The 63274-nt window shown below is 33.1% G+C and overlaps 2 protein-coding genes across 6 annotated transcripts; both read left to right on the top strand.

The window, feature by feature from the left end:
* Nucleotides 1-4637: 4637 nt before the first annotated feature.
* On the top strand, nucleotides 4638-13921 carry LOC139528129 (uncharacterized). The gene is made up of 7 exons (XM_071323964.1): nucleotides 4638-4808; nucleotides 6936-7605; nucleotides 7928-7958; nucleotides 8534-8701; nucleotides 9570-10207; nucleotides 11166-11217; nucleotides 13115-13921. The coding sequence occupies exons 2-7, from the start codon at nucleotides 6943-6945 to the stop codon at nucleotides 13777-13779; spliced, it is 2217 nt and encodes a 738-aa protein (XP_071180065.1). The 5' UTR covers nucleotides 4638-4808; nucleotides 6936-6942; the 3' UTR covers nucleotides 13780-13921.
* Nucleotides 13922-24025: 10104 nt separating this feature from the next.
* LOC139528127 (piwi-like protein 1) lies at nucleotides 24026-61641 on the top strand. 5 transcript variants are annotated; one of them, XM_071323962.1, is made up of 17 exons: nucleotides 24026-24154; nucleotides 27601-27705; nucleotides 28182-28422; nucleotides 28995-29209; nucleotides 29530-29654; nucleotides 36300-36380; nucleotides 37012-37209; nucleotides 37507-37860; nucleotides 38366-38483; nucleotides 47528-47715; nucleotides 48189-48340; nucleotides 48989-49113; nucleotides 53368-53542; nucleotides 54383-54539; nucleotides 55287-55415; nucleotides 56274-56421; nucleotides 59670-61641. In XM_071323962.1, exons 2-17 carry the CDS (start codon nucleotides 27604-27606, stop codon nucleotides 59784-59786), a joined length of 2625 nt encoding a protein of 874 aa, XP_071180063.1. In that variant the 5' UTR covers nucleotides 24026-24154; nucleotides 27601-27603; the 3' UTR covers nucleotides 59787-61641. The 5 variants fall into 5 exon arrangements, 4 of the variants coding, with proteins under 4 accessions (XP_071180063.1, XP_071180061.1, XP_071180064.1 ...); XM_071323960.1 differs by lacking the exon at nucleotides 53368-53542 and adding an exon at nucleotides 51091-51265; XM_071323963.1 differs by lacking the exon at nucleotides 24026-24154 and adding an exon at nucleotides 24448-24512.
* Nucleotides 61642-63274: the final 1633 nt, after the last annotated feature.

Here is a 63274-nt window from a genome sequence, read left to right as displayed (position 1 = left end):
GCGTGGCACTCTCTTTACACGAGGCATCGGATTTAACGTCCCCCTTCTGACCGGACGTGACTGCGAATTTGATACATTCCGCACATCCAAACGGACCCCCCACTTCGGCAAGCGTTTTACTGCCGGTCGGGAGAAGACCAAGTGACCATATTTCTATACCCCAGTCACCCTTGGGGTGGACTTTAATGAGAGGTTGATGACATAGGGTAAAGGTGTTTAGTCATTAGATACGATTTGTTTTAGCAAATTTAGTTCTATCGTTGTCCAATAGTTTGTTCTCAATATAAAATGTAAAATTACAAAAATACTGAACACCGAGGAAAATTCGAAACGGAAATTCTCTAATCAAATGGCAAAATCAAATGATAAAACACATCAAATGCATGGACAACAACAGTAACTGTCATATTCCTGACTTGGTACAGGCATTTTCAAATGTAGAAAATGGTGGATTCAACCTGGTTTTATAGCGCTTAACCTCTCTATTCTATTTACAACGATGTGTGAACAAATCAAACATATATGGTCATAAACAGTGTACCGCATGGATTGTCATATATTTTATATTGCTGGATCTTCTAATTGCTCTACGACACCTCTTTCTAAATTATTAACATGAATTCTATCAACAAACGAATGCGGGCGTCAAAGTCGGTGTGAATCAACCTATCTAGGGTCTAATTGTTCAGATGAAGAAACTGAAAAAATCCAAAGATCCGTTAGCTTACAAATATATAAATAAGATGTGGTATGAGCGCAAATAGGACAACTATCCATCTAAGTCACAATGTGTAAAAAGTTAACAATTAAAAGTAAAAGTACGACATTCAACACGAAGCATTGGCTCACATCGAAAAGCAAGCTAAGCCTATAAAGGGCCATAAAATGACTAATGTAAACCAATTCAAACAGAAAAAAATACAGACTATCTATATATAAAAAAAAGAAACGATAAACACTTATGAACATTTCCAACAAACGACAACCACTGAACAACAGGCACCTGACTTATGACAGGTGCATTTAAAAGTGGGTTTAAACGTTTGAAGGGAGTTCACTTCTCAGTTTCAAAGTAATTAACTTTTCAAAACACTAGTTTATATAGATAGAGGATTAATAAAGGAATCCAAAGAGCAAAAAAAATATATAAGCCATTGAAATTTTGGCGGGAAAATATTCTCTCTTGACTTTTCATAGCTTCATCATTGACAAGTTGAAGTTCTGAAAAACTGTTAAAGAGTAATTAAAATTTTATAAGACTTTTACAGATGGCTTATCATTATACATGTAAAAGATTTACAAAAAGAAAAATGGGGGTCACCGGTCAAATTTTTTCAAGGCATTCAAATGGATAAAACAAGAGGATTCCGAAAATCTGACAAAAAAATCTAAAACATGACAAGCCAGCTTCCTTAACAGGCGCCAACCTTCACTCTCACCTGAAACAGTAGTGTAACATTACAACATAAAAAGACACACAATAAAATATCAATTGAAATGGCTCAACTCAATCAAAAAGAATTATTCATAAAACAAGTAGATATATTCTGAACGAAAAAGTTTTATTTATGACACAATATAAATCAAAAAGATGTAGCAATGTAAAAAGGACGACTTCAACCTAGGACAAAATGGCGTCAAAGAAAGCAAAGTACACAGGTGAATTGAAATATACTAATTTTGTTATAAAGAGTACCGGAACATTTTTACGAAAATAAAGGAGTAGGTTCAGTAAGACCCCATTTTGACCCCAAAATATAGCAGTTTTGCAAAATTGTGAAAATGTAATCTTTTAGCTATTTATTGGAAAGTAGAATGTTTCTGCTACACAAATGTGAGCTGTTTTTGACAATACAATGCACATATATCGTGTACTAACATCATTAAGTCATGCTAAATTACTGAAATCTTCACATCTTTAGCATTTTAGTTTAATTTTAGACACTTTCCGTCATAAATGAAAGTGGCCACATACGTGTTCATTCATAATATTGAAATGTTAGTTGCATTTGATGATAATACATAATATATATAAAGGTTCAGGATGAACACGGATGCGGTCACTTTCATTTTTGACAAAAATCATCTGAAAAATGACGATTTTTGGTATATTTGATAGATTTTTCATATTTTAGCTTGAATCAGAGGGTTAACTTGTTAATGACTTAATCAGTTAAAATCTGTCACATAAACTATTTGAAACAATTGAAATAGACACTTAAGTGTTTAAAAAGTGTTCAAAATCTTTCGTTAATAGAAGAACCTGAAATTTGAGGCCAAAATCGGCCCTTACCGGACCTACTCCTTTGTTGTTTATAGAACGAGTACATAAGTGAACATTTATCGTATTACTAAATACTTATTAAAGGTGGTGCATATAAAAAAAATACTAAGACGAAATATAACACGTAGTAAGTAAACATTGAAGAAAAGGAATGCATAACAAATGGTGTCAACAGGTCACATTAATACGAAAGTCCGATTTCATAGTACTTGCAGTTACTGAAAGCTAGTTAAAAGGCAAAACAATTAATAATGAAATATCATGTATCAGGGACTAAAATCAATCTAGATATCCTTCTTCTTACAATAGTCTAAAAAGATAGTCTCCTTTCAAAGAACCCAATTTTCTTTTCAGTTTTTGCGCGTTTCTAAGAGAAGACGGTACCCGAAAACTATGATAAGGGGATGTAGATTTTCATCCTGTCGTAGTTTGTAATCAATCTTTGCTAACGCAGATTTGATATTTTATTGTCTAGACTCTCTCTAAATAGCTATTTCCTTTTGGTTTCATCCCTGTTAATTTCAATTCAATGTAATGAACACCTTCTATAGACGATAGTCTTCTTGTAATTTTTAAAGCTCAGATTTTGTGTGTTTAAAATCAGTTTTTACTAACAGTATCTTTTTAATTTTCTATTACCATGCGCAAGAACTGGTCATCTTTATTGTCTTACTTGTTGTATTTGCGCAAGAACTGGTCATCTTTATTGTCTTACTGGTTGTATAAAATAACTACTTTTCCATACATACCGATAATAAGCTGCTTCAGCTCAGAAGTAGACTGTTCGGTCACCGAAGTCGGAAAAACAATGAATTTCGAATGTTATGTTCAATGAGAAGATATTCTTTTACCTTAAAACTATATAAAATCGTTCCAATAACATTGCACGCACGAATTTGAATTAAGTCTTGTACTATAAACTAAGTATGCTGAAACAGTTGAAAATGTTGATATCATTCACATTTTGTTTATTTGAAAATTTAAAAGAAATCCCTGTCGATTAAATTTCAATTGACCCTTGATAATATACTCGAATTTAATTAAAAACCAATTCTTCAGAGAACAATTGAAGGTCTTTTCACCTCGATAATAAGAATGAAATTTAAAAAACGATGTTAGAAAATGTGCCTTGTTGATGTAATTTGGTACCTCAAACTGATATAAAAAAATTAAGATTAATAGGTATATGCAGAAGACTTAATTGTTTTATAATAAACAAGAAAGAATTTTTAGCAAAGGTCAAAATCTAGAACGTCATATTGACCTTTGACCTTGACCTCAAATTCAAGGTCATAGGTCAGTGATCTCAAATCAAAAGACATCAGGTCAATCACTTGTATAGGTGTGGAGAAATACCGATTTCAAATACAAAAGGGGAGAAAACTCCTATAAGGGTTGACCAAAACACTTCGACTTAAATGGTTGAAGTTGCGCCTTATTGTAAACAGTTATTTGGCAAACACATCATGTAACAGTTTCTTTTGAATAACGATAACAAGCAAAATTCAAAATTTAGAATATGACCTTGACCTTCGACCTTGACCTCAATTTCAAGATCATAGGTCAGTGAACTCAAAACGGAAGACCGGAGGTCAATCATTTGTATGGTTGTGGAGAAATACTGATTTGAAATACATAAGGGGAGAAAACTCCTAAAAGGGTTAACCAAAACACTTTGACTGAAATAGGTTGAAGTTGCGCCTTATTGTAAACAGTTATTTGGCAAACACATCATATCATTTACTGCCACAGTTTCTGTGGAATAACGATAACAAGTAAAATTCAAAATTTAGAACATGACCTTGACCTCAATTTCCTTCAATTGGACCAAGGACTTCATATCAAAAGACTGTAGGCCTCTACGACTTATAACGTATGAATTTATGCAACAAATCGCCTATCTTAAATTTTCAAAGGGAAATAACTCCCATAAGATGTCTTCCGATCACTTAAGACAAAATAATCCAAATCATTTTCAAGAGTAGACAAACAATTTGGTGAAAACAGTTTGCTAAAATCTTTTACGGTTTTAGAGATATAGTGATCACAATAAAAAGGGGACGCGGGGACATAACTCCTATAAGAATAAGTGTTCGGTCACACAGGGTGAGTTTTGAAACCCCCATTACTGTACAACATCATTGACCAAAAAATCCATTCGATATGTTGTAAGACAAAAAAAGCATCTCAGACGGCAGAAGAAGAAGAAGAAAAAAAAATAATCAGACGAAAAACAAAAGGTCTTTCCACGAAAAGTGGAAAGACCTAATGATAAAAACTGAATGTGAATTTCCGCAAATCGAATATACTACGAAATCAAACAGGATGTGGAGATAGTAAACCTTTCACATTTATCCATACATGTATGTTAATCGAATTGACATAACCGACATGCGTTTACTATATCAATGTGAAGTACATAATTATTCATTTCATGAAGTTTGAATTTTGAGGAATTACACTTGGAAAGAAGTTCATCTGCTTGGATTTCTTAAAGGTTTTTAAGAAACCACACATCATTAAGGTGAGGTATACGTAATTCGGTGGTTTATATAAGGTTTTTTTTACATATAGGACTCGTTGATAAAGATATGTATGTGGCATTTGAAATACTAAGGGTTTTCTACCTGGGTTTTCTACCTGGATTTTCTACCTCTTAAATAGATTAACTTAGCTGTATTTGGCAAAACTTTTTGGATTTTTTGGTCCTCAGTGCTCTTCAACTTCATACTTTCTTTGACGTTTTTTTAACTTTTTTTTTATTCGAGCGTCTTTGGTAGACGCAACGCGCGTCAGGCGCAAATTAAAAAATTATATCCAAGTATCTATGATGTGTTTATTTATACTCACAGAGATATAATAAATAACAATTTCGTGAGATTGTAAGTAAAAAAGAGCATTATAACATATCAAACATTCTTTTTCACGTAAAATTACTCTCTCGAAAGGCTGTTATGAAAAGTTTTATTAATAGTGCCTTTTTCACTTAAAATTACTATCTCTTGAAAGCGTGTTACAAAACATCTTTTTACAATTGATTTGATATTGATATTGTCGTTTCCGTTTTGATAGTACATACTTTAAAGTGGGTATACCGAACTTATTAATAAATCTCTTATATTTTAATGAATAAAAAGCAATAACAAAGCTAATGGTCTCTTAATATTTTTCACAAACTTTAAAATATAATGTGCACAGCAAAAGATACTATTTTAGACAAAGTGCTAAGAAAAAAATTAAGAGAATTGAAATCAAAAGCTAAACAAATGTTTATGTGGACTACAGCGTTTATAGATATATATTTCAAGAATGACAAAAATTTCCCATAAAGTAAAAAAAAATTCAAATTCAAACACTGATACAAACGATAAGAAGCTGGTAAAAATGAAAATATTTTCTAAAGCCATACCTATTAAAATTCTAGTCCCAAATATTACTTAACATTTACTAGCTTTAAATCAATGATAAAAAAAAAAAGAAAACTATTCAATATTCAAATCCGATAATTTCCATTATTTTTCTATATTGATAATGTGAAAACAGTACGAAAATATAAGGTCCAAAAATCTTTTGATTCTACATATACATATGTTACACAGAAAATACCATAAATTGCAATCTTGTATCATGCAACTTTAAATTTGGTATTTTCATATTAGACAGAATAAGGACGACTGTAGTGATCATTATTCAAATCTCAAAAATCTATTAAGAAAAGATAAATCAAGTTAACAAAAATAAAGAGGGAATCACATGACTACCTAAAGAAACGACAGGGTAAGCGTCTTTAGCTGTACATGCATCATCCGCCATGCAAATTCATGTTCGGTTGTAAAAATTGTGAATAGAACACAATCGTAAGACGCCAATATTAGTATCCAAAGATCTAACTCAACGTAAACATGTAGTTTGTAACACGTAGTAACTAATCCGTTATTATACTGACCGTAAAAAAGAGGCGGTGATACTAGTACCAAGGAGATTGAAAGTTGAAGAAAAACATGAAAACACCATTACAAAACACGCAGACATGAAAAGTAGTACCTTTAGTCTCAGATTTGCTTTGATAAACTAAATGTAAATAAACTCATCATAGATACCAGGATTAATATCTGGTACACCAGACACACTTTTCATTGACGCTCGAATAAAAAAAACAGCTTTGATGACAAAGATTTTTCCATAAACAACTAAGGTAAGAATTATAAGCACTCATGCACTCATTGAAATGTTTGTCATTAAGTCACTGAACGTCATTAACATATCTGTAATGAGAAATTAAAAAACTTTGAAATATACGTTTCCTGTTTGTCTTTAAGAGGATTCTATGAGTACTAGTACCCAATTCACTAGTGGCACTAACAATGGTATTTCGAATGTTAATATGAGGCCGATGAACACATCGTTGTCAATGTAATGGAATTTTATGCGACTGTCATACCAGTGAGAGGTTAAGCTAGCTTCAAAACCAGTTTTAATTCACAATTTGCTACATAAGAAAATGCCTGCACCAAGTAAGGAGTATGACAGTTGTTATCCATTCGTTTGGTGTGTTTGAGATTTCGGTTTTACCATTTGATTGGGGACTTTTCGTTCTGTAATTTTCCTCGAAGTTCGATATTTTTGTGATTTAATTTTTTTCTATTCACAGTCATACTATGAACAATCCCGAGAGAAAGAATTATTTGAGATTATTGACATTTTGTTTTGGGCAAACCCAGGATGTTATTAGACAGCACTTTGAACGAGTAGTTTTGGATAAGATTACCTTTTCGAAATTTTTAGAGAACTACAGACATGAACTCTTCCATAGATTTATCATTGGTACACCTTGTTGTATGTGTACAACTTTCAGCAAACAATCACGATTATATAAACTGAGACAACGACAGTTTGAAGTACTGTATTACGTCAAAGGGAAACCAACTAAGGACCATTTTAAAATTGAAAATGGTGTTGTTTTGCAACATTGTATTTGCAGATTTTTGCCAAAAGACGATATAGATGTGTCGGTGCTAGATATAACTCTTGCATGTACTATTGTTAGAGCATGTTGTGATTTGGATGAATCCCAATTTAAATGGCTGAACAGTGTGCGTGATGTTCGAAACAAACTTGCTCACACATCAGAGGTTTCTGAAGATCAGTTTCAAATTCAATGGGATACCCTTGAAACAGCTGTTATTGGCTTGGCAGGTAATGTTGGAGAGTTCTTCAAAAAAGAACAAAAGAAGCAAATTCGGTCGATTCAGGAAGAATTTTCAACGGATTATCTCAAAGATATTCTTCAGGAGACAGACACTTATAGGATGACTCGCAGTGTAAGAATTATCTTAGATTTTCATCAGATTTATAATTCTACCCGCTTATTTGCAATGGAGCATAAGTATTAGATGTAAGCTGCTCATATCGGAGGGGCGTCAGCACTGAAAATATGTGACGACTACATCTGATTTACATAGAAGTAAAAAAGAATGTTTCATCTTTGTCTCAATTTTCTTAAAAGATCAACTAGTTTTGATAAATCAGAAAAAAATATCATTATCTCTAATTTTCCAAATTTAGTATAACTTTCAGAACCGGGCTTATATCGAAGCACTGATCTACAATGTATTACCTCAACTTGTATTTTATTTTTTTTAGCTTAAACAGACACTTCTGGAACTAATAGATGGTAAGCATATGGTGTAATGGGTTTGATTAAGTTATATTTGTTTAAGGGAAAATAATTTTGGATAAAAGACTTAATCCCATGACATATATGAAATTATTTTCTAAAGCTGAGCAGCAAGGACAGACGCTTCTGTTTTGTACGACTTAGACACCGAAATGTGTCCAAGTCTTCTTCGCCGAAATTTTTTGGACATCAATATGGCTGCATTTGACTCTAATTACAATTAACAACACTGGAAACCAAATGTAGTATTGAATTCCCAAAATTATTTTATTTGTTATATCCTTTAAAAAAGGGGGTGAAAGCTACCAGAGGAACAGTCAAACTCATAGATAGAAAATAAACTGACAACACCATGGCTAAATAAGAAAAAGACAAACAGTACACAAGACACAACAGATAAAACTAAAGATTAAGCAACACGAACTCCTCCAAAAACTGGGGTGATCTCAGATGCTCCGGAAGGATAAGCAGATTCTATTCCACATGTGGCATCCGTCGTGTTGCTCATGTTATCACAAACCCGGTTTACGATTGCCTATCATTATAACTTCAACATACATTATGATTTTCAGCGGAAAATGTGGTTTTACCAGCTATTCACGTAGCCGACAAAGTCAGTGCACTCAACACAGCCAGTGAATCTGTGGGTATCATTCGTGGTCAGTTTACGAACAGTAGTTGTTGGCGTGTTGGACAGAATTTTATCATGACAGTTTGGCACGGTATAGAGCGGCAGATAAGTAAATGTCTTTGTATTACTATGGCGACAACTGCATTCTATATATAAAACAATTAAAGTTATAATGAATTACATACATAATTTTATGAAAATAATGAATAGTTTAATTGCACACATCTTTGTCATTGAGTATGTTTAGTGGATGTTTACAAATGTAACTTACTGAAAATTATACCACATCTCCTTGTTTAATTAACAAATTGAATAAATATTCTGCAATAAATATTCTGTAGTGAACCAAGTCGGTTAAGAGCTCTACAGAGCTCATGTTTACCGTGTTGAATTTTACATAGCATGCCCGACTCTAAATTTAATATATTTACTTACTTACTTAAACTGCTGTATAATTGTTTTGTCTCTGAAAGATTTGTCGACCTGAATAGAAAACCTTCATCTATCTAATTTTTTAAAATACAGCAAAATATATTTTTTGTTTTTGTTCACTTTTATGCTTCATAAAGTCAACAGTTGTATACCGGTGTTCAAAAGTAAAAAATCAATTGAGAAAAAAACAAATCCGGGTTTCAATCCAAAACCTAGGGAACCACATCAACTATAAGATAAAAACAAAGGAACAACAGGCACACCGAAGTGCAATAAAACAAACGCCATCACACATATAAACGAACTATTTGTTAACAACTGCCATATTCCTGACTAGGTACAGGACATTTGAAGAAAAAAAAGGTGGGTTGAACCTGGTTTAAAGGCATAATTCATGTCTATTCTACACTCATTTCGTACAAAGATAAACACAACAGTTAATTTCAATCTGAACTCATTAGACCACGTGTAGACATCGACTAATATCGGCTTAGTGATATATGAATAATGTTATCGGTTATATTTTGTCAAATTCTTACTTGTAGGAGGTCATGATAACAAAATTAATGAGCATAAGTTGAAGGATATGACCGTAGAATTCTGCAACAAGAAACGGTTCAATATCAAACCATCTATAGTTTATCAAAGCAAGGAATTGGACACCGTTGTTTTACAGATAGATGCTGCAAGCAGAAATATTCCCCCACCTTTTACAAAGTTTGCCACTGTTGATCCAGAGAAGGACGATGGCGCACTTGTTCATTTGATAGCATATAGTGAAAAGAAACAGATTCATTTTGATGTTGAACTGTGGAATCCAAGCCTTACTCGTATACAAAACCTAAAAGAATTTTGCGCTTATAAATATAAAATAGTGGAAAACTATGACAACGATTACGATGAACTACTTCATAAGAACAGGCTTGTTGTCAAGTGCCAATTTGAACATGGAGCATCGGGATGTCCTGGGCTCATGCTTACTCATAACAATAATGAACCTCATGTTGTTCTGATGTTTGCCAGAGGATTTCCAAACTTCTATTACAGACGGAGCTTTGCAAGGGAAAGACGAAAATTCCCTAGAAGCAAACTTTTTCAACAAGGAATAAGTCTTTGTTCCATTTACAACGATATGAAGAAGAAGAATCCACAACTTTGTGAACAAATATTTGAATATGAGACGGTGAGTTTATTAATAAATAAAAGATTGTAAATGGTTATTGAGTACCAAGAGCACCATGAACAATTAAATATCTGTTGTGGTATCATTCAAACAATACCAGTAAAGTTATCAAAACGTATCTATTGAATAGGTTGAATTTGATAGGAGTTACTCAAAGTTAAGAGGACGTCAATAAATTGGCACAATTTGAACGCCAATGGTAAATACGTTCATGGAGGTAAATCTAGAAAAAGCTCTTCGGACGCATGAAATTTATATCATGTTGTTTTTATCTTTTATAAGGATTGAAAATTGAACGTAAACAATCTTTTAAATAAGGAACTTGTCAATTTCTTTCAAAGGGGGACCTTGGAGGAACTATTGGAGTTTCTCAAATTTGTTTTCTAAAGTTACAACAAGGAAGAAAAAAATAGATTCAAGTCCCCTTTCCAAAAACATGAAAATTTCAACCCCGTCCCTTTAAAAGAGGGGGCGAAGGATACCAGAATGACATTCAAACTCATAGATCGAAAATAAACTGACAACGCCATGGTTAAAAAAGAAACAAACAAATAATAGTACACAAGACCTAAGATAGAAAACTAAAGACTGAGCAACACGAACCCCACACAAAACTAGGGGTACTTCTGTTCTTTATTTCAAAAACTACACGTATACAATTTCTATTTATATTAATAGTGCTTTCCAAAATAGTGGAGCTAGAGATTCACGTAAAGAAAGTTGTTTGTAACTTCAGTGACGATATTGTTAAACTGTTTATAAATACTGTATTGAAATTCTTAGATCTAAACGACACTAATTGAAACAAAATGAAAAGAACAGAAACGCACAAAAATATGCAAAAGAAGATAGAATAGGCTTAGCATTTAAGCAGATTATAAAACTATAACAATTTTTCAAATATAAATGCCTAATAGCTTACAAACCATATGTCCTGCGTCTTCTTTATTTTCTATAGTACTGTAACGCTGTACCTACAACTCAAATCAAAGAAGAAAATAGCCATGAGGGTATGTAAAATATAACAATAAAAAGGTTTGGTATGACTGCCGATGAGACGACTATACACCAGACATTGAATAGCGCGAATGACAACAATAATAGGTCACTGTACAGCCTTCAACAACGAGCAAAACATATTCAACAATTATATGCCTTCATATTAATTATCGATTGGAACATCTTATACCATACCTCATAGCAAACTGGTCTTGACAATAATGATAAAGTATTACAGCAGATTTCAGTGAGTATGTAGCTAATTGTAATATCTTTGGTTAGCTTGCTTGTTAGCTGAACCGTGAAGTCATTGATAGGTAAGGTATACTACCCTTCTTTTAAAGTAGCTTAGTCCTACAGAGAGATAGATTGGTTATCTGTTGGGCTAGTCTACTATTAAAGGAGGGTAGTTTACCTAACCTAACAATGACTTCACGGTTCAGCTAGCAAGCAAGCTAACCAAAGATATTACATTTAGCTACATACTCACTGAAATCTGCTGTAATCATAGAACAAACCAAAGACTTAATTTATGTTAAAAAAAAACCCGAAAAACAATTATGATACACAGCAGCAAACGACAACCACTTAATTACTGGCATCTGAGTTGGAACAGGTACCTAGAGAATGTGGCAGGGTTCAATTGTTTGCGGGCATCAAACCCCTGTACAACACACATATTGTATGTACGTTTACACAGTTTTGTTTGCTGGGTCCTCATTATGGTCACATTTACTTACTATGGCCCGCTGGGTTGCTTATCAAATTTTGTAAACATAACGACAGTCTAAAGAACTGTCAAACAAGTGAGAGGATTAGCAAGCTATAAACCCAGGTTTAATCAACCATTTCCACTTGTTCCGTTGATTGGTAGCGTTTGGTTGTGTTAGATTCTTGGGACTTTCCCTTTATGTATTTGACTTGGAGTTCAGTATTTTTGTTATATGTTTTCCCCTAACCCGGGACAGTGGTGTAACAGCAGAACATGTTATATATTTTACACTGTATTGTCAATTTACATATATAGTTGTTACATTTTAAACATGTGTTGTTCCAATCTGTAATCCAAATTTAATGTATATGGTTGCACGAAAACAAAAAAAACTTTCGATTATATTTTCAATTTTGAAACGGTTATCTCCTAGTAGAGTTCTCACTACATGACTGAATGTCATAGGTTCGATCTTTGCTAGGGACAAAGATGGGACAAAGATTCTAAAATAGGAATTTACTGTTTCTCCGCTGTTAACAATGGATTTAAGTGGGCGTGCAAAGACTATGCGACTTGTAATCTTGTAAAATGTGTCATGGTAGTGAGTAGGCTTCATAGGGACTTACAAATTTAACACGATGAAAATAACGGAATCACCCTATATAGAGTCCATCTATTATAAAGTAGAATGTATTAATATGTTACAAACTAATTATATACCAGTATCTTTCAGATGAACTACAGAAATAGCAACGTTTTTTATTTCCCGTGCGTGTGTCAATAAACTCATCATAGATACCAGGACTAAATTTTGTATATACGCCAGACGCGCGTTTCGTCTACAAAAGACTCATCAGTGACGCTCGAATCAAAAAAGTTTAAAAAGCCAAGTAAAGTACAAAGTTGAAGAGCATTGAGATCCAAAATTCCTAAAAGTGCTGCCAAATACAGCTAAGGTAATCTATGCCTGAGGTAGAAAAGCCTTATTATTTCAAAAAATTCAAAATTTTGTAAACAGTTAAATGCGTGTGTAGGATTTTGTATCATTCAGGCCATATTATTTTTTTCTATAGTTTTTTCAAATGTTCTTACAAGGATACTTAACGGAGCGTTATCATTAAATCAGTCCGTGTACGTTAATATGATAATGATAGATTAACTAATGTTATAGATAATCATAATTCTTCTTTTTTCAGAAATGAAAATACATGCAACTGAACCAGATGTTGATGATATTTCATGTGGGTTTATTCCAGCTAATATTGAAACCATCCAGAAAATTTTATGTAAATTACACAAGGAACATATGAGCTTTTTCTGTTGTTCTCACGAGTCAATCATTTGTGTAGAATGTGTTTGTAGTAACCATATCAAATGCCCGGATATACTAACAGTGACTAGAGCTGCTAAATACGGGTTGTCTTCCTTGATAGATAGTACGGAGCAAAAGCTGGATGGATTAAATAAAAATGTCGATTTCCTAATGCAAAAACAAATAACCATTCTCAAAAAAATAGACAAGCAGTGGTGTTGTACGATGCGTGGAATTGTAGAAAATCGAACCTCTCATTTTGATATTGAAACCGAGACCGAAAAGGATTTAAAAGGGAAACGGTCGCATTGTTTCAATCACGTGAAAAATATCACCCGGGAATTAAATGAAATAAAGCAAAAGATAGACTTTACTTCACAAGACCTTCAGAATAAAAAGAGCATAGAAAAACATGATCAGGCATTTTGCCATTTGCATGACATCAAACTTGAGTTAGAAAGCATTGAAAACCGTTTAAATCATATTCAATGCCAAGTATTTCAATTCAATTGGATTTCAGAATTTAAAAAAAATAGAGAATATGTGTGATTTTGCCTTTTGAAAGAAAATAATCATGATCAAATGATAATTACAGTCAAGAATCAGACAGTGTTCTTTAAATGTCATTTCATCTTTTATGAAGAATAACCGTAAAATGTTAAATAATGCAAAAATAAAACAAATCGGCAAATATCTATTGGCTCTTCCATTGTCACACACATATATTATCAACCCTGAACAAATATGATTCCATCTACTGGAAGGGTATACTAGTTGAGGGTTGATATGGTGTGAGAAACCTCTTCACTAGTCTACACATCTCTTCATTAAAAAGCAATGTTCAGAGTCACCATATGAACTTTATATGAGCCTAACAAAGTGTTGTGTCACGTAGTATTTGATTTGCACTTACACTTACACGCGATTGATCCATTGCACTGTAAACACATGTAAATGAAATCCTCTGGCTCGATATCCAAGAATTTTTTTTTTTTAGCAAATCAAAAGTAACAAGTGTTTACTAGTAGCTGGAAATGATGAACTAACAACGCCATGGCTAAAAATGAAACAGAACAAAAGATAAAAAAAAAATAATACACAAAAAACACAACATAGAAAACTAAAGACCAATATGAATCCAACCCAAAACGGGAGTGATCTGAGGTGATCCGGTAGAGTTGCTGTTGTATTGCTCATGTAAGAACTTACATATGTACATATGCACTACCAGGCAATTCTCAGGTATTCGATTTATAAGGCGAAAATGTGGTGAATCCCAGAGAAACATCAATTGTAACTGCAGATCAGCCACTTTTGGAAATGCCTAAGCAAATTCACTGGGAATGATCTGATTTTTACGGATAAGATAAGTTTATCGTCATGTCTGGTGGATTGCACATTGAAATGACTTGTTATAAAACTCTGGTGATATTTTACGTGATACGGGATTGAAATGTTGTCTTACTGAAGCCAATATTGGAACACCAAGAACGGCAGATTCTTTTTATCATGTATTTTGCTTGAACTGTTAATTTCAGATTATGAAAGCTAAACTCAGAATGTATAATTATGTCATGACTCTGTGACGTTCAATGATTTAAAAGACTTGTGTATAGAGTCATCTCGACCACAGTTTCATTCCTGGCGTTCAATTATAAATTAAGAACTTCTTCTGATTTTGGTATTATGCTCATTTCATGAGTGAGATTTCGTACTTTACTAACAGTCCATATAAAGCGTGATAGTGTATTGTTTTAGGTCTTGATCGTGTAAATTATACTCGATCGTTACCGACCCGTCTCCAAGATATGACTCCCTTTCCCGAACATCACCCACAGGTGGCAATGGTATTTGAAAATGATAATTTCACTGTACGTAAGACCAGCAAATTCCTTTCTTATAACACAATTGATCAGGCACAAAAACAGAATAATGCAATTGTGAAGGGCGATGTTGGTGCCATAGGATTAACCGAAGATCCAATTTAGACAAATGGATGGTAGCTGGACCAGGAGTCAGTATACTAGAAGATGAATTTGGAAGATCTTGTGGTTTGGGTCATTCGATAACAGATGAACGACCTAATGAAGACTCTACGAAAACCCAAAATGATGTCTTTAAATAGCTTTAAAGACTTTGTAAAGTGATGAACGAGTTTAGAAATTCATTTCAGGAAGAGTCGTCAGATTTGTAAAAAAAATACTCCATTAAGGAAATTGTTGAACAGGTAAGATATGTAAATAAACTCCAAGATATTGGTCAAAACAATACGAAGATCTTTTGAAGCAAATGCAAAACGAAGGAGAACCCGCTTTTTATAACCAAATAAAAAATAACAATTTCTTATTTTGGCCGCAAAATGAAACTGGAAACGTCTTTGTCAAAAACAAAGCTAGAGAACCTTAAAAGCGATTGCGATATCTTCTCTAGACTTTTCATTTCTTGTCACAGTTGACAGTTTTACTTGGAATATTTCTTTATCCATAAAAACCAAACTTCTCCCCCGTCTTTTTCATGTTTATCTCAGGATGTTTCTTGAAATAGTTGTATTAAATCGCTGCAAATGGGTTTACTTGAAACATTCTGCGATTTTCTGATCCAAATTCGGACGCATTTGTCGTTGGTGGGGCAGCAATGGTTAAATCCAGGTCACAAAGTTGGGCAAAACTATTTGATGATTATGCAAATGATGTCATACTGCCTTACATAAAATCTTGCATCGATAAGTATTCAAGAGTAGACATTGTATTTGATGTTAACTAAATGAATAATTTAAAGGCTGTGACAAGACAAAGGCAAGGTTTTTGTGCCAAATGGAAAGGTGTTGGTTCTGGTAGAACACCAAGGGTTTGGAGTAGTTTTTTCTGTGAAGATGACAACGAAACAAAATTGTTCAAGTTTCTTGCTGACAAAATTGCTTCTTAAGAGACTAATACAAATGTATATGTTACTCATGGTGAAAATATTCTTTGCAATTTCAATAAGGATACTTCCTATCTACCCCTTGTAATCATGAAGAAGCAGATACACGAATGTTTGTCCATGTTCGGCATGATTATGAAAAGTGTTGTAAAATGTAATTTTAGGTAGTACTGAAACAGATGTAATAGTATCATGAATTACAGCAATCGCAAAACTAGGTAGAAGACATTGTGGATCGGTTATGGAAGGAATAAAGACCTTTGATGGCTTCCTGTATGTGACATATCAAATGCGTTTGGTCCTTGTGTAGCTGCTCTTCCTTTCGTCCATGCATTCAGTGGATGTGACACTTTGTCGAATTGTCGTGGGAAAGGGAAGAGGTCAGCTTGGTTAACAATGGAAGGTTTTTCAGATGTACAGGACGTTTTTTTTTGTTGGCTTAAGTATGAAGCGAGGCACGATGTGAATTGTTTGCCAGGAAGCAGCAGTATTGTGATGCAATTCCGCCTACAAGAGGTTCTTTTCCAGAGCACATCAAAAGAGAAGTTAATCAAGGAGGATTTGTTTGGGCTCAGCCTGATTCATGTATTCGACAGGTACATGTACCAAGTCATGAACACTGGGGTTGGATGAAAGAAAGGAAAGTCAGGAACTTTCGGAATGCGGAGGCAAAAATCCAGCTGTGTTGGTAACTGTAAATGCTACCGTTCTTGCCTTCCTTGTACGGGTTGTTGTATAGGCAACTGTCAGATAATTATAAGATAAGCAACCTGTCTTTCTAACCAAACTAGACATTTAAACTTAACAAAGAGTGTTATCACTTATTAAGTTAATGGAAATTATAAAAATATTTTCTACGTATTTTCCTCTATTTTGGAACCGAAAATCACTATTTTCTTCATTTATGTGTTGTTTTGTCGTACTTAGTATCTGTTTTTAACGTTTTATCATAACTTACATTGGATTATACCTATAAGACATCTTTCAAGGATTAACATCCCTTGTGAAGTTGCTTGAAAATATAAAAATTGAAATTTTTGACTTTTTTGCCGGCATTAATTTTGAAACCGGAAGTCACTTTTAGCTTTATTAATGTATTGTCTAGTCGTAATTTAGGAACTGTCATTTACTTTTTATCAAATCTAACGTTGGATTTTACATATAACACACCTTTCAAAGGATTCACGAATTATTGCCAATTTATAATGACGCCATTTCTTAAATGTGTGGTGGCCATCTTGAAAAATTGATTTTTTTTTCTGACCAGCAGCGGATTTTTTATGAGTATCATTTAGTCAACCTTTATATCAAATTTCGAATTGGAAACCTCCAGACAGAAATTGTTTTCACTTTCGTTTTGTTTATCCGTTGAATTTCATTTTTATTGTTTCATCTTGATAGCCCTTAAAAAGCACAACTTACCATTTTAAGTAGTTTCTTCCCCATTGTATTTTGACACAAACTTCCTTTCTTGCGCATGAACTATTCTAAATCGACACTCACGGGTGACTTGATGATAGAAAAATGGTCTCTTTGGTCTTTTTGCTACCGACAGTCAAATCTTTTCTCCAGTGGATCGTTCGTTTGGCTATGTACGTACGATGTATAAGATCGCAGCCACGTCCGGTCAGCATTAGGACGTTAAATACGATGGCTCGTGTAGATAGTTCCACCGCTCTCTGCCAGTAAACTGCAGGATATTTTTGGTTTATTTAAACAAGAGTGATATGCATGCAGGCAGTACTTCTACTTCTACTATATAATAAACGCCTTCAACACGTTGAAGTTTACTTGTACTGCGCATTGCTTTGTGAAGACATTTATATAGTGAAATATAACAAATTTGTGATAATAAACAAAAAGTTATTACATAGTGGTTGTGCATATTTTAATTTTTAAATTTTAAATTTTTAATATTAAGATAAAACTATTTACACAGGATGAATTTACTGACTATAGGTGTAGGTTGAGACGGCTGCTTTGAACGACTCTATAGAGTCGCTCATCACAGCTTTCCAGATTTTATTTGTGCATGGAAAAAATTATTGTTGCCTTATTTGTGTTCTGCAGGTATGAGAGTGTGTGCATGTTCCAGGACTGTCTTAGCGGTTGAATTAGTCTGTATGTTTTTGAGATTGCAATGAGATGATGTGTGATTTTATAAAACATGACCAGGCGTGCATCTGTTCTTCTGTGTGCGAAGTCTCTCCATTTTAGATGATCTATCATGTAACGCTTGAGGGTTATCTGTGTCGGTTATACATAGTGACATATCTAGCAGCCCTTTTCTGTACTTTTTTCTATTTTGTTAATATCCTCAGTAAAGTAAGGGTCCCAACCTGAACAGGCATATTCTCGTGATGGTCTGACTAAAGATTTATATGCCTGTTCTTTTACTGAGTTGAAACTGATGTTAAAATTCCTTCGAAGAAAATCTATAGTGTACTGTTGGCTTTATTACAGATGATGTTTATGTGACTGTGCCATTTTAAGTCTGATTGAATTGTCACACCTAGGTATTTTGCCTTATCAACATGTTCAAGAATGTGGCCATGTCGAGTATAATTATATGCGAACGGGTTTTATTTCGGCTGATGGACATGACATAACACTTGTCAGGATGGAAAGCCATTTTCCATGTATTTTCACAAGTGCCTAGTGTGTTTAGGTATTTTTGAAGGGTTTCACAATCACTGTTTGATTTTATTACCAGATATGCAATGGTGTCATCTGCAAATAGGCGTATGGTGGAATGTAACCCAACTGAATATATATAGTATGTCGTTAATGTAATGTAAAATAGGAACAGACTTGGGCCCAGAACAGATCCTTGAGGCACACCCGACTTAACAGGGAAATAGCCTGAAGTCTCACCCTCTATAGGATAACTGCATGCTTGGGTACCACATGATAAAAAGCCCTGTATCCATGCATTTGTTTTCCCTGTATCCCATAGTAATTTAATTTGTGTGTTAACAAGTTATGGCCAACTTTAGAGAAGTCCATTATAAGTATTTGTTTTGAGTTTTCAATATTTTTAGTGTCACTGTGACATCATCTATAAATTCCGAAAGTTGAGTTTCACAAGATCTGTTTTTTTTTTTCGAAAGCCGTGTTGTAGGGGATACAGGATGTTATGCTTGTCTGCGTGGGTCATGATTGCGCTAACTATAACATGTTCCATTATTTTACTACATATGCACGTCAAAGAAATAGGTCTATAATTCTCTGGATTATATTTGGACCCTTTCTTGTAGATGTATGAAACATGTGCAGTACGCTAGTCAGAAGGGACTTCGCCAGTGTCTAATGATTTTTGATATATAAGGCATAGTATTGGTGATATTTCATGTGCTAACTCCCTAAGGAGACGTGGCTTAAGTTCGTCTAGTCCACTTGCCTTGGATGGATTTAAATTTAAAAGTAGTTTTGAGATACCTTGGATGGTTATATTTATGTCTGGCATGGTAGGGTAAGCTGTTTTCTGTTGCATGTATTGATTATTTTCAAATTCAGTAGCAGTGATTTTGTTTGGTTCTGAGAACTCTGATTGAAACTGCCTGTTGAGTGCATCGGATTTCTGTAGATTATGGAAAACATTAGTGATGAATAAGTCATGTACATCTGAGTCCTCCATGAAGTCAAAGTTTTTTGTAAAGAAATAGGGCAGTGCTTGACAGATAAATATATATATAAAAAAAAAGAAGAAATGATATGATTGCCAATGAGACAACTCTCCGCACGAGACCAAATGACCCAGAATTAACAACTACAGGTCCCCGTACGGCCTTCAGCAATGAGCAAAGCCCAATCCGGATTGTCAGCTATAAAAGGCCCCGAAATGACAAATGTAAAACGATTCAAACGAGAAAACTAACGGCTTAATTTATGTACAAAAAATGAACGAAAAACAAATATCTAACACATCAACAAACGACAACCACTGAGGGCGGTAATTAAACGATTTTTTAAACTGTATTGAAAAAATATGTACATGTATTTAAAGAAGAAACACCAGTTATCGATCTGAAAAATCGTCTTCATCGTGGAAGTCAGGAATTTTCGAAGATCTTCACAAGATCGTGGCGAAGTCTTTATACATGTTATATAGAGAGGCGTAATATAACAACGTAATGGAGTCTGCATTTCGCTGGGATGGTATAAGCTGGCTCTTTACGGACTACTGCACTCTGTTTATGCTAGTAGCGTAATAACAAGCGGATTTGTTTGAAGCGTGGCAAAGCTACGACATGCCCGAAATATACGTATCGAGATCATATAGCGTTCAGTTACATGTAATAGTATACGGTAGTGACATCGTATGTAGGTCGTAGAAGGCCCATGATGGTGGCGATTTCAATGTTTCAGAAATTTTATCCTTTATGTCATAAATTGAAAAAGGAACCGGGAAATTTGTCAGAGACAACAACCCGACCAAACTAGGAGAAACTGAGAACCCAAAAGCACCAATGGTTCTTTAACACAGCGGAATATCCTGCACGCGGAGCCGGGCTTCAAACGGACGATGGGTCTTCAACACAGAGGAATATCCTGCACCCGGAGCCGGGATTCAAAAGGACAATGTTCACTTATGGCACAAAATGGCCTAGATATCAACTTTATCAGAAAACACCAAAAAGGTCATAAATTGGTTCGTAAATGTGTCTATTTCAAAAGCCTGTATGCTAAATAAATCAGTTCTTTTCGTAATATTCTCCAAAGTAATCCAATATTGGACAATTTGTGTGCAATCATTAAGACCTTTATAAAAGCATTAGCCGCCACCTACAATCCAAAATGGTTTGTAACCTAAAGATTCCAATTCTGATATAGAATTTATCAATATAAAAAGAATGGATCGTGGATGGCGGCCAAGGTTAATTATGCCAAAAACAATTAAAATTATGGGGAAATAATACCAAAATTGATCTTAAAATACAAATAATGTTTATTCAACATAGCTTCGTAAATTTTAAAGGAAGGTGCCAAAAATATATATGTTCGTCTGAATAGTATTATCACTATAGTAGTTCTATGTGAAATTTGTAAATTTTTTAACACAATTTAAAAAACATAAAAAAAATTAGGGCCATTTTTACCGTTCGTGAACCTTCTCCTGTGTATAATTTAAGCGAAAATGGATGTAACATTAAATTCCAAAACATATAAATGATCATAAATGACAAAAATTAAACTGATTAAAAAAATGCAAGACTTACACAGTTATAAATATATATATATTCCTAGTTTTAATGAATTTATTTTTTGTCACATTAATGGATTAATTATCTATTGCTTCGTACTACCCAAGCAACGCTATTAAAGTATTTTAAAATAATCCCGAATCAGTGGCGGATCCAGAACTTCTCATCTTGAAGGGTAGTGCAAATAATTATGACGTCTGGCAAGGCTATTTTTTTTTCTGGGACGAAGGGGGGGGGCTGACTGACCGAAGCCCCCCCCCCCCGATAAAGACTCCATATATAGCCTATTTGTTCATTGTTTTAAATCCTCATTTAAAGTTAAATAAAAAAAAACCTGCAGCGTTATAAATTAAACGATCCAGGAGGGGGGCAAGGGGGGTCCCAATAACAGCAAAACAGCAAATTGATTTGGCTCATAACAGATAACAAGGAATTAAAATGGACAAAAACAGATAACAGTAAATGAAATAGTAAAATAATTCGGTCTTTGACAAATCAGTATTTCTTATTACGGATATAATCCTTTGTAATGCATTCCATTTTCTTTGACTATATTTTTAGAATTAATTTATGTATCTAGAATGTGTTTAAATTACTACTCAATATATTATAATATTTTTATACGCTCGTTTACGGAACGTATTATGATATACTGTTGTCCGTCTGTTGTCAACATGTCAACTCAAAAACTCTTTAACCAATTTGCATTAAACTTTGGGAAATTGTTGATATCTATTGACGTGAGCTCCCCCCTTTTTTATGAATATAAATTTTTGATTTTAAGTTTCTGGGTAATGGGTTTTCATTATTTTTACATAAATCAGGCCGTTAAGTTTTCTCGTTTGAATTGTTTTACATTGTCTTATTGGGGCCTTTTATAGCTGACTATGGGCGGTATGGGCTTTGCTCATTGTTGAAGGCCATACGGTGACCTATATTTGTTAATGTTTGTGTCATTTTGGTCTTTTGTGGATAGTTGTCTCATTGGCAATCACACCACATCTTCTTTTTTATATTTTATTCAATAAAATTGGTGTTTTTTTTCAGTTTTCTGATAATATCTCAAAAATGCTTTCACAAAGCAAGGAATTTCAGTGAACTGTTTATATCTGTTGACATGATGTCACTTTCAATTTTTATAAATTTTATATAAATTTTACGTTTCCGAGTTAACGGGTTTTATTAATTAAAAAGGGGGGATTTTCCAGTTTTCAGACATTAACACAAAAATGTTTTCAGCAGTTCTCATGAAACTTTGCTAAAATGTTTATATCTATTGATGGAAACTCTCTTGATTTTTATTAATTTTCGATTTTATTTTATTGAGTTAAGGGATTTTATTCATTAGCAAAAGGTGGTATTTTTTTAGTTTTAAAAAATAACTCAAAAATGCTTTTAGCAGTTCTCATGAAACATTGGTGTATTGTTTATATATATTGACAGAAGCTCCCTTTGTTGCTAATTAAAAAAATGACTTAAAAAAGAGTTTGAATATTCTGACTTTTTCTAAATGACTATTTAATGAGGTGTGCGATTTTTTCTTAATAAGACTGAGGCATAGTGGTATATAGGGTAGAAAAACCAATAGTACCAATTATATGCATGCAATTTATCAAGTACTTCGAACGAATTTTGACACTCCAAAAGCAATTTATTCCACTATTTTCAAAGGCCTTAAATTATTGGAACAATTTTTTTTATCAGGTACCAAGTCTATACTAGTAAGTATAGAATACATAGTTTTGTAGGGAATCAATGGCTTGAAACGAAATAAATCTTTGTTTGTAATGAGTTATGTGCAGCTTCGGACCCAAGTACATGGTTTGAACTTTCATTGTACAATGCATTTGGTTCTGCTTTGAAAAGAATCAAAAGAATATAAAAGGTTAAGTGGTTGTTAGGACCTATAGTCCTTGTGATCCTTGTCAGATATTCCTGGCCATATATGTTTTCCTTTTTGTCATATCAAGAATTGTTTTAATTCAATATGTTCGTACAGGAAACAAGAAACATTATCTCATACAAAAAAAATAAGATAGTTCTAAATACACGTTCATAAAAAAAATGTAATTTCTTACAAAGGATAATCATCCTTGAATTGTCCTGGACCGTAATCTGTGATGGGTATATCGTTAATGGAATCCTTCTCTGAATACGGGATAAACATATCAGTAGTGTAGACCCCAATGTCCAATGATCTTCAAATTATACCGAATATTGACTGTCAAAAAAATGCTAACATTCCAGAGGGGGGATAGGAGGGGTCTTGATCCCGAAATCCCGGACTTAAAAAAACGAAATCCCGAGGTCCCGAATTTAAATAAAGCAAATCCCGACATCCCGAAATCCGAAAAAAAGGATTCCCGGATCCCGAAAGGGTCAATCCCGAAATCCCGAGCTTAAAAACACCCGATCCCGGAGTCCCGATAAAGGTCCTATCCTCCCTCATTCCAATTTTCAATAACAGTTAACAGCAAATACAAAAGCCCAATAACAGCTAACAAAGAATAAGACAATAACAGCTAACAGTAAATATATTTTCAAAATAACAGATAACAAAGAATTAAATTGCCCCATAACACCATAACAGTTAAACCCCTTGCCCCCCTCATCCAGTGGTGCACCGCTCCGAAACTCCGTTCTGCACTACTGAGTCCATCAATGTAACAGGGCAATTTGATTGGTCCTTGATCGCGTACCCTTGATCGGACCACGTGATATTTCTTCCCGCGGTTAACCATTTACAGCAACAAGAGTGAGAGTGACACACATATTGAACAGATCAAAGAAATTTAAAAGTAAATAAGTTTGTAATCACAAATTTTGTACGATGAATTACAAACCTAAGTACATGGTCTTTATGCTCGTTGCTAGATGTGAATGAAAAAGTTTGTTTTGTTTGAGATGCAATCAACCAAAGAATGCCTTTTGTTTGTGGTTTGACACGTGTTGTCGGGTTGAGGGTCGAGTAACGCGAATACGCGGTTAGTTCTGCCTCGGTCAGTTCATGAGCAAAATTTACTAAATTTATTATATTGATTTGTTTATAATTTAAAACCTACCCATTTAGTTTCTTTTGTATTTTCAATACCGTAAGTGAAGATAAAATGCGATTTTTATTGACGTAGGCAGCCATTTTGTTTGAAAGAAGTCGAGGTAAACAATATTGACATTATTGTTCAGTAACGTAGAATTTATCATTCTTTAGATCTTTGTCAAATATTTTACAGTGTCGATATCGATCGGCTTAAACTACAAACGAACCAAAGATCAATTATGGTCATCGTAACTTTCGGTTTATGTGAACCCTTTTGGCTAAACTTTTCTCTTTTTAGTATAGCCTATTCAAGATTCAAAGTTTTATTTAGAGTCGATATTCAATAAACTACATACATAACACAAGCTCTAGTGAGCTTTTCAAATCGACTTAAAATTAAATTTCTAATGCATTGCATGTTTTAGAAAATTTTAAACTTGACTGGACTTGTCAATCCCTTCTATTTACTTTAGCACCATCTAATGGGGGTCTCATTGGGGAGGGGTTCCAATCCCCGGTCCCGCTTACTGTTTTGTCAGATTCCCGTATCCCGCTTACACTATGTGTGTAAGCAATACTCATGTTTTTGTCATTTCCTGGGTCCCTCAAGACCATCTTGTTTTCACGCCACAATAATTTGACTTTCATGTGTCGCACTTACAAAAATCGACAATCCCGCGTCATGGTTAGACCCCAATGAGACCCACTCTAATAATGCTAAAGGTCACTTGTTTAAACTTTTTAAAATACAGTGTAAGACGACACATAAACTAAATACTTTTTCAATAAGAGTAGTGGAATAACCTGTCCTATTTAACGTTGACGGCAAAGACTCTGAATAATTTTTGTAAGTCTGCATTAAATGACAAAAATTGGAACCCGTAAAAATTCATGTTTGTGTTAGTGTTTAAGCTGCGCACACCTAAAATTATAAGTATTTTGATAAGTTTAACATATAAATATATTATTATGAGATGAGAAATCATATTTCGACAATCCAACATGAGGGGTCAGAAGAAGCCTTTTGCTTACCTAACGACCAGAAGATAAAGGTATAAAAGATGATAAAATAAACAAACAGTTGCGTTTTAATGAAATGGTCCACTCAGGTACAGTTGCAATCATTCTATTGTCCAGGTCAATCAATACAGTTCACTTCAATAAATACCTGTGGGTATGGTGACATTTTTTTGGTCAAATTTTTGGAAAGTTTCAAGAAGAATTCTTCCAATTGCACAGTATAGCAGTTTTCTCCCCAGATATTTCATATAGCATCCTGGTAAAATGGGGAATTTAAAATACCATCTTGTTTCTAAAGATTATAGCATCACATTCATAACACAATCTATACACATGGAAAAAAGTATTGCAACACCTTGATTTTTTAAAACTTGAAAAATCAGCCTCTTGTATTGGATAGAATATGATAAAATATTTGTAAATATTGAAACATAGTTGATGATATTTAATATAACATTGTCATTAAAACTAACCAAAAAAATGCAAAAAAGCTAGATATTAAATATTTAGTTGGTAGTTTCTCACAAGAACCTTAGTAAAACCTAAACAACTTTTAATTTGAAATGTTTCTTTAATTGTATACTCAGATATGAATTGAATAATATAAAAAGAACATTATTTACATATGACCCTTTATACTATAGTAGAATCCAAACATTGAAGGGCTCACACTACTTCAGAATTATAGGGAGAAGTGGTGAGATTTGAAGGAGAAGTGCTCATTCGCGCAGTGCGCTACAATGTTTGGATTTTTCTATAGTATAAAGGGTCATATGTAAATAATGATCTTTTTATATTATTCAATTCATATCTGAGTATACAATTAAAGTAACATTTCAAATTAAAAGTTGTTCCAACTAAGGTTTTGAGAAACTACAAACTAAATATTTATATCTAGCACTAAATTTATTTTTTTTATTATAAAAAATGTAAAGAAATTATAATGCATCAATTACAATTTAATTCAAATCTATCTTGTGTATGAAATTCAGTGTTTCTAAAAAAAAATATAAAAGTTATTAAGCTGGGCCATAATATAATTTATAGTCTCGGAGTTAAGCAACTTTGAAACAATCCATAAAAAATATAGGGAATTATATACACCAATCAATTAGATGTAACCAAAAGTCTCTTAATGCGTGTGGAATACGTAATTTTTCCCTTTGGGATCAATATTCTTCAGTCAGCTGTTCCATCCATGCATCCGTAGTAATTATTGTAAAAGTACGGATTTCGGTCATAGCTGGTTTGGTTCAGATTTGTAGTTTAGAAATCGGTCAGTGGCGGACAAATGCAAGAAAATTTACAAAAATAAACGATGTTTGACAAGTTATTAGGAAAGGAACATGACGTTTTTAATGCAATAAATGGATTGAACATTTACTGGAAGCAACTTTTATCACGTTTAAATGAAGTAACAAACTTATTTTGCCGCCAAAATTTAGGTTGATGTACGTTTTCGAGTAACAACCACCGGAACTTGCCGAAATGCACGAAGTGATAAAAAGTTGTATTTTTATCAAATAACCTGCTACACACTGCAAAGACAATCCTTCAACCTCTTTTCAAAAGATAATCAATCGTTTAGGTCTAAATTTCTTTAATTATTAATAAAAATATTGATGTTTCATCAACTTGGTAAAATTTGAAAATGTCTGATGACGGAAGCGACTGAAAGCGAGTATCGTCAAGAACAGGGCGACTTGTTTTCGCTTTTGGGGGTCGGGGAAAGCGAAGTGACGGTCTGGGAAAGCGTCGCCTGGTAGCGTGAGCCCTGCATTGTAGCGCACCGCGCGAATGAGCACTTCTCTTTCAAATCTCACCACTTCTCCCTATAATTCTGAAGTAGTGTGAGCCCTGCTGTTGTAACTGTTGGTTAGCTTGGGGTTGTAAACAAAGTCATAAACCTGTCGCCAGGTAAAATTTTGTAGTTTATTGGATTGATATTGTCAAGATAAGAAAATTTTTACATAGGAAAATGTTAGTGCTAGAAATAAATTGCCAGCAGCCATAATTTGTTGCCAGATAAAATTTTTGTTTTGCAAATTGCGACATTGGCAGTGCGGTCCCAGGAATAGGGCAATAAACCTACATATTTCATCTGTTGAAGTGATCCATGAAATGGTTGATAAATAGATGAATAATCAGAATGCAAATGATTATATTTTGAAATCAAATTTTTTATAGATAATGTCTGGTCGTGCTAGAGGTAGAGCTCGGGGCCGAGCCCGTGGAGCAGATCAGACAGAGCCAGCCAGAAGACCAGGAGAAGGAGAGTCCCAGTCTATGCCAGTGAGTACATGCATGCATGGAATTACAATAAGCTTTACACCCTAGTACTGCCTGGGGCATTGTTAAAGCTATATTTACAAATTGGATATCCCCTATTGTCCAGAATTGGTAGTTAAATCAACTATAATCAATGCTTTATTGACAATATTATGTATAATTTTACTTCCCAATGATAATTTAAAGCAATCTTTACCTTCAGTGCTAACAAGCACTTTGGTTAACTAGCGTTATAATTAAATATATAGAAATGTTGCCAATGAGACAATTGAATTGTTCAAAGTGACTAAATATCTAAGGTGAGGATGTTAACAACTTCAGGTCGGTGTAATACTTTACAACAAAACAAAACAAAAAAACATACAGTATTTGTTAGATTGGGAGGGGTACAAAGATTTGGAAGCTGTTTAACTGCAAAAATCTATTTTGGATTCAAAACTAAGTTGTTTGAGATACTTATATACTTATTTGTCTTGCAGGCTCCAACTTCTTCCGCTCCTGCACCCGCACCTGCAGGAGGCCCCCCAGGGCCTAGTGGTAGGGCTACCTACAGAGGTGGAGCTGCTGTACCACGTCCTGGTATGGGCGGTGGTGAAGGCCAAGTTCCAGCTGATGAACTTGCAAAGATGAGTATTGGCACTGGTGATGCTGGTCAGGTTAAAAGAAGACCTCGTTACACTGATCCAGAAACTAAGCCTGCATGGATTACTGACAAAAGAGGTAAACTATTGTACCAAATAAAATCCATCAAATAAACCGACTAGAGAATGTTGTGCTTCATTCAAATCCTAGCTTGTTTGTTTTAAATGCTGGTGTTGGCTTTTTTAGTCATACATGACTAAATTAAAACATCAAAAGTAACTATTAACTTTTTAAGGGTTTAATGGAATAAAACCCGACCAAATGAAATTAACAAGATGTACAATTGCTTTTTTATGATCCAGCAATGCAAACATTGCAACAATTTTATTTTTATAAAGAAATGAAAGATTTTAAACTTGACTTTCCATGGTAAAAAAAAGAATATATGGTAAATTGCAAATGACAAGGATTTAGTTCACTACAAGTTGTAGTACAGCCTTCAACAAAGATCACACTACAATATGTATTTGAAGATGTAAAAGGCTGGGATAACAAAAATATTCCTGATGTAAGCTTGTAACATCAAAACCATATTCAATTAAGGCATATTGCAATCATCAACTTAAAACAGAATATAGATTACTGTTTCGTTAAGAATGTGTTCCTTAAAAAACGTTCGAAATAATTACCTACTTTCTTTTATTTTATAGGAACATCAGGGACAGCATTACCAGTGAAAACAAACTATTTCAAACTGGAATCCAAACCTGATTGGCATTTATACCAATACCATGTTGATTTTAACCCACCTGTAGATAGCAAGAGGTTGAAAATTGCCTTATTATTTCACCATGAAGAACTTCTTGGAAAGACTAAAGCCTTTGATGGAATGGTTCTGTTCTTGCCTCACAAACTACAGCAAAACGTATGTAACAAGTGAATATTTCTGTAAATTATTGGATATCATCTTGTTCATCTTTTTTTTTCACATTTAACAAAGCAGCATGGTCAATATTAGTTACATTTGTAGGTGTATGTATGGTGTTCTCCTAAACATTCATTTACATACAACAAAAGCATCCAATGTTGTGGAAACTTTAAAATATACCATATTTATACCACACCATCCAAATTTAACTGCTACTATCATTTCTGAAAAATCTTTACATATTATATGTATTTATATAAAATGTGTTCTGTCACGTTCAAAGAATAGTTCCTCCTTGATATGATTTTATTTTTTAGGTAACTGAGGTATATTCAAAGAAGAATTTTGATGATACACAGGTCCGAGTGACCATTACATTGACCAATGAACTACCACCCACTAGTCCTCAGTGTTTACAAGTGTTCAATATAATCTTCAGAAGGTGAGTACAATTTCAGTGGTCAGAAGCGCAATATGTGACAAAAAATTATTTCTTGTTTTACAGCCGATTGCATTGATTGTGTAGGTAAAGGTTATATCTTTGCTAAGCTTGCTTGCTAGCTGAACCGTGAAGTTATTATTAGGTCAGGTAAACTTCCCTTCCCTCCTTTAAGAGTAGAAGTCTGACAGATAACCAATCTGTCTGTAGGTGACTACAGTACAGGTAGGGACTTATTTTTATGGATGCCTTAATCCGTCTAGATGTCAGACTGGTCGGACAGTTGTCCCAGTGTAATAAACACCTGCTGTGCAATATCCAAGTGGAAGGTCGTAAATCAATCTGTACCAGCTTGATTAGAATTAAATTTTACCTGTACAGATATATTAGTATTTATGGAGGATAGATAAATGTAAAATATTGTATTGTATTCAAAGAGAAAGAATTAAAATTAAAATTAAATATAAAAAATAAAATTAAAATTAAATATAAGAATAAAAATTAAAATTAAATATAATTTTATTTTTTTTATAATTTGAAAATGAAATAAAGACGATTTTTATCAATATATTGTGTTGCCAATTATTTCAATAGTTTTGTGCCAATAAACTATTTTGTATTTGTATTTGTAAACGTAAATATTTCATCTAATTCAAAATAATAAGCCTAATAACAACCAAGACTGTTTTCAATAGAAGTTTAAATCAAATTGTTGAGACTTCAATCCCGTAAATTATACGAGTTTTCGTTGATGGTTATATTATTTCCCGCTTTTAACGTCCTGTTCCTTCATATGTTATTATAAGAAACTCAATTTTAAGTATAAGGCCAACATATCGTATTTATGAAATATGTATAGGCATTGTGAATTAAGTTATTTTCCTTTTGATACAACTTTCCCCGTCGGAGCCTCTACATCTATTCACACCTGTCAATCATTTCTCGCAAGTGAAACATTTTGGTCAGACAGATCAATCGTGCTTTCTATTTTGACATATTTCCCGTTAATCTCTTGGAAAGTCAAAAATTGTTTTCCCTTAATACAATATTTATAACGCCGAGATCATATTTCGATTCCTATTTTTATACGACCGCAAATTTTGAAAAAAAATTCGTCGTATATTGCTATCACGTTGGCGTCTGCGTCGTCGTCCGGCGTCCGAATACTTTTAGTTTTCGCACTCTAACTTTAGTAAAAGTGAATAGAAATCTATGAAATTTTAACACAAGGTTTATGACCATAAAAGGAAGGTTGGTATTGATTTTGGGAGTTTTGGTCCCAACATTTTAGGAATAAGGGGCCAAAAAGGGCCCAAATAAGCATTTTCTTGGTTTTCGCACCATAACTTTAGTTTAAGTTAATAGAAATCTATGAAATTTTGACACAAGGTTTATGACCACAAAAGAAAGATTGGGAGTTTTGGTTTCAATAGTTTAGGAATAAGGGGCCAATAAAGGGCCCAAATAAGCATTTTTCTTGGTTTTTGCACAATAACCTTAGGTTAAGTAAATGGAAATCTATGAAATTTAAACACAATGTTTATGACCACAAAAGGAAGGTTGGTATTTATTTTGGGAGTTTAGGACCCAACAGATTAGGAATTAGGGGCCAAAAAGGGACCCAAATAAGCATTTTTCTTGGTTTTCGCACTATAATGTTAGTATAAGTAAATACAAATCTATGAAATTTAAACACAAGGCTTATGACCATAAAAGGAAGGTTGGTATTGATTTTGGGAGTTTTGGTCCCAACAGTTTAGGAAAAAGGGGCCCAAAGGGTCCAAAATTAAACTTTGTTTGATTTCATCAAAATTGAATAATTGGGGTTCTTTGATATGCCGAATCTAACTGTATATGTAGATTCTCAACTTTTGGTCCCGTTTTCAAATTGGTCTACATTAAGGTCCAAAGGGTCCAAAATTAAACTTCGTTTGATTTTGACAAAAAATGAATCGGTTGGGTTCTTTGATATGTTGAATCTAAAAATGTACTTAGATTCTTGATTATTGAAGTTTTTTTGGTCCAGTTTTCAAATTGGTCTACATTAAGGTCCAAAGGGTCCAAAATTAAACTTTGTTTGATTTCATCAAAAATTGAATCCTTGGGGTTCTTTGATATGCCAAATCTAACTGTGTATGTAGATTCTTCATTTTTGGTCCTGTTTTCAAATTTCAAATTCTACATTAAAGTCCAAAGGGTCCAAAATTAAACTAAGTTTGATTTTAACAAAAATTGAATTCTTGGGCCTCTTTGATATGCTGAATCTAAACATGTACTTAGATTTTTGATTATGGGCCCAGTTTTCAAGTTGGTCCAAATCAGGATCTAAAATTATTATATTAAGTATTGTGCAATAGCAAGTCTTTTCAATTGCACAGTATTGTGCAATGGCAAGAAATATCTAATTGCACAATATTGTGAAATAGCAAAATTTTTTTTAATTAGAGTTATCTTTCTTTGTCCAGAATAGTAAGCAAGAAATATCCTATTTGTGCAATAGCAAGAATTTTTTTTAATTGGAGTTATCTTTCTTTGTCCAGAATCAACTTAAATCTTTGTTATATACAATATACAATGTATATACACTTTTTACTACCAACTGATAAATTTAAATAATCTTTACTATTCAGTGATAACAAGCAGTTTTTTTACATCTTAATATTTTATGATGTATTTAAATGAGTAGTTATTGTTGCAAACTCCATTAGAAATTTGAATTGATATCAGTTTTGAAAAAGGGAAACGGGGATGTGAAAAAAAAGGGGGGGGGGGGGTAAATTTTTCTCATTTCAGATTTCATAAATAAAAAGAAAATTTCTTCAAACATTTTTTTGAGAGGATTAATATTCAACAGCATAGTGATTTGCTCAAAGGCAAAAAAAACCTTTTAAGTTCATTAGACCACATTCATTCTGTGTCAGAAACCTATGCTGTGTCAACTATTTAATTTTAGATTTAAAAAGTTTGAAGAAGAAATCTTTAATTGATTTGTAAAATCTTGGCATTTGTTTTGTGTAAAAAAAACCCATGTAATGTCAAAAATTTGATCACAATCCAAATTCAGAGCTGTATCATGCTTGAATGTTTTGTCCATACTTGCCCCAACTGTTCAGGGTTCGACCTCTGCGGTCGTATAAAGCTGCGCCCTGCGGAGCACCTGGTTTTTATTTTATTTAAAATTGTTGACACTCAGATATAAATATGCCTTTCTATTTTCATGTCTGAAATATTTGATGAAAATCGCCGGTATTATAAATATATTTTACAAATTGTATCAAATCGATACACGAAAATCAAAGTTTAACCTTATATAGTTTATTGACTAAATGCACATTTATATCCCAATGGGGTTGAAGGCTAGTCGTACTAGTCATGATCAGCTGTCTTTACTTTTTCGTCGTACTTCTAGTCATTCTAAAGCTCGCGCAGTCAGTATGATTTTTTAAATCGATGTTGTATTATTTCCGAAGTTTAAAGGAGGTCTCCAAATAGATTATTTAAATGGGAATCCGGGAAATGACTGATAAAAATAAAACAAAAAATAGTTAAAGAAGACTAAATCGTGTTTTGATTATACATGTATGTAAATCGAATAAATTTCTATTCTGGTAAATCGATCAAGAGCCTCAAAACTAAAACACAATACTGTCAATCATTCCACATCAAATTTAATCATGAATTAATTTTCCCACGGTCGGTCAGTAAGGTCACCTGTGTTTACTGTTACCGGCGACATTTCCCGCCATATAAAAATCTCGTGCAGTGGACAAAATCGGTCTTAATATCTTTTATTAGCATTCAATATTATTGCGAGTGGAGTCAAGTTAAAGTTCAACCACGTGCACACGCTGTTGATCACTGATATGTATATCATGGAATTGTCTTTTCACGGCAATTTTTTCTTTTAGATTGCTATAAAAAATATAACATACACGTTTCCCTTTTTACATGGATTGTGCGTAAATTAATATTATGCAATTAAGTTCGGGATTTTGGGATTAACCCTTTCGGGATCTGGGAATTCTTTTTTCGCGATGTCGGGATTTAAATTTATTTAAATTCGGGACCTTGGGACTTCGTGTTTTTAAGCCCGGGATTTCGAGATCCGGACCCATTTTACCCCCTACCCCCAAATGCAGATCAATTATATTAATTTAGCATAATGAACAAACACGGAAATCTTAAAATAAACTTATGCCCGGGAAGAACCAATATTTTCTTCTAGTGTTATTATTTGCGTTCTATTTTAGTCATACATCACCAACTTTCGGACAATATTTGTTTACAGTAAAAAGTAAAAACTACAAAGAATCATCAAGCTACTAATAATATACAAGTGTTGCTCACTGTAATTTTTTTTATCTCGGAACTGACACAACAGACTGAATATTAAATACAAATTATAGAAATATTTTGCATGTGACCGCGTCAAACTAAAACGTATGCAGCAGCACTTGAGACAGCATTCTGCTAATCAATGGATTTACGTGGAAAATAAATCAGTCAATTAAAAATAACCGTAAGCTTCAAGAAATAGAATACATGTAAAAATATATATGTTTAAAAAATTTATGCAAACAAATAAGAAAAAGATACAAAAAAAAAAAACCGAAAAGGAACATAAAATAAAAATAATTTTTAGGAACAAAGAAAATAAGGGCTGTTCCAGAAAATACTATGTCCCCCCCAGGGACGGCACTTTTTTTTAACCCCCACCACCCACAGAAATAAAATTTAATTAGAACAGCACTCCCTTTGCATTTTGGTATTTCAAATACAACCACCCACATAATATTTAAAAAAATTGCCTTCCCTGGGGGGGACATAGTATTTTCTGGAACAGCCCTAAATATTAACAGTTGAAATATCAAAACCATAATTAACAAAAATAGGCTATTTTTATTAAACAAAGTTTTCTCCAGTACTTCACCTGTAAAAATATTTTATGTCAAATACGATGTAGAACTAATATAATCAATAAAGTGACTGAGAGGTTAAAATTACAGGTAATCTTATTCTGAAATCAGTGAACTGTAATTCTAGCAACACGGATTAAGATGAAAGGACCATTCACACCTGGATCTGTTGTTTAATGAACATACTACCTACCATAAAAATGTCGGATTATTCATATCCGACTAGACGGACTAAGGCATCCATAAAAATAAGTCCCTACCCGTACTGTACATCGAAAAAAGAGAAGTATACTTGACCTAATTTTGACTTCACAGTTAAGCTAGCAAGCAAGCAAGCTAACCAAAATTACCTGTAGGTACACACTCCATGCAATCTGCTGTTGAAAAAAAATAGAATAAGTTGGTTGTGTTCTGAAAATTTTTAACATTTAAATCCTTATTATGTCTGTTTATGATTAACCCTTTCAACGCTATACACGGCATATGCCGCGATGACGTACGCCGTTCGCCACTGCTATTCGCGGCATATGCCGCGATGAGAAAGGATTTTTCATAAGGACTCTTAAACCATTCGGTTTTCATTCGGGTTCTCTCTAATTTTTCCTCGTTTGAATCTAGGATATGCAAGGTCTCATTTGCGCTTGAAATCCCGACAATTTTTATAGTAAAATCATGCAATAGAAGGAAAATAAAAACAAATATTTTGACAAATGCAAATGGCGGAAATTGGAAACGAAGCTGTAAAAATGGAAAAATTTCAGCATTTCCTTGGCGAAACTTACAACGAGGATTAGTTAAAAGGTTTCTTGTTATCTCAATGTGTTTATTACATAAAATTCGTGTGGGAAATATGATTTGATCGATCATTACGAGACGTGGAAAAAGGGGGGAAAACGGAGGTTGACTGAAATTTTTTAGGACGGAGCTATTTATTTGTGCCACGATTACATAAAACGTTATGTATGGTACAATACGCTACGGAATCGGGCAACTGGTGTCTTCTTTACAATATGGCAGATAAAACAACAAAATAAATGAAGACTAAAAGTAGTTTTTATTCAAAATTCAACACAAATGTAATAAATTACACCTTTTACCTGTTAATTACCTGAAAACGCAGGTAACCTGATAAAAATTTCAGTAAAATAATTGCCTAACATTACAGTTCATGCTCTCCTGAGCATTTTTCATGCAATAACTTTCTCTGTATCTCATATAATAAAAAAGATACAGCAGTCTGAAAAGGAAAATACTGTTCTAATGAATGTACTAAAAAAAAATGCAGCAGCAGCAGCCATTTTTCTATTTTTTTGTGTAGCGTTGAAAGGGTTAAAAAAAAAACATGAATGAGTGTACCCGAAATTTGGTATTTTTTAGTCTATTTGGTGATATATATGTTGATATGATCTATATCAAAAACCCATTCTCAAAATAAATAAATGCAAGGATTATAATACATAATGAGTAATTATTGATATCAAATGGTAGATATCTCTATAAAATAGTATAATTTAAAGATAAATGAATTTAAAAAAAAACCAGTTCTATTAATTATAAGTACTTGTAACTTAAAATACCGTAAACTCAGAAAGTTACTTTCTCAAAGTATTTATTTTATACAATTGTTGATCAATAAACGAAAACTAAAAAAATAGCTATTACAGGAAGTGTATTGTGCCTTATTCCTATGCAGATTTGTACTAGACACTTTATTTTACATTTAACATTTCAGGGTTTTAACAATGGTAGATATGCAGCTTATTGGAAGAAATTATTTCAATCCTAAATTGGCAGTTCAAATTCCTCAACACAAGTAAGCTTATTTTATCCTCAGACTATATGTTACTGTATTTGAAGAATTTTATTATAGATTTTCTATTTATTTAGACTACAAATGTGTTTTTCAATTGAGCTTCATGTACGCATTCTAAACCAAGGAACACCCTGAGAATTTATAGCAAAGTTCAACATTTTTTGTTTTCTTTATTTTAATACCTTGGGTGATACCTGCACATTTTTAGCGAATTTGCTAAAAAAAGAGGATGCTAGACACTATTGTAGGAGGTTAATCTGTGATGTGCTTGAGGAACATAATTTGAAATGAGCAAAAAAGGGTTGCAAAATTAGCCTTTGGAGACCATTAGATTTGATAAAAAAGGTGACTTGACATGTAACAAGAAGTAAAACCCAATTATCTTGGAAGCTGTAAAAGGCCCTTACATAGCAAAATGTTAACCATTCAAGCAAGAAAGCTAAAGGCCTGATTTATTACAATACACAAAAACAAATATTACATAAAGGAACAAATAACCAACCACTGAGTTACAGGCTCCCGACTTTGACAGGATAATTTTAGTTTTCATTATGTTGACTTAAAAATAAATTTGAAATTTTTTTAACGTAACTAACTAAAGCTTTAATCCACTATCATTCTTTATTTTTAGACTTGAAGTAATGCCAGGGTTTGTAACTTCCATATTGAGATATGAAACACAAACATTGCTGTGTGCTGACATTTCTCACAAGATCTTAAGAAGTGATACAGTTCTGGATATTATGTACGAGATGTACAATCGATCTGCAGGAGATGCCTTTTATGAAAACTGTATCAGAAAATTTGTAGGATCTATTGTTCTGACGAGGTATGTTGCTAGCGTTATAATCTGTTATTTCTGCCAGTCATGATAGTAAAGAAATAGTATCAATATGATTTTTTCTGTCCATTTTATAAACTTTTTGTGCTTCTCTAGCTGGTTAATTTATACGTAACTATAATCATTTTATAAAAAAAATTATACCGATTCAGCTTCGTTAGTCAAAATTCAGTTATGACTTGAAACTTTTTCAATCGTTTTTTCTGCCGTGACATTAAAAAAAAAGGGCCATTAATAAACTTATTTATTCGAATATTAAGTACAACTTCTAATTATTTTTTTCAGATACAACAACAAGACCTATCGTGTGGATGATTTTGAATGGGACAAAAGGCCCACATCAACATTTAAACTCAGGAAAGGAGAAGAAATCTCATATGTAGACTATTATAAGAAAAACTATTCCATTACAATAAATGACCTCAATCAGCCTTTGTTGGTAAGCAGACCAAAGAAAAAGGACATAAAAGTAGGAAGAACAGACATATTATACTTGCTACCAGAATTGTGCTGTTTGACTGGACTATCAGATGAAGCCAGAGCAGATTTCAGTGTAATGAAGGATGTAGCTGCTCACACTAGAATCGCACCTCAGGGTAGGACACAAACCTTGACAGACTTCATCAACCAGATCAACACGTAAGATATATTTCTTCATTTATCTAATAAAAATAGAATTTTTTATTGCTTTGGTAATATTTTAATGCATCATTCATTTTGTACATTGACTTGAATTTAAAGGAACATCTTGAAACTTTTGAAAAGGAAAAAAAAAGAGAAAAGTTCAATTTTTACCTTTAAATATCTTGTGACCATAGATTTGAAATAATTTCAAATTAGCAAGTACATGTTCTTCTTGAAATGACCAGTAACATATTTCAACCACTACAGAACAATAGCAAAGGGCAAGTTAAAGAAGTATGCATAGTTGAAAAAGCATGGATAATTTCATACAAGAATGGGCAAATTAAAATTATTGAATAAACTGAACTCATCAAACAATTTTTAGTGGATTGTTGTGACATTGGCAGTAGTACCAAATTTTGTTGTTTTGAGGGGTGGGTGGGGAGTATTTAAGATGAAAAAAGGGTCGTGCATTTCTATGGAATAACTCTTTATGTTCCTTCATTTGTCTTAATTTCAGAAACCAAGCTGTAAAGACAGAAATGGGAGGTTGGGGTCTTCGTTTCTCACAAGATCTGGTACAGATAAATGCTCGTGTAGCACCTCCAGAGAAGATTATGCAGAGATATGATGCTGTTGTAAGTATTGCTGTGGATTCATCATTTGTGAGATGCCAATTTTCGTTAAATTTTTGGGTACAGGTGAACGACAAAATTAAGTGTAAACGAATAACATATTTCCTATAGCTTGTATGCAACCTTCAGTAAAATCATGATTTCAAATATCCACTAACATAAGTTTTCCTTAATCCATGAAAATAAATGCATCTACAATATATACAGTTAGTTGAGGTGGCTCGCAGGTCTAAATCAATTTTTATACGACCGCAAAATTTGAAAAATTTTTCGTCGTATATTGCTATCACGTTGGCGTCGTCGTCGTCGTCGTCGTCGTCCTGCGTCCGAATACTTTTAGTTTTCGCACTCTAACTTTAGTAAAAGTGAATGGAAATCTATGAAATTTTAACACAAGGTTAATGACCACAAAAGGAAGGTTGGTATTGATTTTGGGAGTTTTGGTCCCAACATTTTAGGAATTAGGGGCCAAAAAGGGCCCAAATAAGCATTTTCTTGGTTTTCGCACTATAACTTTAGTTTAAGTTAATAGAAATCTATGAAATTTTGACACAAGGTTTATGACCACAAAAGAACGGTTGGGATTGATTTTGGGAGTTTTGGTTTCAACAGTTTAGGAATTAGGGGCCAAGAAAGGGCCCAAATTAGCATTATTCTTGGTTTTCGCACAATAACTTTAGTTTAAGTAAATAGAAATCAATGAAATTTAAACACAATGTTAATGACTACAAAAGGAAGGTTGGTATTGATTTTGGGAGTTTAGGTCCCAACAGTTTAGGAATTAGGGGCCAAAAAGGGACCCAAATAAGCATTTTTCTTGGTTTTCGCACCATAACGTTAGTATAAGTAAATAGAAATCTATGAAATTTAAACACAAGGTTTATGACCATAAAAGGAAGGTTGGTATTGATTTTGGGAGTTTTGGTCACAACAGAATAAGGGGCCCAAAGGGTCCAAAATTAAACTCTGTTTGATTTCATCCAAATTGAATAATTGGGGTTCTTTGATATGCCGAATCTAACTGTCATGACTGTGTATGTAGATTCTTAACTTTTGGTCCCGTTTTCAAATTGGTCTACATTAAGGTCCAAAGGGTCCAAAATTAAACTTAGTTTGATTTTGACAAAAAATGAATCAGTTAGGTTCTTTGATATGCTGAATCTAAAAATGTACTTAGATTCTTGATTATTGGCCCAGTTTTCAAGTTGGTCCAAATCGGGGTCCAAAATTAAACTTTGTTTGATTTCATCAAAAATTGAATAAATGGGGTTCTTTGATATACCAAATCTAACTGTGTATGTAGATTCTTCATTTTTGGTCCTGTTTTCAAATTGGTCTACACTAAAGTCCAAAGGGTCCAAAATTAAACTTAGTCTGATTTTAACAAAAATTGAAATCTTGGGGTTCTTTGATATGCTGAATCCAAAAATGTACTTAGATTTTTTATTATGGGCCCAGTTTTCAAGTTGGTCCAAATCAGGATCTAAAATTATTATATTAAGTATTGTGCAATAGCAAGTCTTTTCAATTGCACAGTATTGCGCAATGGCAAGAATATCTAATTGCACAATATTGTGAAATAGCAAATTTTTTTTTAATTAGAGTTATCTTTCTTTGTCCAGAATAGTAAGCAAGAAATATCTAATTGCAAAATATTGTGCAATAGCAAGATTTTTTTTTAATTGGAGTTATCTTTCTTTGTCCAGAATAGTAAGCAAGAAATATCTAATTGCAAAATATTGTGCAATAGCAAGATTTTTTTTTAATTGGAGTTATCTTTCTTTGTCCAGAATCAACTTAAATCTTTGTTATATACAATATACAATGTATATTCACTTTTTACTACCAACTGATAAATTAAAATAATCTTTACCATTCATGATAACAAGCAGTTTTTTTTACATCTTAATATTTTATGATGTATTTAAATGAGTAGTTATTGTTGCAAACTCCATTAGAAATTTTAATTGAGATTAGTTTTGGAATAAGGGAAAGGGGGATGTGATTAAAAAAATTGGGTTTAATTTTTCTCATTTGAAATTTCATAAATAAAAAAGAAAATTTCTTCAAACATTTTTTTGAGAGGATTAATATTCAACAGCATAGTGAATTGCTCTAAGAGAAAACAAAAATTTTAAGTTCATTAGAACACATTCATTCTGTGTCAGAAACCTATGCTGTGTCAACTATTTAATTTTAGATTTAAAAAGTTTGAAGAAGAAATTTTTAATTGATTTGTAAAATCTTGACATTTGTTTTGTGTAAAAAAAAACCATGTAATGTCAAAAATTTGATCACAATCCAAATTCAGAGCTGTATCACGCTTGAATGTTTTGTCCATACTTGCCCCAACTGTTCAGGGTTCGACCTCTGCGGTCGTATAAAGCTGCACCCTGCGGAGCACCTGGTTTTTATTTGATATAGGATTTCGCTATATTTTTGTATTAATGAACTTTATCTAATTCTTAATAAAAAAATATAATAAAATAATGGGGTCACCGTTCATTTACGCTCACAATCTGCCTTTGAAAGAAGCATACATTTTTGTAAAGATACCTTATGTCTGTTGAACTAATAGGAGAAATAGAGGTGATATCGAAATAAAAAAAGAACTTTATTACAGAAATCGCTCAAATTTTAAAAAAGTTTAGTTTGAGTACAGCTCTATTGAAAATTACAATAAAAAATATAGGTCACCGATGAGTTAAAAAAGATATTTCAATTTTAATGCAAAAATGCCATTCAAAGGGAGATAATTTGGAGCTTTTTCAGTGATATCTACATTTTAAAAGTCATCTAGGGCCAACACGAAGTTTTTTTTGTCGAGCCTGCAGCTTTTGTTGCAGAAAGCTCGACATAGGGATAATGATCCGGCGGCGGTGTTAGCTAACTTCTTAAAAGCTTTATGTTTTAGAAGTTGGAAGTCCTGGATGCTTCATACTTTGTATATAGATGCCTCATGTTACGAAGTTTCTGTCAGTCACATGTCCAATGTCCTTGACCTCATTTTCATGGTTCAGTGACCACTTGAAAAAAAAGTTCAGATTTTTTGTAATGTTGAATTCTCTCTTATTATAAGTAATAGGATAACTATATTTGATATGTGCGTACCTTGAAAGGTCCTCATGTCTGTCAGACAGTTTTCACTTGACCTCGACCTTATTTCATGGATCAGGTTAAGTTTTGGTGGTCAAGTCCATATCTCAGATACTACAAGCAATAGGGCTAGTATATTCGGTGTATGGAAGGACTGCAAGGTGTACATGTCCAACTGGCAGGTGTCATCTGACCTTGACCTCATTTTCATGGTTCAGTGGTTATAGTTAAATTTTTATACGACCGCAAATTTTGAAAAAAATTTCGTCGTATATTGCTATCACGTTGGCGTCGTCGTCCGGCGTCCGAATACTTTTAGTTTTCGCACTCTAACTTTAGTAAAAGTGAATAGAAATCTATGAAATTTTAACACAAGGTTTATGACCATAAAAGGAAGGTTGGTATTGATTTTGGGAGTTTTGGTCCCAACATTTTAGGAATAAGGAGCCAAAAAGGGCCCAAATAAGCATTTTCTTGGTTTTCGCACCATAACTTTAGTTTAAGTTAATAGAAATCTATGAAATTTTGACACAAGGTTTATGACCACAAAAGAAAGATTGGGATTGATTTTGGGAGTTTTGGTTTCAATAGTTTAGGAATAAGGGGCCAATAAAGGGCCCAAATAAGCATTTTTCTTGGTTTTTGCACAATAACCTTAGGTTAAGTAAATAGAAATCTATGAAATTTAAACACAATGTTTATGACCACAAAAGGAAGGTTGGTATTGATTTTGGGAGTTTAGGACCCAACAGTTTAGGAATTAGGGGCCAAAAAGGGACCCAAATAAGCATTTTTCTTGGTTTTCGCACTATAATGTTAGTATAAGTAAGTACAAATCTATGAAATTTAAACACAAGGCTTATGACCATAAAAGGAAGGTTGGTATTGATTTTGGGAGTTTTGGTCCCAACAGTTTAGGAAAAAGGGGCCCAAAGGGTCCAAAATTAAACTTTGTTTGATTTCATCAAAATTGAATAATTGGGGTTCTTTGATATGCCGAATCTAACTGTATATGTAGATTCTCAACTTTTGGTCCCGTTTTCAAATTGGTCTACATTAAGGTCCAAAGGGTCCAAAATTAAACTTAGTTTGATTTTGACAAAAAATGAATCGGTTGGGTTCTTTGATATGTTGAATCTAAAAATGTACTTAGATTCTTGATTATTGAAGTTTTTTGGTCCAGTTTTCAAATTGGTCTACATTAAGGTCCAAAGGGTCCAAAATTAAACTTTGTTTGATTTCATCAAAAATTGAATCCTTGGGGTTCTTTGATATGCCAAATCTAACTGTGTATGTAGATTCTTCATTTTTGGTCCTGTTTTCAAATTTCAAATTCTACATTAAAGTCCAAAGGGTCCAAAATTAAACTAAGTTTGATTTTAACAAAAATTGAATTCTTGGGCCTCTTTGATATGCTGAATCTAAACATGTACTTAGATTTTTGATTATGGGCCCAGTTTTCAAGTTGGTCCAAATCAGGATCTAAAATTATTATATTAAGTATTGTGCAATAGCAAGTCTTTTCAATTGCACAGTATTGTGCAATGGCAAGAAATATCTAATTGCACAATATTGTGAAATAGCAAATTTTTTTTTAATTAGAGTTATCTTTCTTTGTCCAGAATAGTAAGCAAGAAATATCCTATTGCACAATATTGTGCAATAGCAAGAATTTTTAAAGCAATTGCTTTTATGCCGTCGCGTATGGCCATCTTTGTGACCCAGATCAGAGACTCCGCCCAGATCAAGCCATAGTATTTTGTTAAACAGGCTCCTGGTCAGTCATTCTTTAACACCTATGTATGTTTTCTAATGCAATACATAGCTTGAAACTTTAAAAAAACGTTAGTGGATTTAAGAAGTTTCAGAATATGTTCTTGTAGATGTATTTTTGTATTTAAAGGGTCAACCGTTTGACTATCAAATAACATAGAAGTCCGAGTGAAAAAAAGTACATTTTTATAAATGCGATTCCGTTTTCCGCCGTTCGTACGATGTTTCAACAAAATATGGATTCATTTCAGTTGTTGATTTAGTATTGAAAATTTAACTGAATTATCTCCTAATAAATACGTTTTTTTATGTTTAATTTGTGTTTCTTTAAGAGGTCAGGTGCTCTTGTTCATTCATAAAATTATCGTTCATTCATACATTTATCGTAAAATCAAAATCACTACACAGGTTAATGCGTAGTGTCAAATTATTACCTGTAATCTAAAAATAGACAAACTTTATTTGCGCAAATAATTTAGCGGAACGAAACCCTTGTTGAAAACACACAACAATAAGTTCGTTTTCCTTTTCTGTCAAAACTCCGTAATATTTATCGATCACCTTACTAATGAAATGGACCCGTCCAAACGTAGTAGATGCCAAGTCGGTCCAGATGAAGAGATATTTACAATTTGGAATTTTCTAGTTTATTAATACATAGATTGAAAAAAAAGTACGTCTTTTTAAATATCATGATCAAAACTGGGTTTGCATAACAAATGTGACTTGTCAGATGAAACCATTATCCTCGTCTTTTCAGTGAACAAGTCTACTACGTTTGTTGACACTCGACGGTCCACCGTGTTAGCAATTTTATTTCACATGTTTTCGAAATATTGAAGATCATTTTTCGCAATGTTTCCTAAAAATTGATAAATATCAAAGCAACGTAGAGCTGTTTGTTCTTGTTCGAATAATAAAATTGAGAATGGAAATGGGGAATTTGTCAAAGAGACAACAACCCGACCATAGAAAAACATACAACAGCAGAATTAAGGTCACCAACAGGTCTTCAATGCAGCGAAAAATTCCCGCACCCGGAGGCGTCCTTCAGCTGGCCCCTATACAATATATATACTAGTTCAGTGATAACGATTTAATGTCATGTTTGTCTGTGATGACCCCCCTTTTCGGGATTGCATGAGAATTGTAGTTATCTCGTACCCACATGCACTTGTTTCTATCCATAGGAAGGTCGACTATCCATATAAAACTATTTATATGGATAATCGACCTTCCTATGGATAGAAACAAGTGCCTGTGCTCGTACCGCATCAGAAGGACACATATCAACTGAGCAATAATGTTTGGAACTTAGTTTTAAAAATGATGACAAAGTAACATTATGAAAATATTTTTATTAAGCTGAAATATACATTTATTCTTTACATGTTTATGTCTTGTAAGATATTTTATTTCTTTCCCGTTTTTTAACATTTGCGTCTGGAAAGTTGAAATGTTTTAACTTAATCATTTGTGTTAATGGTTAAATATAAATTAATAAAGAAAATTGTTAAAATTAAATCAATAAAGGAAATTACTGCCAAGGAAGTTACAAACACTACCAGGGGATAATCCATGATGATTTCTTTTTGAGTTGTATGTTTCAGCACATGTATATTTGACCCCAACTTTAGCCTGGTAAACGTGTTGTCTCCTTGTGAAATATAAAACATATTAAAAATGACTTTCTGCTAAAGTCTTTTATTTATATAAAGTTAAAACCTTCTTACTTTTAACTAGACAACACTCATGTCAAGTTTAATTCTTGTAAGTTGTATATATGTGGATGAAAAATAAAAGTCCCCAAACATTAACATGGCAGCAATTGCTTTTACAGCCTTTAAGGCTTTGATTTTTAATTGGAGTTATCTTTCTTTGTCCAGAATCAACTTAAATCTTTGTTATATACAATATACAATGTATATACACTTTTTACTACCAACTGATAAATTTAAATAATCTTTACCATTCAGTGATAACAAGCAGTTTTTTTACATCTTAATATTTTATGATGTATTTAAATGAGTAGTTATTGTTGCAAACTCCATTAGAAATTTGAATTGATATCAGTTTTGAAAAAGGGAAACGGGGATGTGAAAAAAAAAGGGGGGGGGGGGGTTAAATTTTTCTCATTTCAGATTTCATAAATAAAAAGAAAATTTCTTCAAACATTTTTTTGAGAGGATTAATATTCAACAGCATAGTGATTTGCTCAAAGGCAAAAAAAACATTTTAAGTTCATTAGACCACATTCATTCTGTGTCAGAAACCTATGCTGTGTCAACTATTTAATTTTAGATTTAAAAAGTTTGAAGAAGAAATCTTTAATTGATTTGTAAAATCTTGGCATTTGTTTTGTGTAAAAAAAAACATGTAATGTCAAAAATTTGATCACAATCCAAATTCAGAGCTGTATCATGCTTGAATGTTTTGTCCATACTTGCCCCAACTGTTCAGGGTTCGACCTCTGCGGTCGTATAAAGCTGCGCCCTGCGGAGCACCTGGTTGTGTTTTGGTCTGTTTTTCTCATACCATATGCAATAGGTCTACTATATTTGTTGTATGGAATGATTGTAAGGTGTACCTATCTAGCGGGCAGATGTCATGTGACCTTGACCTCATTTTCATGGTTCAGTGGTCAAAGTTAAGTTTTTGAGTTTTGGTCTTTTTATCTAATACTATATGTCATAGGTTATCTATATTTGGTGTATGGAAATATTTTATGATCTTTATGTCAGTCGTGCAGGTTTTATTTGACAGTGACCTCATTTTCACGGTTCATTGCACAGTGTTAAGTTTTTGTGTTTTGGTCTATTTTTCTTAAATTATAAGTGATAGGTCAACTATATATGTTGTATAGAAGCATTGTTAGCTGTACATGTCTGCCTGGCATGGTTCATCTGACCTTGACCTCATTTTCAAGGTTCATTGGTCTTTGTTTAGTAATCTTGGTTAATGTTAAGTTTATGTGACAGTTGTATTAAAGCTTAGCTTTATACTTAGGACTATCAACATAATATCAATGATTAGTATAGAAGGCGAGACATTTCAGCGTGTGCACTCTTGTTGGAATAATTATTGTACCATATGATAAAGTAACAACTATTAAAGGTAAAAAAAATAAAATTTGTAATGAAAAATAAATGTTAAATTTTTAATGAAATTTTTGTACCTTCAAGCCTCCTTAAACACTTGTAAATGTTGTGGTGAAAATGTATATTTTTTTTTGGACGACTTGACGGTAAATTGGGTATACATTCTTGCTAACTGATGATGAAATGGAATGATGATTTCAGATATAAAATATCTGAGGCCACATTTAAAAGAATGTCTGTTTCCCCTCCCCCGGGTCTACTCTTTGTAAACAGACCAGGCAGGCAGGTAATTTTTTTTTTCCAACTGGATGTCGTGGATGGTTTGACTTGTCCACTGGAGGCCACTTATCAGTTGTTAGTGCTCAATTTGAGTGTATTTATTTAGATTATCAATTCTTTTGGTAATAGTAATGCATAAAATGCATTTGCGTCCTAATGAGAAAAGCTAATACTCAGGCAAACTCGAAAGTGCCTTCCAAACTTGATGAAACAGCACCAAGATTTACTGATAAGTATGTTAAAATTATTTAAGGTAAGAATTTTCTTTATTTTCTTTTAGGCTTGAGATGGTGTATGGTTCATGTCATTATAAATTAACCTGCCCCACACCAACTCAATTTCTATCTACATCCCAAACTTTTGGCCTGGAAAATGGTGTGGGAGGGGCTAAAATGGTAACTTCCTAGGCGAAATGTTTTACAGCCTACAGGTGTGGACTGTCATTTTTTATACCCTTACCTTTGAAAAGTTTACGACGACGACGGACATATAGTGAATAGCAATAGCCCACATAGATGAGCTAAATAATTAATCACTATCATGTTTGGTATATAATATTTCCCATTTACACCTACAAATTTTTCGGAGGGTATCACATAATACCTCGCCACTACATGTGGCGGGGTATAAAAAATTACAAAGTCCACACCTGTAAAAAATTTCGGCAGCATTTCACCTAGAAAGTTACCATTTTAGCCCCTCCCACACCATTGACTATGCCTTGTGTGCGTGATGTTAGAAAGATGAGTGCTTTGAAGTATTCTGAAAATATGAACTAATCAAATCTAATCTATATTGCAGCTGAATTACAAGCAAGAGGATGCTGATTGGTCGAGAGATATGAGAGGAAAAGAATTGGTTACTCCAGTAGACCTACAAAGATGGGTAATTGTGTTCACGAGGAAAAACTCGGCAATGGCTCAAGACTTGGTCCAAACCTTGAGCAAAGTTGGACCTCCCATGGGAATGAGGATTGCTCAGCCTACTCCGTAAGTATTTTTACTCCACACAAAAGATTCACCTAATAATTAATGCTTGTAGATAAAGATTTCAGTAGGCTTGCTTGCTTTGTTTGTATAAATGTTATAACTTAGTTTATTTAAAATCCACTTAAAGCTACTTGTAGAATTACTCAATTGCATTATAAGACTGCAACCTTCTTCTAGTGGACAATTAAGGGTAATTATCCTGTTAAATTAAGAAGACTATGAAATATTTATAATTTGCCCATGCACAGTTTTAGTTGTGTAGTAGAAATGGTTTATAATATGATGAATCCTGTCTTGAACATTGGAAAATGTGAACCTCTTCAGTTGTAATAACGTAACGTTTCTTCTTTTTCTTGTTTATAAATTGTCCTTTGTTGTGTGAAATGTTTCAATGAATGCAGTTAAAAAAATATGTACAAAATTGTTCATTAGCTAGCTTGTTTCAAGTCTATATGCCATTGCTTTCTTTTCAGATGTGAAATTCCAGATGATAGGAATGATAGCTACCTCTCTGCTCTTAGACAGCAAGTACAGCAAGACACACAGATGGCTTTGTGTATTTTGCCAACAAACAGAAAGGACAGATATGATGCCATTAAAAAATTCTGCTGTGTTGATCACCCAGGTATGGGGGAAAAAATTTAGTTTGTGTGATCATGAATGTTATTTGAAATAACATGGTTGTACAATCAAATTTATCCAAAAATTAAAACAACATGTATAAATTTCATGCGTCCACATTAAATTTATCCAAAAATTAAAACAACATGTATAAATTTTATGCGTCCACATTAAATTTATCCAAAAATTAAAACAACATGTATAAATTTCATGCGTCCACATTGCTTTTCTTGATTTACCTTCATCAGGAACAGTCCAAAGATTCTTTTAGAACCGAGACAAATAAGAGCTATTTGTCCAATAATAACCTAATAGCCAAATCCATTTTAAGGCCAAATTTGCCTGATGATTTCAAACCTTAGTTTCTTTAGAATTTCATAATTTAAGAAATGATTATCATGTCGGTATTAAAGAGCTGACAACTGAGCTGATGATAACCTTGAAGACTGATAATCCACCAGCAAAGGATGAAATATGATCAATAAATGTAGATATGTATTCAATTGTATACAGGTCTGACATTTTAAAGGGGAGATGATGAATTATACTTTCATCAATCAATATATTTATATTGCATGGTTGGGGATGTATCCTTTTGTTATTTCACTTATATCTTATAATACATGAAAATAATATTGAATTAATTTTGCAGTTCCTAGTCAGGTTGTAGTAGGTAGAACTTTGTCCAAGAAACAGATGTTGATGTCAGTCGCTACTAAAATAGCTATTCAGTTGAATTGTAAACTTGGTGGAGAAGTTTGGCATCTAGAAATTCCAGTAAGTATTAATAGAACTACAAAAGAAATCATAAAGTATAGTTAATCTAGTGTAAAATTGCTGACTCGGAGTAATATATTAAGTTGTACGTTATCCATATTTACTATCCTGTCATTGGTATTAAAAAGTACTTTTACCCATTGTATATTTTGTATTTATTATATGTATAAATGTTAGGATTATGTCCTTGTCGGAAAGGATTCATTAATTATGAAATAACATCTGTGTTTGGGTTATGGGAATATATTGAAGCAGTTCAATTTCAATGTGCATGATATCCTTGGAAGGCACTCAGTTTCCCATCTAAAAAGCCAATGTTGGAATATCGTGTTAACATTTTTACTTTATTAAAAGTTTACATCCATCCCATGTGGAGTTTTTAAAGTGCCTTCACTGGATCCCATGTACATTGTTTTGTACAGGACTCGACATATTTTACAATTGACATTTTAACATGAGGCAAAAAAAAAAAAAGTCAGTTTCCTGCTGCCAACCCTCGAATTTTTTTTTAATTCCGGGAAAAAATTGTTTTCCAGCTGATCCGGATCTGTATCATACTATGCCCAAACAATAAAAATGGCTGCTCCCAGCACAAATGTGCTACAATTGAGCTTTAAAAAATGTTGGCACTGGGAGAAGAAGTCAATTAAAGCTTCTTTATAGAGATAAACACACTTTTGGGTACAGGAATCCAACCAAACATGACATTGAACCGACTGCAAATCTGACAGGGAGTGCAAAAAAAAAAAAAAAATCCCAACCCACCAACCCGGATTTATTTGCCTTGTCAGCAGGAAACAGACATAATTTTTTTTGGTCTGATATATGCTTGAATATTCAGAACCATAAAAAAAAACTAGTGATTTTAGTTTTTAAAACACTGAGTGTTGTAGCTGTGTGCACAGTGTGGGTGCTTACTGTATTTGTTTTTAATTAGAATTTAATGTGTGAAGTGATGCTTTAAAATCTGCTGAACTATTGGATTTATTGATTTCATGAACCTGCATAGCAATAGACATTAGGGCTTTTCCTTAATTAATTGTATGCGGAGGTGGCAGAAAGCAATTTATTTAAAACTTGATAGATGATAGTTATTTAAGAAAGATTGCTTGAACATTTAAAGGAAATATTCATTTAAAAAATGAATGCATGGTTGGGACAATTAAAAATTGCTTTCTGAAACCGTCCCATACATTTATTTATGGAACAGCTCTAGATAAAAAAACAAATCATTTGGAAAGGCAATTCGGCTATTCCCTTGAAATGGATGTTGAAAGCAACTTCAAATATTAATCTTTGTGTAATTTTGCATATATTAAACTGGCATAAAACCACAAATGACCCACAAGCCATGTAAAACAAATTTCCTTTCCTACCCTCCAACATTCATTTTAATTGAATAGCTCTGTATACATATACATTTCTTACCTTTATATTTGCATATCATTTGGTTTTGAGTTTTTAACACGTGTGATCTACTAGTGTATGTTTCCTCTCCTTATTATGACCTGTCACTGCTACAGCATTGGTTAGTAAAACTTGCTATCATCAGTGTTGTGCTTCCTCAAACATTATCACTCTGGGATGTCTGTTCCAGTATTTACTCGGGGAGCTTCAGTCATAATTGAAGATTTCCTCAATACTCTGGAACCTGCATTCTTAAAAGGACTGTTTCAGTATTGTAACAATTTGTACTTGGATTTTTTTTCATATGGCTTTTCAGGAAATGGATTTTGATATTAAAAGAATAAAAATTTAATAGTTTTTATCATGCGCAGCATTCAAATTATCTTAAAATAACTTCATATTACCTGTTTAAAGGCTGTTAAACAAAGAATTTGAAACAATTCTTATTTTGAAGTTGATTATTTGATTATATTTATTATGCCAACAGTTTTCTGAAACAGTCTTTTCTTACATCTACATGTATATTATCACTACTCATTACATTGCTTTTTATTTCCTCCCATCAATCAGCTAAAGAATTTGATGGTGATTGGTATAGACAGTTATCACGATTCGGCCAAAAAAGGTCGGTCTGTAGGTGGTGTTGTTGCCAGCATTAATCCAGCCTTGACAAGATATTATTCACGCTGCACTTTCCAACATTCGATGCAAGAGTTGTCTGATGGTCTCAAAGTCTGTATGAAAGGTTGGCATTTCAACAGTTGGCTGTATATTTTGAGTTTATAAGTGTTTTTCGAGGTTTTCTAGTACAATCAGTATCACTGCTGTATGGTAGGTATTGGTCTTCTGAAATAGTCTCACTGTAGAAGTATACATCTGGCAAGATTCAGATAGGTGTAGTTTGATGGATAGGCTAATTTTGAGGAAGTGACCGTTTTAAGGTATGAATTTGAAAAGTTGAGGACTAGGAACTTGATAATATAAGGTAAGGATGTCTACACTTGGCTGGTTAATCTAAGAACTGTACTGGTTATCTTGTGGTCCTGGCCTGTCTTTTAGATGTGATGCATACCTTTTTCTCAGTGGACAGCCAAGTGGAGATATAAGTTGGTCTTTGGTTCATTTTCATTTATTTCATTTTCATCTGCTTTTGTGCTGTGATTGTACTTGTATGTGCTGTCTATGTAATGTGTTGGCCTTGCTATATGTATATGTCATGTTTGGTTTTGCATGATAGATATGCTTTGCTTTATATGTTTGCCTGTGCTTGTTTGCTGTTTGTTTGTATGTTATAACATAATTAATTTCAAATGTTTTATTTACAGTTTATGAAATAATGATTAATAAAAACAAACCTATATATGCCTTTCTAATAGGATTTATGAATAGACTACATTCTTATTCATATTATTTTTCTCCAGATGAAGGGATATGTTGTTGAGGCCAAAAACAATAAATATACATGTCTTAAGATTCAAAAGATGAAATGTATTTACCACAAATATTTTGAATGTTCTTCTACATAATAGAAAATACAGGAACATGGTTATAGAACCTTGCAATAAAAGTTGAAGAAAGATTGACCCTTGGCAAGTTTTTTTGGGGTGACTAATTTTGCTTTGCGTAATAACAATGGCTTACTATTATTTGAGAACTGGAGCATACAGGTTGTTCCAATTAAGCATGCGTGGTACCAAGAGAAGGCAATTTAGATTTGCTTCACATTTTAACTCTACAAAAACGTCCACCCATAGATGAGATTTTAGAATGTCTCATCTTGGTCCCATGTCTTGTTTTTTGGAACAGCCTGTAGCCTAATTTACTAAGAACTTTCAAAATGTTGGTAACCCCTTGATGACCAAGCTGTTTGTTTCACAAAAAATCTTTGCAATTCAAATTGAATTGTTATGATAAACAAAATGTTTCATACTTGGCCCCTTTTAGTCTCCAGTCTGTTTTTATTTAAAGATTTAATTCTCTATAGAACTTTTCTTGTCGCAAAATTGTGACAAGTGATTCTAGAGATCAAAGATTTCTACTTGACCATTTAAAACACCCCATGTTAATAAGTTCTGCAATAGCAAAAACCAGAGCCACCTAAAAGGTTGTTCTAGTGTCGCTTGCGACATGACTACGAAATGCCTAATGTGTTATAGTAAATATCTTTTGTTAGCTTTCTTGCGAGATGAACTGTGAAGTCATTAAGTTACTACCCTCCTTTAATAGTAGTCCAGTCCAACAGATAACCAATTTATGTCTGTAGGACTACACTATTCCATAAGGAGGGTAATATACCTTATCTATTAAAGATTTCAAGGTTCATTAAGCAATTGGTGCACCAAAGGTATTGCATGCACTCGAGGCATTTTGCTGTAATTATAAAAAAAAAGATGTTAAATTGCAGGTATACAAGAACATTAGCTGTACTAATTGCTTTTCATTAACTTTTTAATGCTTATGACTAACCAGAAAGAAGATATTTTGTTTATGTTAAGTTGCAATATGATTACAAGTAATGTTACTGTTTTGAGAGAAAAAGATCATTTCTTCCCAATATTGTCAAATAATTTTCGTCAAATTTTGTAAAGTGCATCCCTATTGGCCTGCAATCTGAATAGAGAAGTGGATAAAGTTGAAGGAAAATACATTAAATCTTTGCACTTGATTTACTGTAGAAATGAATATAAATCAACAAGACACCCTTTTGTGTTCAGTAATTTCAGTTGAAAAGTAACAAAAATTTATTGGGGGGGGGGGACCAAAAGAATTAGTAATTTTAAAGTAGTCACATTGCAACTTTTTCTTTTTGTTTGTTATTTGTTACTTAAAAGCAAGCTCTGTTTACAGCTGAAAGGTTTAATGGTGGTAGGTATTGATACATACCACGATTCTGCCAAGAAGGGACGTTCTGTAGGAGGTATTGTCTGTAGCATGAATAGAAATCTTACCAGGTATTACTCTAGTACAACATTCCAAATGCAGACTCAGGAACTTGTTGATGGAGCATGTATTAAACTGAGAGGTACGGTTATTCAATGAGGCCACCCTTGAAAAAATTATTTGCTTGTTGCCTTCACTTGCCTTGTAGGTTCAATGGGTATTATTTTTTTTTTAACAAAAATATAAGTTGCATGTTAGACAAGAAAAGGACATTCTTTATTACCAAATATATAAGTTGCAAGAATGATGAAAAAAGGACATTCAAGCAGAAAATCATATTTAAAAATTTTAAAAAAAATTGTCAAACCTTAAGGGGTAAATAGTAAACATCAAGTTTGATTGAAAAAATTAATTGGATGTACATTCAAATAAGTTGCTAGCTTGAACATTCTCAAATAATTTAAAGTTATTTTATTTATAAAGAAGGGACTCGCTCATAAATTTTCAATATTATGTGAAAAGCCTAGTTTACAAATCAATAAACTTATTAATTATGTTTTAGAGACCTGCATAAATGTTAAAATTTTACAAGATATTTCACATGTCCATTGTTTCAAATTCATGTTTTATGTATATACAGGCAAAATACAACACCTAACTGAAATAAGATACAAACTCCGCCATATATGCAAAAAATATTTCAATAATTTTTCATTTACATTAAACATATCAATAGAAACAATAATAAATTTATTTAGATTTTTACTGAAGATTTTCTTTCCCCTAGGAAGGCAAAGAGTGTGGAACAAATCAACAGAACAATGGACTTAACAGATGCTTTACAACATATACATGTTATTTCTAAAATCTCTTGAGAATTCACAAAATATTAGAAAATCAATTATATCTTCAATATCAAATTGTTTCATTTGTTGTATTTAATAATTAGTTTGATGAGCTACATAACAACAATGAATTGCAGGTGCCCTTGAGAAGTACCATGAAGTAAATGGTGCCTTACCAGAGAGAATTATTGTGTTCAGAGATGGCGTTGGTGACGGACAGCTCCAGGCTGTACATGAACATGAAATACCACAGATGATTGACTGTTTCAAGAAAGCAGGTGGTACTGAATACAGGTAGGTCAAAGTTGTAATTTTCACGCATAGAGACATAGAAGTGCCAAGTGTCTGTCTAGTCTTAATTGCAACCTCACCTGTAAAGTTCTTGAAAGACATACAGTATAACAGCAATCAAAAATCCACATCGTCAACTACTTTTAAAGGAGTTGCATTGTTGGTGCCCTTGTGGTATAATTCTTGCCAGATATTTATGAAACTTGTATCAAAGCTTTATATTGGCAATGTCTATGACAGTTCGAGAAATCTGCCAGTCAATTATTTGATAAGAACCCAATAAAAATGAAAAAAGGGGGAAGTTGGAACTCTTCATATTTGTTAAGACTTATAGAATTTGGTCAGTTGTCCAAATCGAGAACAGGTAAACAGTTCAAACAACATTTAGATTCTACAAAGTTTGTTTACTGGTATAATTGGAGGATTATTCAGGACAAGATACTGGTCTGTGATAAAAAAAAAAGTTAATTTCCTTGTTTTATATCAGATCAGATCTTTCATCATCCGTCTATAAACTCCGAGGAGATGCAGTTGATGAACATTTCTGGTCACTTTCTCAATGTATTAAAATTATCTAAATTATGTCATTCCTGTCACGATAAAGGGAGATAACTGGCTTAATTCTGTAGAAAAAATAATGTCCTTTCTTTCAGTCCCATATTCTATGTTACCTGTGTAATCTTAATAAAAATCTGTTCAGTTTTGAGAAGCAGAAAATAAAATATTGAATCTATGAATATATAATTTCAGTCCAAAGGTTGGTGTAGTGGTTGTGAAGAAGAGGATCAACACCAGATTCTTTGCCAGTTTGAACAGAGGACAATTGGGTAACCCACCCCCAGGAACCATTATTGATACAGAAGTAACGAAACCAGAGTGGTTAGTAATATTAGTATATTGTATGTGGAGTAGTTTGTAATTATTTCTGTATATGTGTACTTAGTTTTAACATTAAAAGTGATTTTTATGCCCCACCTATGATAGTAGAGGAGCATTCTGTTTTCTGGTCTGTGCATCTGTCTGTCCGTTCGGTCTGCTTCAGGTTAAAGTTTTTGGTAAAGGTAGTTTTAGATGAAGCTGAAGGGGGTCAGTGAAGCCCAATCAACTTGAAACTTAGAAAACTTGTTGCTTATGATATGATCTCTCTAATTTGCCTTCTAATTTTGAAGGCAAATTAGACTTTTGACCCCAATTTCACGGTCCACTGAACAGAGAAAATGAAAGTGGGAGTTTCAGGTTAAAGTTTTTGGTCAAGGTAGTTTTTGATGAAGTTGAAGTCCAATCAACTTGAAACTTGGTACACATGTTCTTTATGATATGATTTATCTAATTTAAATGCCAAATTAGATTTTTTACCCAATTTCACAGTCCATTGAACATGGAAAATGATAGTGCAAGTGGGGCATCCGTGTACTTTGGACACATTCTTGTTTTTTTCTGGGCTATATGTTCATCTGTTATATAATGTTAAGTATATGGGAAACATGTAGTAGAACCTTGATCTTAAACACTTTCAACATAAAATGAAATTGTTGTTATTAAAGCAAGTGATACATCTAGCAGGTTCACTCTTTGGGATCATACATGTATCTTCTATTGTTAAATTCAACATTTCTGTCTTAAATTTATAATTCAAGATCTTTTATTGGTTTGCTTACAGATAAAAATACATACTGATATACAACATAATTGTATACTAATGGTTATGTGTATTATGTTGTTTGTATCCTTTTGTAGGTATGACTTCTTCCTTGTAAGTCAGTCTGTCAGACAGGGAACAGTTACCCCAACTCATTACAATGTTGTGTGGGATACAACAGGACTAAAACCAGATCATATGCAAAGATTAACCTACAAGATGTGCCATCTGTATTACAATTGGCCGGCAAGTTATATATATTAAATATTTTGTTTTTATATTACCAAGGATGCAGCTTGAGATTGTTGAAATCTTCATTTTTAGCTCGCATGGTCATTGGCAACATGCATTTCGCCATCTGTTGGCCAAATTTTATTCAATATAATACAATTTTAGCAGGGATGTTCCTAACCGAGTTCCTTTCCTAGTGGAGTAAATTTGGTGACATCTCTTCTATAGAGTGGTCACTATGGTCATTGATGCATAGTTGCTTTAAGTTAAATTAAGCTTGTAATGTGAATATAAAAGTAAGTGGTATTATAACCAATGAAACAACTATCTACTAAAGGTCAAATGTAGTAGATATTAACAGTTATAGGCAACCATACAGCCTTCAACAATGAGAGAGAGAACCACAGGTTCCAAAGTTACTTTTGTAATGTTCCATGTGTGAAGTAGCCTTTTTTAGCTCACCTGGCCCGAAGGGCCAAGTGAGCTTTTCTCATCACTTGGCGTCCTGCGTCCGTCGTCCGTCGTCGTCGTCGTCGTTAACTTTTACAAAAATCTTCTCCTCTGAAACTACTGGGCCAAATCAAACCAAACTTGGCCACAATCATCATTGGGGTATTTAGTTTAAAAAATGTGTGGCGTGACCCGGTCAACCAACCAAGATGGCCGCCACGGCTAAAAATAGAACATAGGGGTAAAATGCAGTTTTTGGCTTATAACTCAAAAACCAAAGCATTTAGAGCAAATCTGACATGGGGTAAAAATGTTTATCAGGTCAAGATCTATCTGCCCTGAAATTTTCAGATGAATCGGTCAATCGGTTGTTGGGTTGCTGCCCCTGAATTGGTAATTTTGAGGAAATTTTGCTGTTTTTGGTTATTATCTTGAATATTATTATAGATAGAGATAAACTGTAAACAGCAATAATGTTCAGCAAAGTAAGATCTACAAATAAGTCAACATGACCAAAATAGTCAGTTGACCCGTTTAGGAGTTATTGCCCTTTATAGTCAATTTTTAACCATTTTTCGTTAATTAAAGTAATCTTTTACAAAAATCTTCTCCTCTGAAACTACTGGGCTAAATTAATCCAAACTTGGCCACAATCATCTTTGGGGTATCTAGTTTAAAAAATGTGTGGCATGACCTGGTCAACCAACCAAGATGGCCGCCACGGCTAAAAATAGAACAAAGGGGTAAAATGCAGTTTTTGGCTTATAACTCAAAAACCTAAGCATTTTGAGGAAATCTGACATGGGATAAAAATGTTTATCAGGTCAAGATCTATCTGCCCTGAAATTTTCAGATGAATCGGTCAATCGGTTGTTGGGTTGCTGCCCCTGAATTGGTAATTTTGAGGAAATTTTGCTGTTTTTGGTTATTATCTTGAATATTATTATAGATAGAGATAAACTGTAAACAGCAATAATGTTCAGCAAAGTAAGATCTACAAATAAGTCAACAGGTCAGTTGACCCGTTTAGGAGTTATTGCCCTTTATAGTCAATTTTTAACCATTTTTCGTAAATTAAAGTAATCTTTTACAAAAATCTTCTCCTCTGAAACTACTGGGCTAAATTAATCCAAACTTGGCCACAATCATCTTTGTGGTATCTAGTTTAAAAAATGTGTGGCGTGACCTGGTCAACCAACCAAGATGGCCGCCACCGCTAAAAATAAAACATAGGAGTAAAATGCAGTTTTTGGCTTATAACTCAAAAACCAAAGCATTTTGAGGAAATCTGACATGGGATTTAAATGTTTATCAGGTCAAGATCTATCTGCCCTAAAATTTTCAGATGAATCGGTCAATTGGTTGTTGGTTTGCTGCCCCTGAGTTGGTAATTTTGAGGAAATTTTGCTGTTTTTGGTTATTATCTTGAATATTATTATAGATAGAGATAAATTGTAAACAGCAATAATGTTCAGCAAAGTAAGATCTACAAATAAGTCAACATGACCAAAATGGTCAGTTGACCCCTTTAGGAGTTATTGCCCTTTATAGTCAATCTTTAACCATTTTTCATAAATCTAAGTAATCTTTTACAAAATCTCCACTGAAACTACTAGGCCACAATCATCTTTGGGGTATCTAGTTTGAAAAATGTGTCCGATGACCTGGCCATTCAACCAAGATGGCCGCCACAGCTAAAAATAGAACATAGGGGTAAAATGCAGTTTTTGGCTTATAACTATGAAACCAAAGCATCTAGAGCAAATCTGACAAGAAGTTAAATTGTTAATCAAGTCAATATCTATCTGCCCTGAATTTTTCAGATGAATTGGACAACTGGTTGTTGGGTTGCTGCCCTCCAATTGGTAATTTTTAAAGAAATTTTGCCGTTTTTGGTTATCTTGAATACTATTATAGATAGCGATAAACTGTAAACAGCAATAATGTTCAGCAAAGTAAGATCTACAAATAAGTCAACATGACCTAAATGATCAATTGACCCCTTAAGGAGTTATTGCCCTTTATAGTCAATTTTTAACAATTTTCATTAATTTGGTAAATTTATGTAAATTTTTACCAAATATAGTTCTCTGTTACTAATGGGCAAAGTTCATTATAGATATAATTGTAAGAAGCAAAATCGTTCAGTAAAGTAAGAACTTCAAACACATCACCATCACCAAAATACAATTTTGTCATGAATCCATTTGTGTCCTTTGTTTAATATGCACATAGACCAAGGTGAGCGACACAGGCTCTTTAGAGCCTCTAGTTTTTAAATGAGCAAGATCATGGTATGGTCACAGCAACAACTGGAAGACTTGAATTTTGCAAAATATTTATTTTTCAATGGAATCTATTAAACCATGTTTCCTAGTTTTAGTCTAATTTGTTAAACAGGGGCCATTTGATATGCAACTATTATGCAATTATCAGCTACAAACTTCAAGAAAAATTTGGGAAGGTGACTAGAAGTTCTGCATCAATATCTTGTGGAGTATTTGTTTGAATTGTTAAACTGAAATAAGTTTTTACTTTCTATACTAAGGATGGCTAGTTTGGAAAAAAAAAAAATTACCTTATGTGAATATAAAAATAAGATGTGATATTATAACCAATGAGAGAACTATTCACCAAAGGTCAAATGAAGTAGATGTTAACAATTATTGGCAACCATACAGCCTTCAACAATAAGAGAGAGAACCATAGTCCTTATCATGCATATGGATGACAAAAATCTGTTTTAATGATGTCATAAAAAAGTAGCTTTTTCTGATATTAATTCTCTTCTTGTTTCTTTAATCATCTTTTAGGGTACAATCCGAGTGCCAGCTCCATGCCAGTATGCACATAAGCTTGCCTTCCTTGTTGGACAGAGTATTCATAGAGACCCATCACCAGCCTTGGCAGACCGTCTTTACTTCTTGTAAACTGACACTATGTTAAAAGAGTGACAGGACTTATTAACTTTGTTAAAAGCTGTTGTGCAGAATGAAGTGCCTACCTAGCTCTATCAGAGCATGAATTGTTTACTTCAGATGCAATGTACTATTGTGCAATGACTAGAAATGGTGCTGATTATAGACTATTTGTGAAGCAAGATATTTGGTGAACTACAGTTTTGTCTAAAAACAGAACAACTATTATTTTTCCAGTTTGGTTCTATGCAACTGATTATTTGGCTGCTTTAACTTGGTTCTATAGCTTCTATGTTGTCTATAGACCTTACAAAATATATCTAAAAGACAAACCCACAAGGGACTTCAATCAAAAGTGAAAAAGATTTTATGAGATTTTTGTTTATCTTTTTTTTTATACATAGTTTATTGTTTTAGAGTAGGTTTTGTTATTTTTTATACTGTTTTATTTTACCGAGTTGAAAGACTTTGATTAAGCTTTGTGGTATTAGTGCAGACGTTTTAATCATGTGTATCTATATCAGTGTGCAAGTGATCAAAGGATGTTTATATCATTGTTTATAGTTCATTTTATGTAGAATAGAAGTTAATCAGAAAAATTTACCACAAAGTTTAAAAGAATCTTGTTGAAATGTCTGATTACAGCGAATCTCTGAATTGAAGCTTTTTCAAATTTAAATAAATTCTTATTTTGAAGAAAATTGGGAGAATTTTTGTTCATTTTTTTTTTTTTTTTTTTTTTGAAATAAAGATGGGGGAACTTTTTAGTGAAATGATAGATTGACGCAAAAAAATATGAAATACTTGTAGTATATATTCATATGAAGAGATTTCGTTAAACCAATTTCATTTATGAGGTTTTGCTATGACAATCTAATGAAAGGTGTGTTGAGTGCGGAATTAATCCCTTTTGCTCAGTTGATACAAAACGTGCACCAATGGAAAATGTTGGAAAGAGGTGGAAGCCTGTTTATTATGGGGGTGTTATTTACTAAAATTAAATCGCTTTGTGGGAAAATGGTGTTGACGACAATTAGGTGGGTCTATATTTTTCTTTGTTAACTGTTCAGGGTTTTCCCATTGTCCATAGTTATTTTTTTATTGAAATAAAAATATGATGGTATTATCTTTTATGGATTTACTTGTTGACATTAGGATGAAAATAATATAGAGAAAGTTATTTTGGGAAACGATGTAGATATACTGAAAAATGTTTAACTATGGACACATGAAATTAGGGTAAAAATTAAAATGCTCAAGAGGGAATAACTTTTTGCCTGTACATAATGAAGTTGAAGCCACTGACTTGGAAGAAGATTTTTTTATTCATTCCACATGCATCTTTTTTCAAAGTTATGACTGAATCTGAAGAATATGAGTTGTATGTCTTAAATTTAAAGATTTTCTTTTATTGGGTTATAGAACAAATTATTAAGTTAGAAGTTCATACTTCAACAAATTTGATGGATAATAAAATTATTGTGCAATAATATTCTTTAATCGTCCCATTTAAAAATTCATTTTGTTGTAAAAATAATTCATAATTGAATCTCTTTCAAAAATAACCTGCATCAATTGTCATTTTTACATTTGATCATTATTAAGAAAAAACATTTACATCTTTGGAAATTGTGTTTGTATGAATGAAAGTCCATAAAAAACTTCATAAATCCATTTTCAAATCAATATATGAATCTTGCAGACAAATTTCACTTCAAATTCAACTTGATTGAAAGAGTTAAGCATATATGTACACAAATCATTTTTATAACCAATTGTTTTCTTTTCAAGTCATCATGTAAAGTTTGTTTCATTTGTTTAACATTTAATCATGCTGGGAAGGGGGGAAATAAAAACAAAAACAAAATGCTGTCTTCTTTTTTTGTATGTTTATTCTTTAAAATTAAGAATGAAAATGGGGAAGGTGTCAAAGAGACAACAACCCGACCATAGAACAGACATTAAGTTGTGTTTCCTACTTGCAGGATTGATTGATAACCAGCAAATCATCAATAAAGTTATTTTCTTTCAGGCTTCTTGAAAAAATATTGATAGATGGTATTTTCGGTATATAAATAAGGTACTGTGGTATGATAGCAAGACAACTTTCCACAAGAGTTTAAATAAATTGGATGTAAGCAATTGTAGGTGACCAGGATATGAACAACTATACAGGTCACTGTATGGATCTTCCAGTTGCTTCAAAAATGAGCTTAACACATTCCACATAACCCTTAGTGGCAAAATGTGCTCACAAAAAGATAAACCCACAAAAAAATGGCACAATCTAATAATTGACTTTAGCAAAGGAAAATCGCTGAACAGGTACATCATTTCAAAAATGCTCAACCATTCCCCTAAACTTGTAGGGTGCATGTGCACATTCTGAATTTTTAAAAGTGGCCAAAACACTAGCAAGCCACCCAAGGTGAAATTACACTTCAACACTGTAGATTGCAGTAAATAGAAAAATAATTTTTTAACAAAAATGAGGAAACCAAGCCTTTCCCCAAATTTTGCGTAATAGACTGATTTTCCCAAAGTCGAACATGTTATCTTAAAAACAACCATTTTCCTAGACCAAATTTATCACTGTGCACCAACAAGTTTATAGGGACTCCGATGTATTTTATGAATTTGACTGTCCTAAAGTCGGCCGTCTAATCTTAAAAACATTTCAACCTCTAGAATAAATGGATTGGTGGATTCTGCAGAGGTGACTGGTCAAGTATATGTATTCAAAACGTTGGTTCCAAGCAAGTTATTATTACCGGATAAGTCTTTCAAAATCATCTTTGTGAAGTTGCGCAGCAAGCATCCATGGATCTCTATATTCTTAATAATCGCCTAATAAAATTTTATGAATGAAAAACAATATGTAGACTATCACATGAACAAACAGAAACTACAACCACTGAATTACAGGCTCCTGACTTGGGGACAAGCATATACATACAGAATGGTGGGGTTTAAACATGTTAAATGGATCCCAACACCACCTTACCTGGGACAGTGGTGTAACCGTACAACAAAAAAAGACAAAAGCTAGTACAGATGAGATGAAAACTAGACCTTGACCAATGAGGTCAAGGTCAGATGAACCATGCCAGGCAGATGTGCACAACTCTCAATCTATACAACAAATATAATTCACCTATTGATTATAGAAATAAAACCGACCAAATACAAAAACTTCACACTTATAGTGTGTGATAACATTGTGTGAGGGAATTCGACGTTTGATGTACCACTGTTCACTCCAGTGCAATTTATGACAATACCACTGCATCAATCAGAATTATTTTTTTTGCAGTGTTTTAAGAAATGATTTTGCTTTGTTGTCGCGTATTATTTGTGAAACATTCAATGTTTTAAAAAGGCGAATTTTCTTTATAAAGTCAATGATTATGTTGACTTTTGAAGGCCAAACTTTCTACAGCCTTAAATACGCTAATGAAAGATCCAATAACTATACCAATACATAACGACATGTTTATGAA

The sequence above is a fragment of the Mytilus edulis genome, chromosome 6, assembly GCF_963676685.1.
Source record: "Mytilus edulis chromosome 6, xbMytEdul2.2, whole genome shotgun sequence".
NCBI classification, from domain to species: Eukaryota; Metazoa; Mollusca; class Bivalvia; order Mytilida; family Mytilidae; genus Mytilus; species Mytilus edulis.
Note: the sequence above shows the minus strand (reverse complement) of the source record. Positions and strands in the feature narration are given on the sequence as shown.

Excerpts from the sequence above, each read along its gene's own strand:
- LOC139528127 (XM_071323962.1), top strand. The coding sequence starts at position 27,604 with ATGTCTGGTCGTGCTAGAGGTAGAGCTCGGGGCCGAGCCCGTGGAGCA. Across the intron at positions 27,706-28,181 it reads GAGAGTCCCAGTCTATGCCA|GCTCCAACTTCTTCCGCTCC; the intron begins GTGAGTACATGC and ends TTTGTCTTGCAG. Across the intron at positions 47,716-48,188 it reads AGGATTGCTCAGCCTACTCC|ATGTGAAATTCCAGATGATA; the intron begins GTAAGTATTTTT and ends CTTTCTTTTCAG.
- LOC139528129 (XM_071323964.1), top strand. The coding sequence starts at position 6,943 with ATGAACAATCCCGAGAGAAAGAATTATTTGAGATTATTGACATTTTGT. Across the intron at positions 7,606-7,927 it reads CTTATAGGATGACTCGCAGT|CTTAAACAGACACTTCTGGA; the intron begins GTAAGAATTATC and ends TATTTTTTTTAG. Across the intron at positions 7,959-8,533 it reads ACTTCTGGAACTAATAGATG|CGGAAAATGTGGTTTTACCA; the intron begins GTAAGCATATGG and ends TATGATTTTCAG.